Source organism: Vipera berus (genome assembly GCF_964194415.1).
Source record: "Vipera berus genome assembly, chromosome: 3".
Classification (NCBI taxonomy): domain Eukaryota; kingdom Metazoa; phylum Chordata; class Lepidosauria; order Squamata; family Viperidae; genus Vipera; species Vipera berus.
In genome coordinates, this window is record NC_138204.1 from 176,514,850 (window position 1) to 176,575,797 (window position 60,948).

Here is a 60,948-nt window from a genome sequence, read left to right on the forward strand (position 1 = left end):
CTTAAAGAGATGGGCATACCAGACCATCTTATTTGTCTCTTGAGAAACCTATATGCGGGCCAAGAAGCAACAGTGAGAACTGGACACGGAACCACTGATTGTTTCAAAATTGGGAAAGGAGTCCGGCAAGGCTGTATACTGTCGCCTTGCCTATTTAACTTATATGCAGAGCACATCATGAGAAAGGCAGGGCTAGATGAATCAAAAGTTGGAATTAAGATTGCCGGAAGAAACATCAACAACCTAAGATACGCAGGTGATACCACTCTAATGGCAGAAAGTGAAGAGGAACTTTAGAGCCTCTTGTTGTGAGTGAAGAAGGAGAGTGCAAAACTTGGGTTAAAACTAAACATTAAGAAAACCAAGATCATGGCATCTGGCCCTCTCAATTCCTGGCAAATAGATGGGGAGGAAATGGAGGTAGTGACAGATTTTATTTTCCTGGGCTCCAAGATCACTGCAGATGGGGACTGTAGCCAAGAAATTAAAAGACGCTTGCTCCTGGGGAGGAAAGCCATGGCAAATCTAGACAGCACACTAAAAAGCAGAGACATCACCCTGTCAACAAAAGTGCGTATAGTCAAGGCTATGGTCTTCCCAGTTGCAATGTATGGCAGTGAAAGCTGGACCATAAGAAAGGCTGAGCGCCAAAGAATTGAAGCCTTTGAACTATGGTGCTGGAGAAGACTCCTGCGAGTCCCTTGGACTGCAAGGCGATCAAACCGGTCGGTCCTAGAGGAGATCAACCCTGACTGTTCTTTAGAAGGCCAGATCCTGAAGCTAAAACTCAAATACTTTGGCCACCTAATGAGAAGGAAGGACTCACTGGAGAAGAGCCTCATGCTGGGAAAGATTGAGGGCAATAGAAGAAGGGGACGACAGAGAATGAGGTGGCTGGATGGAGTCACTGAAGCAGTAGGCGTGAGCTTAAATGGACTCCAGAAGATGGTAGAGGACAGGAAGGCCTGGAGGAACATTGTCCATAGGGTCGCGATGGGTCGGACACGACTTCGCAACTAACAACAACAACATGAAGTTGTAGACAATTCCATGCTAGGATATAGTAGGGGATAATTTCAAGTCCTCACATTAAAAAGAATCTACACAGAAAATAAAACAGCAAGAAGGCTATTTTGTGGATCTGATGAAAGACTTTAAATTCAGTCTTTATAACACAGAATTAACATAAAAATATAAATAAACCAGGGAACCAATTACTCCACAGTGGCCCCAGAGCATAATCATTAAGAGTGAAGAAAATGGTTCAAAATGTAGGTGTAAATATATCCAATACATTCATCAATCATATAGAAAAATAACTTGATTAAATCCCTTAGTTAAGATTGAAACTAGTAAATACTGAATAGTATCCGCTGATAAGTAACCTGAATAGATAACTATTCACCTCTCCTTAAAGATTATAATATACTATAGTATACTATTTTATAAAGTATTTATTTAAAAAAGTATTTCTAATCTGAAACACATTTTCCCTTTATACCAAACTCATAGCAAATTTTTAAGTCATCTTAATACATGAGACAGAAAAGAGTCAGCCCCTCCATCTCTCTCATACCTGAAAATTTAAAGTATTCGTAGTGGTATGAAAATTCTGCCCATTCCTGACGTCATTTGTTGTGTAAAGTACAATTTTTACAATTCTACTGCTCTAATTTTTACACCCATCTGTAGCTTATAACATCTGTTAAGTAATTGTCCACCCTAATGTAAACAATTGGGCAGGAACAGGAATGAATACGTATACTTAGCTATTGTTATTCATACTTTGATCATTAACCAAGTCCTATTTCAGAAAATGTCTAATGAATTTTAATAAAATCTTAGTTATGCAATGCAACGTAAAACTCCACATGCACAAACAATAGCCTAAGGATGTTAATATCCTAGGAACACAATAAAATGATAACAAAAGGACTACATTCTTAGTTCTACATTTCCAACTTTATCTTGATACATTTTTCTAACTTTTTCTGTCAGTGATTTATAAATGCTGGGAAACCAGCTTATTCCAGACAGTATGAGATTCTGAAACCAGTTGGTTGATTAGTGCAACTGCTTATGAAGCAATTAATTAATATTACATTTATAACATTCATCATTTAAAGATTACAGAGTCTAAGTATCTTTCTCATAGTTTAGATTCAGAATGAAGACCGTTATGTGTCTTGTAATCCATGGCATGCATCTCAGACCTATTTGGCATGAAAGCACTATATGATTCCTGTGAAATGTGTTGGAAATATATTTGAATAGGAGACAGGGACCCACAAAGGAGATAATCTGTGGTTGAGCTTGCCTTTATGGTTCAGGGATCAGTAATCAGAAACTTTAGCAAATGTTGGATGCCATCAGAAGTGAGAAAAACTGGAAGCAAAGGATCCTAAAGAGGAGAGGCTGAAGCTTGCACTCGGGGCAGGGGGGCTGGACAATTGTTTTGGTGTTTTGCTTTTCTCCCCTCTTGACTTCTGAATGCATAGAAGAAAAAGGATAGGAGAAATAGAAAACGTCAGCCAGCAATAGAAACATAACATGTTGGAGACTCATCTATGCTATATAGATAGAACTTGAAGAGCTTCTTACATATTTTTTACTTGTTATATATCAGCTCTAAAGATATTGATATATCAGAATCTTATGATACAAGCAATCCTAATATTAATTAGGATTCAGTGGTCTAATAACAGTAATTCAAAGTCTTATGCATAATTAGATGATTAATGGGAGTTATAAATATCCATTTTGAAATGGTCACCCTTGGAGATATAGCTTGAAGTCCAAATCAGTCATCTGGACTGAAGGATATAATTAGAAGGCCTGAAAATCAGACACAGAAAGACTTGTAAATGGAAAAACAATCAGAACTGAAAGGATACAATCTTCTTCCATACATTCTGTATATTCAAACTGCTTCTGTTCCTAACCTTTACAACATGACTTATCACACACACACACACACACACATATATATATATATATGTATATATGTATGTATGTATGTATGTATGTATGGCTTTCAAACGTATTTTCATGAATCTGCGTGTCAACACTTAATTTAGAATTTGCAGAACAGACACTAAAGGGAGACACCTGGCTGTTAATAAATATTGGAAAAGATTTATTAAGAAATTACTCCTGAATACTTAAGTGTCAAATGGATATGACCCCAAACAGCCAGGTGAGCACAAATGGCAGGGAAAGTTATGTTCCTGAGATCAATTCACAAGGAAACTACCTTTGGAATAAGGAAATTAATATTTGGATTTACATTAATTGAAGAAGAGATTACAAGTGACTCAACAGGCACACACTGGAAAATGCACATTGAAAGGAATACCATAGTGCTGGCTGTTTGCTTACTGTGTTCCCAGCTGCTTAGGAAGCAAAAGATAGCTTTTAGGGTGTTTAGGGTCTTGCCAATTAGCACAGGTAGACAGAGGGTGCTAAGTAACTAATTAACATCACAGAGCTAAACTTGTTAACCTGCCATTAGCACCTTTTAGGGGAGTGTTGCAGTGCCAAAAAAAACAGTTTCAGAAGAGACTGTTTTAACAATCTGCAAAGGGGGAAAAGGGGGTGGGGGAAATATGGATCAGGCAGTCGGGCACAGGACAAAACGAGACAGGAGAAAAAATACATGTTCAAAGACAGAACGAATTCCTAACTTAATTTAGTAAAGAACACCTGACACGCACACACACACACACACACCCAGACAACAAGTAAGGTTCACCCTCTTGAATTTTTATTCCTGACTCAATAATAGTATAGGAAAGGTCACGTTACTTTCTGAGATCCTGATTAAATTATAGCAGAAACATTGTAATGAGAGCTGGACTATTAGGTTTTTGGATAGTAAGTCACCAACAATTCTGCTGAAGAAACTCAAGAACAGGAAAAATGGAAAGTTGATCTTATTTACTAGTTTATAGCATATTCTTTAATTTTATTTTATTTTTACAACCCAAGGCTGCATGCACTCTCCAAAATGGATTGGGCAGACAAAAAACAAGGCAGTTTCCATGTCTAAGAAAGAACTTGAATTCAAAATCACTCTTTTTTTCAGTCAAATATCTTGACCATCACACTAAACTGGCTCTATGTACAGAGGGAACATCTATAATAACCATTTGTCATTGTTTCTTTATTTCTCTGTTATTTCACTGTGGACTTTGAAGTATCTTAAAGCAATTTCCATGCTAAACAGATATGGTTTCTATAAAGAGTCTTTAATCTTTTTCTGCCCTGACTCAAATAAACTGCCACAATGTTTTTTATATAATGTCTATCTTCTACCTTTGATATTTATTATTTATTAAAAAAACTTGTATGCCAGCCTAGTCACATGACTTTGGGCCATGTACAAAAGTATAGGCCTATATAGCTTACCTCCAACATCTCCCAACAAGAAACAAATACCAATGTAATATCCACTATATCAGTTACTAATCAATATCCAGTGCTTGAAGCCTTTTATTAAACCAGATTGTGCAGGATAAATGATTGAAGGCAGTATATTCTGGAGTTCACATGCAAAGTCACATTCAAAATTTTATCCTCTACATTTAATAGTGAAATTGACAATAGCTTGCACAGTCTACTCTACAGTATCTTTACCAATCTTCAAAATCACAATTATAAAAGCATTAATAAACAAAGAAGTAAAATGTTATTTAAAAAGGCATCACTATGAATATCCAATAGCAGGAACAGAATAGAGGCTATCAATAAATATCTTACAACAATTGGTTGGAAAGCCATCTGAAAAAGAAGTTTTTTCATTGATTTAATTCTTGAAAAATTATGCAGCAGTTCAATCATTAAGCAATTATCCAGATCATTTACCACATTTATTTTATCCAAAACATATTTATGATCATGTAAAAAACATGAATCTAATTTTTTCTAGTCATGTATAAAAATAGAAAAAAATGATGATTTATCATATATATATTCCTCAGAGTCCTTTATTGTAGGAATAATATTATGTTATTGACATAGTTTCAGACTGGAATCTCATAATTCAGAAGTTTTTCTTCTCACTCTAAATAAGCTTTCTTAATTTATTTAAATAATGATTCTGTGACACAAGTTGATTTCCATGCAACTTAAGATATGTCACATAATCCATCAAAAGTTCCTTATGCTGATTTTCAGACTTATCATGTCTTACTGCCTTTTTTCTTTGAAGCATAAATAGTTATTCAGTGTGGAAAATATGCCTTAAAAGCATCTAATTAAATTTCTAAATTTCAGTGGATATTTAATTACATTTGTTCAATAGGCACCCATCTCAATCCAACTGATTCCAGGTAGCAAACAATATCACAATAACTAAAACACAAAGGCAGTTATAAATCACACATATAAGTAGCCAAAAATGATCATAATTACATAAAAATTAACAGTTTGGAATTTGAGTCATGGCAACCAGACTTATTTTCTGTTGGTTTGAGAAGTTTCTCTGCCCATCCAAACAACTTTTTCACTCTTAACAAGTTGCTTACAGGAGTCTGAGAAGGCAGAGAATCATTGGAACGTGCCAACTCCTAAAATTCTTAGGAGTCACATCAATCTCAGGGTTTCTTCTCCAAAGTCTCAAACCAACAAGAAAATAAGTCCAGTTGCCATGACTCAACTTCCAGACAATTCTACTTGGATGACTGAGAACTTCATCAACATATTGCCATGCACTTTGGGGTCTGATAAGAAGGGAATATTTATAGCTCAAGGTTGAACTGGGGGGGGGGTTCTTGGTGCTCTCTGAGTTTGCTTGCTTTCTTGCAGACATTTCATTATCAAACTAAGTAACATCATCAGTGCCAGTGGTGATAGTCTAGCACTGATGTCTAGCACTGATGATGTTTCTTAGTTTGGTAATAAAACATCTGCAAGAAAGCAACCAAGCTCAGAGAGTACCAAGGACCCCATATACTGAATCTGGAAAGCTTTTGCTATTACTGAATATGAAAGAATCCATATCCGTTGCAATGCATGGTGAAGTCTCAGACCAGCTGATTTAAGTCACAGTCTGTTCAACCATGTTCAATAACAAGTTCACGTAAAGTGATTCATCACTATTTACAAATTGTGGTGGTCATTCATGGAATGCACTAGATCATAATGTGGTTCATTGAGCTTTGGGTTTGCGTGTTATCCTAATCTATAAAACATGTAAATGCAGTCTATGTAATTCATCACTGCAGATGACCCCAAGATGCTTAAGCTGCTTTTTTAAATTATTTTAACCTAAATGCATTAAGAAAATTATCCTGCATAGTACCAAGAGGAAACTAACTCTCTTACACATACTCAGGTTGTTTGGAAAAGGAGATGAATCTTCTGTGAAGTTAGAACTAATGGAAGCTTACCTTTTCAGATGTATAGCACCAATGGGGCAGGTTTCCATAGGAACTGCAGCAAGGAAAGAAATGTTAATGGATATCCATATGCCACTCTGCACTTAATAAAACATTTAAAAAAACCTTGGTAACCAGATACACAGTTCAGTCACTAGATTCAAGAGAGCAAATTCAGGCGAGTTTTCTATTCTTACAGTCAGTAGAACTCTTCTTGGAACAAACAACCTGTTCTTTGCTTGTCCACAGTCTTGTACTATATTTTACCAATTACAGTACATTTTACTTAATTTATGAATACAAGAAGTTTCTAACCTGTTATGGAAACAATGGTATTTCTGTGGCCACACTGAACAATCCTGTAGAAACAAGTTGAAAAAAATCTCAAACACCTGTTTTTTAAAAAAGGAAAACAGAGTACAAAAACTATTCAGTAATTTGTAATTACATTTAAAATCAATTTTTTGTAAAATGAGAAAATGAGTTTATGAAAAAATATTTCATAAACTCGACTTGTTTTATTTCTTTTATTCTTTTATTGACAAGTGTTGCCATGAGCAACATAATGGTAAGGATGAAAGAGAACATCCTAATTAATAACATTATTAATTAATAATAATTACATCCTGCAACAATAACTGTAATACCACCAAATATCCACATCTGCCCATCCAGGGCCTTAGGAAATACTCAATAGGCTGACAAAAATGCCAAAGTTTGAACATCTGGCTCTCTGTGCAATGAACCAATATAATATATTAATATTGCATAATCAATCCATTGATCCTGCATTAATAATAGGCTTTTGAAATTAATGAAACAAATAAGCTAATCATAATTCTTAGAATTTTTTTTAAGTCTAGATGTATCAGTGAAATAAATGTTAAGGGAAACTGAACTCTTCTTTAATACATTATGATGGATTCCAGCTATATGTTCTCAAATAAACTTCCTTAGATCCCAGGATTAATATGAACCTTGGAGATTGCGGGTTTGTTCTAGATCACCACAAGAAAGCGACTAAAGCAAGTCACATGAATGTTTTTGTTTCCCAGTTCATATAAAAATTATATTTGTACTATATTGTATCTATTGAGTGTAAAATACCATTTGTCTTAATTAAAAATAATTTGTTGCTAAAAATGCTAGTCATTAATAATAATTAAGAATTAAGAAATTTGAAATATTGCAAGAATTACCAAATGGGACAAAGACACACAAAGTGAGCAAATATTTGAAAAATGGTGCTGGTAGACTTGCACAATGCAGGGTTGCCACAACTTTCCATTTGTAAAAAAAGAAAACACAATATCTGAGAAGCATAATAAAGTCAAAGGCAGTAAAATGAGATAGCATATGCCTTTACACACCTTTGCAGTGGCTTTAAAATCTGCCAATCTTCTTCTGATTTCTGCACTTTCTAGTGAAGTAACATACAGCATTTAGTCAGTACTGCTTAGGCTATGCAGAAATTAAATCCATGTGACATTTCCTTCTAAGATCTGATTTATACTTAATGTGAGGTAAGGATAAAATGCTTACTAATCTAAATATTTTAGACCATCATGTTTTAAAGCTGTTGTCATATCTACCAACATCTTTGGACACACAATCTAATAAGAAGGATTGCTAACAAACCTTGACAAAAGGTTTAAGTGTAAACTAATTAGATTTAAACATATCAGGATATATTTAAATATTTTCCATGTGATTACATAATGTATATAGTAGGGTGTGCAGTATTTTACTTTTCATACCAAATGGTATTACAGAGTGCATAACATTAGGAATACACAATCCCTTATCTGCTACTCAAGACCAGCAACTGATTATATAGAACACTTGAATGCATAGTTATGGACTGTTGGCCTAATTTCCAGCCTTAGATTACAATACTGTGGCATAAAGTGTCATTGAAACTTTACCCTGTTTTATTCCTGGGCTCTGACCTTTCAAAGGCTTTAGGCTGATTTCCTTTTAATAACACAGTTAACAGCAAATATATGTTCAATGCCCATAAGATTTCTCTCAAAGTTCATTCTACTGTGTGATTGTACTGGGAAAAGGGCAGAATAACATCACTTCCAATGTTTTCTTCATCCTTTCTTCATTTGCAGTGTCTTGTTGTTTCTGAGAATTTGCTTTGCCTCCCTTCTAACATCTAACATCTCCCTTCACTTAGCAACCCCCAGAATTCTACCTGAGAAAAGTCACTGAAAATCCAAGGCTGGGTTTCCCATGATCAATTGTGGAAGTGAAAACTGTGGGTTTTTATGTTTTGTTCTTTAACAATGAAGTTTTCCTCAACACCACCACCACTTTTACCCCAAATTATAGGAAGGAAGACAAGGCAAAGAAATTCATACTTATATTTCAGAATAAATTTCCAGATTATGAAGCAGTTAAGATTTGTTTTTAAATAAACTGGATATTTAAATATGAAATATATTAAGGCAATAACTGATAGCAAAGACTGACTTTTTTTTCAAAGAGAACTCTGAAGTTTACCTTGCAGTATTTTTGGATCTAGAAAACTATTGATGGATCTACTATTGAATGCATAAGTCGATAGCATCAGAAAGAACATGATGTCTATTTATATATGTTTTCAGCTATTCATTGTTTATTATGGTTTAGCTCTAATTCTAAGAAAGAATGATTAATCATTTTATATCTATTAAGAATCAGTTACTTTATCTTTTGAAATCCTTTTGTGGAAAAACAATATACTTCCCAGAAACTTCTCATTGTTTCCAATAGATAGCAGTAGCAATAGCATTTAGACTTATATACTGTCCCATAGTGCTTTACAGCACTCTCTGATGGTTTATAGAGTCAGTATATTGCCCCCAATAATCTAGGTCCTCATTTTACTGAGCTCAGAAGGGTGGAAAGCTGAGTCAACCTTTATCCCTATCAAGATTGAATTCCAGACTGTGGGCAGAATTTGCCTGCAATACTGCATTCTAACCACTGTACCACCATGGTGCCATCAGATCCTCCGTTTGCTCTTCTTGAACATTTTATTTGCAAAGAAGCACAACTGTTAGGTTAAAATAGATCAGGTAATTATTTGTCTTTCACAGGTCAACTGATACAGTAGAAGTTTTTTCTCTTTTTGCTTCCCAATCATCCTAAAACTTTTCTGTGTTCAGTGTAAGCTATTCCAGCATAGTTTCAATTGAAATTAATATTCTTTCCTCTATGACTAATGTGTAATATCACTTTTATGTTTGTTTTTACAAAATAAAACATCTTCTTAACCCTTATAGGGAGAGATAAACCATGTTTCCAAGATCCAATGCTTTTGTGTCTGTCCTGAGTTGAATCAATTCAACCAAGCGTGGTTTTAAAAAGACCCCATGACACCGGTCCAATACTATGGTCAGCTAAATGCTTGAACATTCTTCTTCCCACACTAGCAATAAGGAAGACTTTGGTTTATTGAGCCTTTCTTAGACCACAGTCTGTGCATATCTGATTATTGTAATTCAGACGAGTAATAAAACATTGAAATAAAATGTTGCATGCTTTCAGGGTCAGGCTGATAGGGTAGTTGGTGGATATCACCAAATGTCATGGTGAGACAGACACTCATTTCCCTTAGAAGTCTTTGATGAACAAAATGTCATCATCATAATTAAAAAGAATTCATAGTTGGTGCCAATATAGATTGCCAATGTAGGCATTTTCAGAGGCCCTTGCATTAAACTTTTCTCTACCTAGCACAACATTGTTTTGTTTTGTTTTAATCAACCACACAGCTGTGATTTTACCTCCAGGAGGCTGAAGTTGAATTAGGCTGCTTTGTATTTGAACATCATAGCTTTTGAAACTTCAGTGAACTTAATGTTAAGGAACAGAATAAGCTGTGAAAACTAGATCAATTGAAAATAACAGTAGATCTGCATTTTTACCTCACTATTTGCAATGGAATTAATAGTAGTAATCTTTGAATCAAATCTTCCATCCAGAAAATACACAAAACATATAGAACACAAATTGACCTGCAGACTACATATAATGATCAATAAGAATAATGCCACTGGCACAGCAGTAGCATCTGACAACATTTCTTTACAAAAATAGGGGAACAACCAGCAGTGTGTACAGATTTTTAAAAAGACTTTAGTACTGAAAACTGTCAAAGGAAAATGGTTTACAATAATAGACTCCCACCCAAAAGGAAGCAACTCAATGCTATACTTGTTTTTGCACCACTGTGCCATGCCGCAAAGAAACAATGTAGTAGACAAAGCTTTTCTACTCCTGAAAACAAAAACTGTATTTACGTGGAAGCAATAGAATTTTTTGAAAAAGAAGAAATAATGTGGAACTGTATATACCCACATTACTGCTGCTTTAACCAGATTTAATTGTTGACTTTAGTCATGTTTTAACAATGTGCATCTTGCATAGTAATGTGTAATTTAAGTGCAGCTTGTCCTGATGAAAAACATATTGATCAGTGTTTTAAACAACATATGCATATTTTTTGCACATCTGTCCCTATTTCATCATGCTTAAATAAATGCTAAAGACATTCCTGGCCTTCAAACTCAGCTTACTCTGCATAAAAACAAATGTGATTTAATACCCAACCCTATGTCCACATACTCAGGTTTCTATGTAATTTATATCCCCAAGTGTTAAATATTGTTTACTTGAAGATATGAAAACCATAAAATGTGATCCTACTCCTCTGTTTTAGGAAGCAAGTTGCACTAAAATTGGGAAAATTAATTTCAGCTAAGTGTTCCTTAAGAGACTCAGAGCCGACTTGGACCCTGTTTCAATAATGAGCATAGAGCTTAGTTTCAGAGATAAAACCTTTGAATGAAAAGTGTCATTTGCATGTAGGATACGTGCAAAAGAGAAAACCAACCCCTGCTTGTTGTAGTTGTATAGTACAGGTGTCAAACCCGCTGTGTCACATGACGTGTTGTGACATATTGTGACTTTTTTTGCATTGCCAGAGCTGGGTGGGCCCGGCCCCCGTATGATGCAACCGGCCCATGGGCCAGCAGTTTGACACCCCTGTTGTATAGAAAAGTCACAGCTTGCATTACTATAATAGTAATCTGCCACCTAGTGGCATAGAGTTCAAAGCACCAGAGTATATGGCCTCATGAAAACAATGAACCCTTTCTGAGGATCAGTGGCCAGCCCATAGTGACCAAGGCCTCAACCAAATCTCCCACCAGACCCCAAGCTCCCTCAGAAATCCCACAGAGTCCATCAGTTGACTGGGGTTTTGCTGCAGGTGAAAGTGGCACCAAAGGCTTTGGACTACATTGTTCCTATGTGGCCTATGTGCCAGTCCTGAGGAGCTTTGGGAAATTTAAGTGCCAAAAGAGATACCTGGAAGATTCACTTAATGATTCACTTAATAACTGTGGCAAGAAAGGTCATAAAATGGAGGAAAATTACTTAACAACTGTCTTACTTAGCACATACATTTTGGGCTCAATTGTGGTCATAAGTAAAGGATTACCTGTATAAGATTTTCAAATTCAAATAGTAACCTGAATATTCCCTATATGTTACTTATTTGAATATACTAAAACCAGTCAGGTGGACTGCATGATTGGAAATTAAGGCTCAGAATAATTCAACTTCATTCAATTATTAATTTTTTAAATCTAAATGAATTATTATTTCTGCAGTGAGCAAATTTTAGTGCTTTCTTCTTCATAAAATAAAATTCAATAGTGAAATGAGGGGGGATATGGGCTTATTATCTTGCTCACTTCAGTATGGTGTACAGGTACAGAGAAGAGCAACAAAGATGATTAGGGGGCTGGAGGCTAAAAAATATAGGGAACGGTTGCTGGAATTGGGTATGTGTAGTTAAATGAAGAGAAGGGTGAGGGGTGACATGATAGCAGTGTTCCAATATCTCAGGGGCCGCCACAAAGAAGAGGGAGTCAAGCTATTCTCCAAAGCACCTGAAAGCAGGACAAGAAGCAATGGATGGAAACTAGTCAAGGAGAGAAGCAACCTAGAACTAAGGAGAAACTTCCTGACAGTTAGAACAATTAACCAGTGGAACAACCTGCCTCCAGAGGTGGTGAATGCTCCAACACTGGAGGTTTTTAAGAAGAGACTGGACAGCCATTTGCCGGAAATGGTATAAGGTTTCCTGCCTGAGCAGGGGGTTGGACTAGATGACCTCCAAGGTCCCTTCCAACTATTATTATTATTATTATTATTATTATTATTATTATTATTATTATTATTATTATTATTATTATTATTATTATTATTATTATTATTATTATTATTATTATTATTATTAATTTCCTATTATCTTTGTTTTTTGTTCTTTATAAATAGTCTGTATTCATATGGAAAAAATAAGGCTACAATTCATGTTTTTCAGAGATGGTACATTCCAAAGCCATTCCAAGTTGTCAAAGGCTTTTTCTACATTTTATAGTTCCTGAATGATGTTGATTGCTCACTGAATTTGATTGGAACATTTCTCTTGCTCACTTAGTTAAATCAGTTACAGCTGATTTAAAGGAAACTGGTCATCCAGAACTGTATAAGCAAAACAAACAAAAAAGAGTAAAGAGGTGTTTCAGCAAGTATCAACCCTTCAGGGTAGACCAGATCATTGGAAGACAAGAACTATATTGATATAGACTGCAATAACAAAATCTTGCAAGTCTGACTGTGCTGTCTCTCTCATTCTTCTTATAACCTAGTGAATCAGGGAGGAATCTGCTTCCAAATAGCTACTTGTTTTCTAGAACTTATTTCCTAGAATTTATGAGCTGGGATGGCACAGTGGTTAGAATGCAGTATGGCAGGCCAATTCTTCTGACTGCCAGCAGTTCGATTTTCACCAGCTCAAAGTTGACTCAGCCTTTCATCCTTCCGAGGTTGCTAAAATGAGGACCCAGATTGTTGGGGGCAATATGCTGACTCTGTAAACTGCTTAGAGAGGGCTGTAAAGCACTGTGAAGTGGTATATAAGTCTAAGTGCTATTGCTAGAAGTTAAGGAATATCTCAGCTCACTTTGCTTATATAATGGTTCTTGCTTTTTTCCTTTCAAATCATTTCCCCAATTCTCTGCAGCAGAGGAGGACAATTGGGAAAACCTCTTCCTCTCATAGATGAAGTTCATGAAAATGGAGGGAGATGCTTTTGTCATCTGCATGAAGGGGTGTAATTGCAGTTTGTTTTCCTCCTTTAAATTAGCAAGAACACCAATACTGACAGTGCAGGATAACTGCCTTCCTGAAAGAAGAAACAAACATGCATGCCATTATAGTCCAAGACCAAATGGACATATACACAAGGACAATGACACTACAACAATCAAAGCTGAGGCTCCTCATGGGATGATAATTGAACTAAGGAAGGGCAGAGGTCAAATATGAATCGCACTGATGTTTATGATATGGCAGGACTAAAGTTGAAAACATGATCAATTAGATCAGTTGCTCAGAAGATCAAAGACAAAAGGGAAGCCCAGGCTACAGAGATATACCTGTATAAATCATTATTAAATGGAATGCCAGAATCATGAAACAAGGCAACTTCATTAGAATGATAATGTCAATATTAAAACTGAAGTTCTGGGAATCAGTGAACACAGAAATAATGTTTATTGGTTACTTTACAATGGAGAAGCATTTCATCTTTTATTTCCAATAACTTAGAATTAAGCAAATAAAATAGCTCAAAAGGCAAAAAGGAAGACTTCAAATATACATGGAAAAAATACACACACACATACACGCAAGCAGAAATACTGGACTTCACATGACTAACATTTGAGAAAAAAGGAGAAGTTCAAGTGTTTCTAAAAAGCCATATGTTTTTGCTTTTTTGAAAACGCAAAAGCTTTTCCAATATAGGCTACTACAAAATATGGGTATCTCTTAAAAATATCAGTGTTCCTGATAACTTTCTCAGCAATAGAGCCTTCTCCAGATAACTGGGTTCTTGCGTAATGTGTCCAAAGCAGGATAATTTAAGCCTGGTCATTTGTGCCTCAAGTGAGAACTGGGTTGATTTGTTTGATGATCCATTGACTATCTGCAGAATTCTCAAGAGTCTCTCCAACAACAAAATTCAAAAGCTTCAATACTCTTCCTAGCCTATTTTCTTCAAAGTCCAATTTTTGCTTCCAGTCACAGAGAATATCATGGCTTGCACAGTTCTGGTCTTTGTAGGTCTAAGCATGTTACAACATTTCAATATATTTTCCTTTATGAGTGCTCTTATAAAGTGCTAATCTGAGGGGTATTTCTTGACTGCTTGTTCCTTTACTGTTGGCTGATCCTAAAAGCCAGAAGCTATCTACCACTTTGATATCTTCATTGCCATGCCTAATTCTTATTGTTCTACATGTGGTTATTAGTCTTATTTAATTTTAGTGGTTTTTACTGTGCTCCTTGATTTTTATTACTAGAGGGTACAGAACATTTGCATTCTACCAGAATAGTATCCTCAGCATAGTGAACATTACTGATGTTTCTTCCTTCCATTTTAAAACCATGCCCATCAAATCCACATTCTTCAAAAAAGGGGAGACTATATATACTTTTGTTGCACTCCTTTGCCAACCTGGAGTCTCTTTCATCATGTTCTGTCCATACCGTGGTTTCCTGGCCTGTAGATATGTATTTCTCATGAGGATTCTGGGATTTCTATTTTTCTGAGCAATTTTCACAGCTTGACTTGATTGAAGCACTTTCTGAGCATTTTCCACAGTTTGTTATAATCAGTTAGAAACATTCTGATTTCTGTTTAGTATTCTTTAGTATTCTCAATTCAGCATTCATCAGCAATAAGTAGTTACTTGACAATCGGGTTAAATGATGCCCAATCAAGTGACAAAAAGTCAAAAGCAACTGGATGACTGAACAATAGCAACAGCATTAAGTGCCATCAAGTTTTAGGGACTACATAAATAGACCTGCCTATCTGTCCCCAATCTAGCCTTTCAGGTTTCCCCACAGGGTACCTTTTGCCACTATAATCAAGTCCATCTACTTTCTTGGTAGTCTTCAGATTACCTTGGAAAATGTCTATCCACACAGTAGATTATCCATACACTTTTGTTGAAATTCTTATTGTACAAACAAAAACCTAATAACTACCCCCAAATGAGGATATTTCTCTAATTTTCTGATACACTCCTAATGTTAACATTTTATCTTGTAATACTTTTATGTTCTACGCTTTAAACATTTCTACACTTTAAAATTCTTACTTCAACATCACTTTTTAAAATTCATTACAGCAAAAACTATAGCATCTAACATGTACACAGTGGCTGAGTAGCTATGTTCTACCTAATAAACATCGTCTGTTTCACATCCTAATACATCAATGTTTAATGTGTACTTTTAAAAGATGGATAGATACTATCCTAGTGTACCATTATATGTAAAGAAAAACTTTTAACCTAAGATTTGTCAATCACTGTTCTTTAAGCTGAAAATATTATGAGAATCACATGAATCACCGAGTCACCGAAAAAATGAGTAAGCTGAATAATTGCAGAAATTTAAACATTTTTATTTAGTACAACTTATTTTCTAATATACCACATGCCAGAGATGTTACCCTGATATATTTTTATCACCTACATACCCTCTTCTTTATATTTATCACCTACATACCCTCTTCTTTATATTCTCTCCAGTTCCCAAGTGTCAAAACTTTGGCTATCTATGCTGATTTTTCTGGCCTAATATGTTACTAAAAATAAATATTTAGATTAATTTAGTTTCTTCAATTGAAGTAAGTTGATAGTCCATATTCAGGAAACTATGAATCACAATATATAGCTAATATATATGAGAAACATTTTTATCTGGATTGATTATATATTTATAATTACATAACATCAGTAACAATATGATCAAAGCAGGTCACAAGTAGGTAATTCCCAAAATACTAATTACAACTGAAGCTGATTAGTACTTTGATGGAGGTATCCTCAGGAAATGCTAGACTAGACCGCAACTAGACTAGGAAATAAAAGAAGAATTGGGCAATAACAGTAAACTATATCTACTGCGGCCATGAAAACTACATGGGCCTATCCACTGAATCACAAGAAGTCTCTTCACATATATTTTTAAAAAGCAACCTGTCTAGACATTTATAGATATGTAACACCTATATAAAAATTATGAATATAAACATGCAAGTCTCATTAATGACTATTTTTGTTGAACATATTACACTTGTATCTATGATCATGACCTTTACTACTCAATAGTAAACACGGAGAGCTTTCCCTGTAAGCATGGAAGGATGTTGGCAGCAGGACCTTTGTCCTAATCAATCATCAACTTAATCATGAAAAGGAGCCAGGCAGAAAGGAAGTGGGAATGGCAAGCAGGACAATTCCATTCATTGTGCTGAACGACAACTCTGTCAGGTTTTTCATCTCCTCTCCCTAAAATTATATCTAAATCCATTATTTAAAAAATTGGTGCCAAAGATTTTTTTAAAATTCTTCTTTCCTCTGCCTATTTGTTTTCCCATATTTTAAATTATAAAATAAAAAGGAACGATTTTATTACAAATGGCCCAAAAAGAATGTGGTGTTAAATTTTGCCTGAAGAACCAGATAAAAATGCTTTCAATAAATAAAATAAGAAAAAAACCCAATCACTTTTCAAAGCAAACCTGATTTGCAGCCAATAAAGAACAATAAAAAGACAATTAAAAATATGGAATAATTATTCTTTATTTTTAAAGACAATAAATACATAAAATAAAGGCATTAGACATTAGCTATCTGGAATATTCTGTTGTATTCTTGCTAGCAAATGAAATGATTTACAAGACAAGGTCCTTCAGGCAACAAGATCGTAAGATTTATTGGCAGGAAAGCTCACAGCAGCAGACAGCTAAAGGGACTTCAACTATATTATTTTCTTTTTTTGTACTTCAAGCTACTTGTAGCAATTATGTTTATCTCATCAAAGAAAGTTGAGGCTCAGCTTCGTGCTGCAGCTGTTTGAGGCTGTTCTGACTGTAGCTGTTTTCCAAGATATTCCCTACAAAAAAGCAATAGGGAAAACGGAAGAGAGAAAAAATATGGATATTACTTAAATATAGAGTTAATGAAAAACAACTACGGAATTTACTGTTGGAAGGCCAGTCAATCCTTTGGCAGTTCAGAGATTCTACTTTTGAGAACTTATTCAAATCGGAATTTTAAATAATGAAGCCAAATATCAAACAGAATTCATGCTAGTTTATATTAAAAGAGCATGGACAGTATAATAGCTTTAAATGTTATTGCACATCATTACAATAGTTGTTGGAAAAGGTGGTGAAAAACAAGGCTATTGTTTAATTATACAAAACCTTAAAAAAAACCTCATGTGGCCTCATCACCTTTGCTAGGAAAACTGGCAATTTCTCTAGAAATACACACACACACACACACACACACACACACACACACACACACACACACACTTCATTCAGTCCCCACAAAATTATCAAAATTATCCAGTGAATTGCCATGCCTAAAGGTGGACTTCTGACTAAGTTTCAACAGTCCTACTTCAATATGTTAAATATTGCACCACATTGGTTGGTATTAATCTCTTCAAATCTAGTAATCCGTAAAAACTGTGCACTTAATATTTCAGATAAGAAAGAAGTAGAATAGAAGCAGAAACACAGCACTTCATTCTGAATTTAAAAGGGGGGTCTGGAACATGCCATCCATTTAAAGTGCTTGCTACAAGACAAGCAGGGGACCTAACATTTGTGTATTCAAAGGAACTGAATTTTTACTCAGAGCAATTTAATTGTGACTGAATTCTTATTTACTCTGCAAGAAAATATTTTTTTCATCCGCACACATATGCCGGCCCTATTATCTTGCATGATGCACAGAGAGGTTAAAGTAAAAATAACAAAGGCATTGAACATAATCTCTGTAGCAAACACCAGAAGAAGAAAACATTTATTACCGGGGACGGAAATAGCTAAACCGTGTTAAATTAACTTGGAGAATACTACAGAGAACATTTTAGGTTCTAGTATTTTATGAAGCTTCACATTATTATAAAGTTAATTTCAAACAACAAAACGAAAATTAGCTTTCTAGTTAACACAATGTAGAATTCATAAACACTATACATTTAATGGCATCAGAATTTTATTTTACTTTTAAATAAAGGAATTATACATATGTAATGCTGCCAGTTCTACTAAAGTAAGCCTCAGGAACCATGCACAGTAACTGGTTCTAAAAAGCACTTGTTTGCATTTTTTCAAGGCCAAAAGCCTTGTGCAGTGCACAATTACAAATAATTTGTTAGCCCAATATCTCTAATGCAGGAATTTAATCCAATAACTTTATATTGGAAGCATCTTGCAGATCTGAAAACTACTAAACTTTGTTAAAGTCTGCTAAATATATGGTATTTATATATGCTTTCCCCTCCCAATATTCATACTATCATTCAAAAAGAAAACCATACAAAGTTGACTATATACCGTAAGTGTCTCACAATGTATGGCTATGCTATTTATGCCAACATGAAACAAAAATTTAGTTACTGAATTAAAGATAATTTGATGCATTACCACAGAATAGATGCAAGGCATAGTGGCACAGTTATTGATCAGGTGCTTATCGCAATGGTCCTCTTTGTATGGAATAATGTAGCCATCAGTGAGAATCAGACTGATGCCAAAACAGTGAGAAAAATCATGTTTAAGAAGGCCTACTCAGTAATTGCAAAATTATGTTTTTGAATACCACTTTTAAAAAAAAAAATAAAGGAGTTGTGGTGAGCTGGACTGGGAGGCTTTGCTTATGGTCACTCATGCCATGGTCACCTTCCGTATGGATTACTGCAATGCGCTCTACATGAGGCTGCCCTTTAAGATCAGCCAAGAATGTCAACTAGTCCAGAATGCAACAGCACACACAGTAATGCAGACCCCTAGGCTTGCCCATGTAACATCTTTGCTGTGTGAGCCACACTGGCTTGCAGTTTCTTTCTTGGTGCATTCAACATGCTGGTCATCATCTTTAAAGCCTAGGAACAGGGCCAGGTTATCTGCAGGACCACCTTTTCTAAGAATATCTATCTGCCTACCAGGTCACATAGGGTGGGCACATATCTACTCCCTGCCCCTAAATATTGCAATCCAATGGGAGCTCGGAAGCATGCCTATTCCTTAACAGCCCCTGGGCGGTGGAACACTCTGCACCCTGAAATTTGGCCGCTGTCTACCCTCCTAGCCTTTTGTAAAGCTTTGAAAACCGGGCTTTTCTCCCAAGTGTTGGTATCAGATTGGATAACTGCACACTAAGAGTTTGATTTAACACCAGATTTGTTTTTAGTATTTTAATATGTGTAGTTGTATAGTTTTATTATGGCTTTAGGTGTTGTCTTAACTTTTGATTGATCTAAACAACCCACAGAGTTGGTTAGAAGATGGGTGGCTAGATAAATAGTTTAAATCAGACGTGTCAAACTTGTGACATCACGAGTTCGTGCTGTGTTTCTACTTCTTTCTTATCTGAAATATTAAGTACACAGTTTTTACGGATTACTACTGTAGATTTGAAGAGATTAATACCAACCAATGTGGTGCAATGGCACTATTTTGCCATTGCCGGCAATGGGGTAGGGGTGGCTTCCAGATGATGCATCCAGCCCATGGGCCAGCAGTTTGACATCCCTGGTTTAAATAAATAAATAACCAATGTATACAATGCTACAAGAACTATTATTTATTTATTTTATTTTATTTATTTGAGAAAAGTCTCATAGCCAAAGTTTCACAGAGGAAGAACTACTATTTGTAACAGTTAGAGATGGTAAAATTAATCTTATAAGATTACTTTTTTAACTTATAAAGAACCCTGCCCCAGTAATGAGATTCAGCTAATAATGCTACAATCTCAATTCCATTGTATTCCTGACTTTCTGGACTTTTAAATGAATACTTTAACTTTTTTTTCCTGACTTTGAGCTAAACATTCTATCACTGATAGTGCTGCATGCATTCTAAGTAGCCACTGAAAAATTGCAGGAAAAATAGAGCCCGAGTAAAGTAGTATTGATTATGTTACGTCTGTTGCATAAGCAATAATGCTATTAAGTTCTAGGATCTATCTGACAGGGTGTAGATTTCTTGTAACATAAATCCAAAAAACTCCAGTTAATATGAATAAAGTGTACATATAGATTTGTATGTAAAACAAGTAGACATGTTAGTTATTTGTAATTTCTGTAATTAATACATTTTACTATATGTATAGATGTATAAGGAGACGGTATATTAAATTCTATTTATATTTTATCAGTCACATGCAGATAGATTTCAGGGACAACATATTACGGAATAATAAAATTTCAATAAAATCTACAAAAAATAAGCAAAAAGCACAAACTGTTAATAACACATTCAGTTATATTTCTTCAAACATCCATTGACAACTCAACAAATACAAATAAGTGTACATCAAGTACTGAAATATCAATAATAGAAAAAATAATAAAAAATAATAATAAAAAGCTATACCAATCCATTTCAACTACATTACTTTCATTTATCAAAAACAATTAGAATATCATTATTAATCACCAATACCTCATAAATAAGATTTTTGTCAATACACAAATAACAATTAGCCATCACGTACCAATTATGAACCATCAACTTTTGCACAGCAAGTAAGGCATTGTAGCGAACCTGCTGGTCTTCATGATGCATATGATTCATCACAAGCTGTTTTCCACCAAGCTGTTCAATCACACTGAAAGAACGAAAGAAAGAACGAAAGAAAGAACAAAAGAACGAAAGAAAGGAAGGAAGGAAGGAAGGAAGGAAGGAAGGAAGGAAGGAAGGAAGGAAGGAAGGAAGGAAGGAAGGAAGGAAGGAAGGAAGGAAGGAGAGAGAAAGAGAAGAAAGAAAGAAAGAAAGAAAGAAAGAAAGAAAGAAAGAAAGAAAGAAAGAAAGAAAGAAAGAAAGAAAGAAAGAAAGAAAGAAAGGAAGGAAGGAAGGAAGGAAGGAAGGAAGGAAGGAAGGAGAGAGAGAAAGAAAGAAAGAAAGAAAGAAAGAAAGAAAGAAAGAAAGAAAGAAAGAAAGAAAGAAAGAAAGAAAGAAAGAAAGAAAGAAAGAAAGAAAGAAAGAAAGAAAGAAAGAAAGAAAGAAAGAAAGAAAGAAAGAAAGAAAGAAGGAAGGAAGGAAGGAAGGAGGGAGGGAGGGAGGGAGGGAGGGAGAGAGAGAGAGAGAGAGAGAGAGAGAGAGAGAGAGAGAGAGAGAGAGAGAGAGAGAGAGAGAAGAAAGAAAGAAAGAAAGAAAGAAAGAAAGAAAGAAAGAAAGAAAGAAAGAAAGAAAGAAAGAAAGAAAGAAAGAAAGAGTGTGGTTAGGTGTGTAAGATGACATGGCCAGGTGTATTTTTGACATTGCTTCTTCTTCTGATTTCTCACAATTAGAAATTTCAAATTATGAACTTGTATAGGAGTCACCTTGTTTCAGATTCTAAACAGAAGGTAGAACAGCTCAGCTCTAAATAATCAAAATACACATAACTTTAGCATAAAAAATATAATTAGTTTTCCTTATACAAAAATGTAAATGTAATAATAGACTAATGAAGTAGAAAATCATCCTACTTCAGAGTCCATAGAAATGTATGTTCTTCAGAAGGTTTACTGACAAAATGGCATTCTCACTCTTCACCTGTCTGGCATTTATTAAATGCAACAGAGAAGCCAGGCACCCATTTGCTCTTGGAATGGCTGCTTGAGAGAATGGAATGCCAGCTAAACTGCAACACTGCAGTCTGTTTTGAATTCACTGTCAATGATTCCAGTGGAAGCAATAGCCAAACAGGAAATATAAACAAAATAACAAGAATTTTTGAAGATAAAAAAAGAGATTAGATTCTTTTTAATTTTAATAGATTTTAATAGATTCTGATTTCCTATGATGTTTTAAAAACCAGTATTAACTTCATTTTCCATGGGGACATTTAGATTATTTTCTACATCTTCAAATAAGCCAAGTAAATACATCTATTTAAAAGCTTAACGCAATTAATAGGACAGTTGTTCCAGGCATTTTATAGTTGCATGCAATCATATAAAAACTTCCATTTAATATTGAAATAGCTATTATAAAAATTGGAAGAAAATGTAAACTTTGCCTACCGTTTTCCTCGAGGATAGTGTCGTACATATTCTCCCATATCATGAGCAGCTACAGCTAAAACCTGAGGATCGTCTGATACTTCCAAAAGTTTTGTCAAAATTCTACAATACAATTTTATGTATATAGTAAGATTAAATTTTTTACAAAATATTTATAAAAATATTTAAATGTTTAGAAATAAATATTTCTAAACATTCTAAATTTTTTACAAATATTTCAACTAAGTCCATATTAACTTATAACTCCACTAACCATATGAAAAGAATAAATTTGACTTCTGGTTCCACCTTGCAGCAACACAGCCAAGGGACTGCAGGGCTCCGCACCCCATGGTTGCTTTCGCCCTGCCAGGGGACCCTAAATAGGTCTGATGTCACCCCGGAGAGGCACAAAGAAAGAGGGGCACCCCAATGATAACAGAATGATGGCAGTCAATCCATTCGTTCTGGGGGAAGCCCTCTAACAGGAGAAAGCCTAGCTGCACACCAGCTTCTAGCCCAGGGGTAGGCAACCTCGGCTCTTTTATGACTCATGGACTTCAACTCCCAGAATTCCTGAGCGAGCCAAGCTGGCTCAGGAATTCTGGGAGTTGAAGTCCATGAGTCATAAAAGAGCCGAGGTTGCCTACCCCTGTTCTAGCCCAAGCTGCCAGGAGCCAAAGCCCAAGAGCACAAACCAGAACAACGGTGAAAGAGCACAAACCAGAACAACGGTGAACAGTGTGCTTGAAAACTGGGTGAGAGTATTAATCTTCTCTCTTCTATTTTGTAACTGATTCCTTGGAAAAGATGGCCAAAGCAAGAAATCCTCTGAAAGTGAAGGGAAGAGGATCACATCCCCACCCCTCCATAGACGGAAACGACAAATTAACTTCCAAGGGGGAAAGAAATATACTGAAATTAATATTACTATAGTCTGAATAAATCTGAAAATTAAGAAAACTGTTAAGATTTTATATCCTAAAGAGTCCTCATGAAATTTAAAAAAAAGAAAAAAAGAAAAAATCTTTGTTTGAAAAAGTTGGGAAATAAATAACTACTGACATCCAGTGGAGAACTAGAGCATAGAACAATAGTATAATACTGACTCAGAAAGTGGCAAGATGCCCAGAAATAAAGAATAATCTGTCCCCTTGAACTTTAATAACCCTCAGCTAAATAGAAAACTGCTGGGAACAAAGAAAGAAAATATATTAGGCCACCCATAAGCTTAAGAAGTGTCTGGGGGGAAAAAAACTTTAACTGTTGTGTAAGCTCAAGAATTGTTTGCAGAGAAAGAAAAACTTTTGACTCTTGGGTAATCTTCTGGGGGGGATTTACTGGAAGGCTTTAAGGTGGCGAAACATTTTGCTGCAATTCTGACTCGATAATTCAAAGACCCCTGAACAGAAGAATTGTTATAAAACACTGCTTTCACTGATGCCTTGATAATTGGAAGCCATATATAAAGATAAGAACTATATGAGATTTTGGCTGGTTTGAAAAGGCTAAACACAGAGACTATGGTAAAAGACTACCTGGAGGGAGGAGACAAAAATGGATATTGCATACCTATCTAAAAGTGACAGGAAACCACATCTAATATTCCCATCTGAAGGACCTAACCTGGAACATCGAAGATATCTGCAGGAGCAATACTCCAAGATGAGACAAATACTTTCCAAGAGGAAATGTATGCAGTGCTACAACATATTCAAATGACAATGGTTTCAAACCATGTTGAGATTAAAAACCACTTTGATGACATAAATGAGCACATCTTCAATTTAAAATCACAAATAAAAAACTAAAAAAATAAGAATTTGAAAACAGGATGCATAGTGATTTAATAAGATGACTTTTACAAATACAATTGAAATATAAGTCAATCAGATAAGATGTTATATATAGATGTCATTGTTACTTGTACAAATACAAAAAAAGTCTATATCCAACTTTGTATGCATTGAAAATATTAAGAATTATATCTGTCTAATACTGATAAAGGAGAATATTATTGGAAGTAGGGAAGATCAAGGAAACAAACTATTAATATATTGATTATGGAATTATAGAAATTATTGATTGCTTTTTAAATATATGAACCCAGACAAGATGCACTAAAGACTGCCATTGTAAAAAATCAGTATTATTTTTTTAAAAAAGAAAATAATAAATTCTCTTATTAAAATATACCATGAAAATATGTTTTATTTTATTCCTTTGTTTACAAATAATGAGGCATATTCTTCAGTGAATTTCTCAACAAAGACATATCGGTATTCTTGAAAGTTGCCAACTTGACTCATATATAACTAAACCTGTTGATTCAATATGCATCCAAATTAGGTTTCAAAGCCAGAAGTCCAAAATACAAATTAAAAAATCACTGACAGCTGTAGGAACATATCAGTTTGAATGGATAATACAAATATCTAAAATATTTCAGCTTCACTGAAGAAATGGAACCTACATATACTTGATGCTGATTTTTAATTTAATGTTATTTATTTTCATTTGCAGATTCCGTGAACCTTACAGTAGCTCATTCTAGAATCTTCAACAGTCTCCATACCTTTCTGGGAAATAAGAGTTGAATATGTTTATGTATTTGTCACCCTCAAATGCAAAGTTATATAAAAATAATTATGAAAAGTTATGGGGAAAAATTCAAAAAGAATTGGAGAGCTGGGAAAAATTGCAATTGTCTTTACTGGGAAGAATTGCAGCAGTGAAACTGAATGTCCTGCCTAAATTTTTATTTTTATTCCAAATGATACCGATTCTTAAAAAAGACTCTAATCTGGAAGAATGGCAACGGGGTATCAATAAATTTGTGTGGGCAGGGAAAAGGCCACGAGTTAAACTTAAGATTATGCAGGATACGCGTGAAAGAGGTGGTCTTAAAATGCCCAACCTTAAATTATATTATGAAGCTGCTGCGTTGTCAGGAATAAGTGATTGGATTAATTTGACACAAGGGAGATTATTAAATCTTGAGGGCCACGACTTGTTATTTGGCTGGCATGCATATTTGTTGTATGATAAGAAGGTAGATAATGTGTTTAAAGTGCATATTTTAAGACAGGCATTGTTGAGAGTTTGGAAGAAGTATAGACATAAGTTAGACTACAAGATGCCGTTGTGGGCAATCCCGAAACATGCAATAGAAAACATAAATGTTGGCTTCAAACATGATGTGACTACGTACAAGGAGATCTTAAGCTTGGAGAGGAACGTCTGGTGTTTGAAGCCGTACAATCTTTTGCGAGATGAGAAGATCATTCAAACTTGGTTTCAATATGGTCAATTACGTGCCAGGTGGAAAGAAGACCTGAAAATTGGTTTCTCAATGACTGATGAAAATTTGGTAAAGCAAATTAGAAACCAGGGTCCAGCACATATCAAACGGATTTATCTTGCATTGATAGATATTGATTCAGAAACAGAACTTGTTAAAGACTGTATGATAAAATGGGCTCAGAATATTCAAGAAGTTATTACAATGGACACATGGGAAAAGATCTGGGTGAGAAACGTAAAATTTACGCAAGCCGAAAACCTAAGAGAGAACTTTTATAAAATGTTTTATAGATGGCATTTAGATCCTAAAAAGCTTGCAAGTATGTATCCGAACTATCAACCTAAATGTTGGAGATGTGGTGGCGAAGATGCAACGTATTTTCATATATGGTGGACCTGCAAAAAGGTTAAGGCTTTTTGGATAAAAATTTGGTGGAATATGCAGAAGATCTTCAAGCAAAGGATAAAGTTTTGTCCGCAATTGTTTTTATTGGGCATAATTACAGATGCTACTGTTGTGGACATTAAGTTGATGTTGAATTTAATCACAGCAGCAAGACTCTTAATAGGTCAATATTGGAAGAAGGAGGAACTGCCGACTATAGAAGAATGGACTCTAAAAGTTTCTGACCTGGCGGAAATGGCAAAGATTTCGGCTTATTTGAAAGATCATTCGCAAGAACGTTATATTATGGAGTGGAAAAAGTGGATTGATTATATTCAGAACAAATATGGGACTAAAAAGTTTCACCTAGCATTTGAATAAGTTTTCTTTTCTTTTATTTTTTTCCTTTTTTATGTAATATTAGTATTGCTTGTAGTCATTTCATATGAGCTAGAGTGCGATAGACTTAATAGTTTATTGTTGTTAGCATATGGATGTTTATGATTGTTCTTTGTTTTTATACCTTGTACTTAGCTCTGGGACGTCGGGGGGGAGGGGGGAATGGGGGGGAGGGATAGGGAGGGTTAGGTAGGGGTGGGTGGAGGGAGGGGGGATTGTTAAAGATAAAATGTATTGTAAAACTTTTCAATAAAAAAAAAGAGTTGAATATGTTTACATCTATATATGTGTGCTTCTCTGGAGTTCATCCCTTCTACTTAGTAGAAATGAAGTACAAACATTTGTTCCATCTCATAACACAGAATTTGTAAGTTAATATCTTTGTTGTAGCATATACAACTGAAAGCAATAAAAATGTTATTTGCTTTTTCGCAATCACAAATACATGGTTTTAAAACTGAAGGCTTCCAATAGGAATGCCAAGACAATTCCCAAAACAATAGGGAGAAGGGCTGCAATCTAAAGAATCACCCTCTATATTTTGTTTAAAGAGGAAATGTTTCCCTGAAGTGAAATTTAAACTTAAATTTCATCTTGCCTAGAGGTTTTAAATGCAATTTTCATTCTTCTGAGCAATGTATGCATTTCAATTGTTAAATAAAAAATGAGGAAAAGGAGGAAATCTGGGAACGTACTTCAACAGTTCATAATTCTTTTCATTTAATCTTACAGCATTCTCCCTCCAGAATTTCTCAGATTTGTGAACAGGACTCCATTCCAGTCTTCCTGACTTAATCTCTGAACTATATTCATCAAAAGAACTGCAGAAAAATTGAAGATGAATTTAGGAACAAAAGATCTTTGAGAACAATACATGATATCCTATTGCTTTTTCCACCTGACCTGAACAGCTGCATATTCATAATCTTAACTACCAGACTCAATGAAACATTTTTTTCATGTTTACTGGGCAGTCTAGAAAATGTTTTAAAAGTATTGGCTGTGAACTCTGTTTATACTGAAAGTGTAAAATGGGTATGGGAATACTTAAATGATTTACTCGTCACTCACTATTGTTCTATTTTAGTTTCATATGATATAATAATACAAAGATGATTAAAATTTAAATAATATATATACTTTTAAATTATACAATATAAATACTGAACGTATTATATCAGAAATTATGGAAACACCAAGCATGGGGGCCAGCAAAAACAAATTACTCTTCAATATTGCAAAGTCAGCACAATCCCAGATTGACAATCTTGTATTCTCTTTCTATTTATGAACTCATTTGCAGACTGCCTATTATTCCATGTGATTAAAATTTAATTATGTATTCCAAAATAAGCTAAATGATTTCTTACATCTACCATCCTTTCCCTTTTATGCTTTTTCATGTTTTTGAGTTGACTTCATTTTTTTATTTTTTTAATCTCTATTTTAAACTGATGAAAAAATATATTCTTGCTGTTCCTAATACCAAAGAAAAAACTGCTGTCCTATTAAAGCTGTTTCTCCTACAGTTCCAGTGATTTTAGAATTTCATTTTTAAACTGGTGGTAATATTGCTGAGAAGACTCAAATTCTTTGTTCTAAGAGACAGTTGTCTCTTGGAATATTTTCCTTATCGTTCAAAATATGGATTTATAAGCTCCATGAAATTCACTCATTATCCAGATAGCTGAACCATAAAATCATCATTTAAATTTAAAAAGTTAACTATGTTAATAATATTGAATAGTCTTTATTAATTCTACATTGTTTGGCGTTCTTGTTATAACAAGGGATCTAATTGAAAGGCTACTTGTGGTAGCTGTGACAAATGGTAACCACCAGATACGTTTTTAGAACTTTTTGAATTTTAAGTACAAACCATCTAAGGCCACAATTTATTAGAAGAGGTTTTTCTAAGGGCTCTCAAAATGATTTCCTGCAAAGTTTTTAGGAACAGCATTTTTAGATTAACTGTTTACTTAATGTCTAAATTTATATCTGATCATGACTAATGATTTTGTGAGGAAAACAGTTTTAACTGAAATCTGACCAACACTTTTATTATGCCATTTTAAGATTCTAAATGCAAAATTTACCTGAGATCCTGGACACTCTCCCCAAGTTTATCCAAAAGAAATTTTATATCTTCACTTATATCTTCGTCATCATATTTCTGTTGCTCCAAATTTTCTAATTGCTTCAGTACTTTGCACTGGATCATGGCAAGAGCATATTCTTGACGGGTTTCTCTCTCAGTAGATTTTTCTAGAAAATTCTAGGGGAAAAAATATAAGGAATTTTTAAAATGTCATCTATCATAAATGAAAAATAGATTGTTTTGTGATTTGTGCCCATATATTTTAATATTTATTAACACCACTAAGCTGTTCCCTCCAGTAAGCTTACAAGGACAATTTTACAAGTTTTTTTTTACTTTAAATGATACCATTAACAACAGCCAAGGAAACAAATAAAAGGATCAACATACAAATCAACTCACTGCAAACACAAAGGACCAAGCTCAAATTATCCTACTTCTGATACATTATGTGAAGTATAATGTACACTCCTCTCTGAAAAAGACTCTAACGCTGGGAAAAATAAAATGAAAGAGAGGACAATGACCAGCAGCAAAGTAGATGGATGCCGTTACAATGGCAACGGATGAATCATTAGAAAATGGAAACAACCAAGTTAGGAACAGATCATCATGGAGAAAAATGTTTGTAAGGGGTTGCAAAGATTCACCACCAACTTGACAGCACATAATCAATCAATCAATCACCATTAACAACATTTGTTCAGACCTTCAGTTTCTCTAAAACAATTTAGAGAAAATGGTGTTCAATGGCTTTTTTCTATCAAAACTCTTATCAGCAGAATTGGAAAATGAAGATTCCTTTTCCTTCTACAGCTACTGAAACGCCCCCCAAATTCTACTCTGGAGTAATAAGCTTCCTTGCCTGTGAAAGCTGCATGAAGGGAAGGAGATTCTGAGTGTGCGAGTATAGTGGATTTGGCTTCACAAATTTAAAATCTGAAAATATTAAGAAAAAGCGGTTTGGCAGACACAAAATTTACCACGCAGTTTAATGCTGCATGTCTCTCTTTTTTTAATAGGCAATGTAAGTCTAATTCAAGGCTTTGGCACAGATAACCTCCACCCCAAATAGTCCCCCTAATCAAAATTGAGACACCTTGTCACCTACTAAGTATTGCCAACAAATGTTTCATCTAGTCAATGTGCTTCATCCACTCACCCGAAATGCTGCCAAAATGATCCTGGTTACTTTCTCTTTTACAGACTCTTGAAGGATGTCAGATAAAACAGGAACAATATTATAACGCCGCAAGTGTTCACACATTTGAGGACTGAAGGCCAAAAGCCAGACAGAGAAAATCATCTGATACTGAAGCTGGAAACCACACTTGTTATTCAATACTCCCATTATACTGGAGGAAGGGAAAAAAGACATATAGAAAATACAGTTTCTATCTGATCAGTCTCCATTTTACCTTTATTCCCAAGATCTTGAAAAGCTGGTCTCTCTTTTTTTTAATAAAGGTAAGGGGAAATCTTGTAGAGCCTTTTTTAGAATTCTTTTAAACAGCAATGGCCATGGGAGGCATCTGTATTTTTTCTGGGTAATGAAGTTACATGTTTTCCTGGCAGCCACAACTATTATTAATTTCACTGCTGAACTGCACTTATGGAGTGGCTTGATTGAACATTCAACCTGAGTATATTTTCCTCCCCCTTCATGGATTACTACCTTCTCGTGGCGAAGGGGCTTGTGTAATTCAATGAACCTATGAGCTATGCCGTGCAGGGCCACCCAAGACGGAAAGGTCATAGCAGAGAGTTCTGACAAAACATGATCCACTGGAGAAGGAAATGGCAACCCACTCCAGTATCTTTGCCATGAAAACCCCAATGGACAGTACCAAAAGGAAAAAAAGATATGATGCTGGAAGATGAGCCCCTCAGGTCGGAAGGCGTCCAATATGCTACTGGGGAAGAGCAGAGGGCTAGTACTAGTAGCGCCAGAAAGAATGAAGCGACTGGGCCAAAGCCGAAAGGACGCTCAGCTGTGGATGTATCTGTTGGTGAAAGGAAAGTCCAATGCTGTAAAGATTTTTTCTCCATAGGAACCTGGAATGTAAGATCCATGAATCAAGGAAAGCTGGACATGGTCAAACAAGAGTTGACAAGACTGAACATCAACATCTTAGGAATCAGCGAACTAAAATGGACATGAATGGGTGAATTTAATTCAGATGCGGCAAGAATCCCTCAGAAGAAATGGAGTAGCCTTCATAGTCAATAAAAGAGTAGGAAAAGCAATACTGGGATACAATCCCCAAAATGACAGAATGATCTCAGTTCGAATCCAAGGCAAACCATTCAATATCACAGTAATCCAAGTCTATGCCCCAACCACCGGTGCTGAAGAGGATGAAATTGACCGGTTCTATGAAGCCCTACAGCACCTTATAGAACTAACACCAAAAAATGATGTCCTTATTATCATGGGGGATTAGAATGCTAAAGTAGAAGGCCAAAGGATAACCGGAATAACAGGCAAGTTTGGCCTTGGAATACAAAATGAAGCAGGGCACAGGCTGATAGAATTTTGTCAAGAGAATACGATGGTCATAGTAAACACTCTTTTCCACAACCCAAGAGACGGCTCTACATATGGACATCACCAGACGGTCAACACAGAAATCAGATCGACTATGTGCTCTGCAGCCAAAGATGGAGAAGCTCTATACAGTCAGTAAAAACAAGACCAGGAGCTGACTGTGGCTCAGACCATGAGCTTCTCATTGCAAAATTTAGGCTTAAACTGAAGAAAGTAGGGAAAAGCACTAGGCCACTCAGGTATGAACTAAATCATATCCCTGACGAATATACAGTAGAGGTGACAAATAGATTTAAGGAATTAGATCTGATAGACAGAGTGCCTGAAGAACTATGGATGGAGGTTCGTAACATTGTACAAGAAGTAGCAACTAAAACCATCCCAAAGAAAAAGAAATGCAAGAAAGTAAAATGGCTGTCTGAGGAAGCTTTGCAAATAGCTGAGGAAAGGAGGGAAGCAAAAGGCAAGGGAGAAAAAGAAAGATACGCCCAATTGAATGCAGAATTCGAGAGAATAGCTAGAAGAGATAAGAATGCCTTCTTAAATGAACAGTGCAAAGAAATAGAAGAAAACAATAGAATAGGGAGGACCAGAGATCTCTTCAAGAAAATTGGAGAGATGAAGGGAACGTTTAATGCAAAAATGGGCATGATAAAGGACCAAAATGGCAGGGACCTAACAGAGGCAGAAGAGAATAAGAAGAGGTGGCAAAATTACACAGAAGAACTATACAAGAACGAGCTTAACATCCCTGATAATCACGATGAGGTGGTCACTGACCTCAAGCCAGACATCCTAGAATGTGAAGTGAAATAGGCCTTAGGAAAGCTGAGCAACAACAAAGCTAGTGGAGGTGACAGTATTCCAGCTGAGCTATTCAAAATCTTAAAAGACGATGCAGTAAAAGTGCTACACTCAATTTTCCAGCAAATTTGGAAAACTCAACAGCGGCCACAGGATTGGAAAAGATCAGTTTACATTCCAATTCCAAAGAAAGGCAATGCCAAAGAATGTTCAAACTATTGCGCCATTGCACTCATTTCACATGCTAGTAAAGTTATGCTTAAAATCCTACAAGCTAGACTCCAGCAGTATGTGGATTGAGAACTACCAGAAGTACAGGCAGGATTTCGAAGAGGCAGAGGAAAGCTAGGGAGTTCCAGAAAAACATCTACTTCTGCTTCATTGACTATGCTAAAGCATTTGATTGTGTGGATCACAACAAACTGTGGCAAGTTCTTAAAGAGATGGCAGTACCAGACCATCTTATTTGTATCTTGAGAAACCTATATGCGGGTCAAGAAGCAACAGTGAGAACTGGACACGGAACCACTGATTGGTTCAAAATTGGGAAAGGAGTCTGGCAATGCTGTATACTGTCACCCTGCCTATTTAACTTATATGCAGAGTACATCATGAGAAATGCAGGGCTAGATGAATCAAAAGTTGGAATTAAGATTGCCGGAAGAAATATCAACAACCTAAGATATGCAGATGATACCACTCTAATGACAGAAAGTGAAGAGGAACTAAAGAGCCTCTTGTTGCGGGTGAAGAAGGAGAGTGCAAAAGTTGGGTTGAAACTTAACATTAAGAAAACCAAGATCATGGCATCCGGCCCTCTCAATTCCTGGCAAATAGATGGGGAAGAAATGGAGGTAGTGACAGATTTTATTTTCCTGGGCTCCAAGATCACTGCAGATGGGGACTGTAGCCAAGACAGCACACTAAAAAGCAGAGACATCACCCTGCCAACCAAAGTGCATATAGTCAAGGCTATGGTCTTCCCAGTTGCAATGTATGGCTGTGAAAGTTGGACCATAAGAAAGGCTGAGCGCCAAAGAATTGAAGCCTTTGAACTATGGTGCTGGAGAAGACTTCTGTGAGTCCCTTGGACTGCAAGGCGATCAAACCGGTCAGTCCTAGAGGAGATCAACCCTGACTGCTCTTTAGAAAGCCAGATCCTAAAGTTGAAACTGAAATACTTTGGCCACCTAATGAGAAGGAAGGACTCACTGGAAAAGAGCCTAATGCTGGGAAAGGTTGAGGGCAAGAGAAGGGGACGACAGAGAATGAGGTGGCTGAATGGAGTCACTGAAGCAGTAGGTGTGAGCCTAAATGGACTCCAGAAGATGGTAGAGGATAGGAAGGCCTGGAGGAACGTTGTCCATGGGGTTGCGAGGGGTCGGATATGACTTCGCAACTAACAACAACAAATATTTTCCTCTAACTTAAATGTCCTGCAGCAACTCCTCTACATTCAATGCAATTTAATTCAAGTTTACTGTGAACAGAATAGCAATTTTAAATGAATTTAGATTTGTGTTTATCATCCATTATGCCAGTGTTCCTGCCCATAATATAATGCAGTCCCCATTATTCTTTTAAGTACAATCGTCTGCTTATCAACAGAGAATGTCTCTTTTAAAAGACATTACAATGATATTCCGTTAAATCAGATATCTAAATATGCCCCAAGAAGATAGTCCACTAAAACAGCAGACACTGATATTTGTCTTACAAATACTTACCAGTTTACTCCATCTGATTCTACCCATGCAAAACGGTATTCATTGACTCTGAGCATCAACTGCAAACACCCAGCAACACATTGGACATATTGTGAACTCTACATGAAAGAAGAATATACTTCCCTAAAGATATGTACATAATATGATTTAAGTAAGAATTTCTCAAATATTTATTGATCCTGAAAGCAGAATCTGGCCCAACACTAGAAATGCCTGTTACTACTTTCAAGTTGGAGGAAGCCCAATTTAAAAAACAAAACAAAATGTTCACTGCAATTCATCAAATATATCAGGCTGTTCATTGGTTTATTAAGACTTTGGGTTACATGCACAATAACTTTCTCAATACTAGATTCTTAGGTAAGTTGCAATATCCTTTTGAACTAAGACCTTCTACAGTACCTATAGACAATGCATGTTAACAACATTGTCTTGTTTTTCTATAGATTCCTACGATCTATACAAATATATTTATAAGATTTATTTTTTTAAAAAAACCCTATTTATCTAATATGGAGTGTAAGGCTGATTTTTTTCAAAACGATTAATAGAGTAACAACACTGAAAACACATTCTGTGCTGATTAAAATATTCATGTTTGAACTTAAAAAGCAAGAAGTACTCCAAGCCAGTAATGAATGTGGATTATTTCATTCTTTCATACCCTTATATAAAGAGAAAATAAACAAAAATCTGGTGCCACAAAGCACTTAAACCAAAATAGGTTATGATTTCAGAAGAAACTCATCAGAACTAAGTGCATTAGGTCCTTTCCAAGATTGAATTTAGTCAAATAAAAAAGGCCCAGATCTGTTCTGAAGTAGAACTTGCAAGTTCTTGCATGCCTACTCATAGCAGTGACTGATTTACAAAATGTTCAGCATGCAACCAAGCGATATTACTACACTGTTTCCAAAGAACATCTAATAAGTAGTCATGTAGTATGCTTCATATACACAGTAACTAACCCAGACAGTTGTGATGGATATATCTTATTTTGCAACAGGAAACTAAACAAAAGTATTTCAACCTTTATACACAAAGCAGAATTTTTCTTAATTATTATTAATTCTTTTCCTACAATTAAGATTCCAAAATAGAATCAACGTATATTTTTTTCTGAATGAACATTTAAAATGAAGCTATAGTATCTAAAAACAGTCAATGTGTCTTACAATATTACACAAGCAAGTACTGTATTAAAAAATCTAGTAAGCTGATAAGCTCTTGTGCTTCTTCATCTATGCACACGCAAAAACATAGCCAGCAAGTTGTTGAAGAATCCATCAAAATTCCAGCTTCTATTCCTTTTAACTAATCATATTTAGGGTCAAAAAGTCTCCACAAGGTAGCTAATTATGTCAATCCCTTTATGAGGACTAACTAAGAGAACATGTGTACCCAAACTGTTGAGTTTCCCCAAATTTATCAAATGTGACTTAAAGAAGGATAAGCTTGAAGTTCTTCGGGGAACAGCAGAGCCAATGAAGTTTCCCTATTAATCAGTTTTCCATTTGATTTCAAAATGTCCCAACTGCTGCCTCTCCAGAGATGCCATGTTCAAGGCTTGAAAGCTAAGCAGTGCTCTTTTGTTGGGTTGCTATGCTGACTATAGCTGGTTGTTCACTAAACGTTACTAATACTGTTACTGCATTCTCTTATGACTATCTACACACAAGCCGCTACCAAAGCAGCTTACCACAACCTGTCTTCTAGCTTGAGGATGCCAGCATTTCAACTGGGTCCCAGTTCTCATTACAACATACCATCCTTCAATCATCCACACATCCTCCTCTTCAACAAAACTGACTGAAGAGCTAGGAATATCCTAGACATGATTTCCTAAATACTTCAGTGCTGTATGCAGTGCTATTACATTGGATCCTTAGATTCTCTAAGCCAGGCATGTCAAACTGCCGGTCTGCAGGCTAGAGGCATCATACTAAAACCGCGCCCACTCCACTACCGGCAATGGGGAAAAAGTCACGACACGTCTTGCGATGTCACATGATGTTGCGAGATAGACCTGCCTGCTCTAAGCTAACAGCCTAGTTTTGCAAATTCTGGCTGATAGGTTTCCATCAGGCACATTTTAGTAGACACTTCACTGGGAAGCCTTAGACACTTGAATGAGTAAGATTTTAGAATAAAAAGAGAATTGAAAGAGAATTTAAATAAGTATTATTTCAAGAGCTTCCTACTAAAAAATAATTTAGTATATCCTGCTGAAACCAGGCTAGCTTCCTATTGCTACCAAAAAGAACTAACGTTAACCCAGATCCAGCCTATATTCTGGAAGAAATAGATACTTACATCAGTTCCAGGTTCATTAGCACTTCCAGTACCACGTAGTTTCTGGCATAAAACAAAAAAGATACCACTCAGAATTATTTTTATTTAAAGGAAATTTACACAGATTTTTAAAAAAACTACAGAAACATAAAAGAAAAAGTAGGAAAAAATAAAAAGGCAAAAGAAAAAAACAAAGTTAATAGAAAGTTTCTAAAGAAGCAATTCCAATGTTTGCATCAATTACAAACACAAGTTATGTTCTGAAGACTCATAAAGAATAATGGGTACAGTATGTTCTTTTTATTTCATTCTCATGTATGGGCTTTTTAACCTGAAAATATCCACAAAATTACCCAGAATTCAGTCAAGTTCATGTCATTTGGACTTCAGGAACATATTTAAATATTTCATACTGGAATCTTCTGCTTTGTTTAATAACAGTAACAGTAGTAGTAGTAGTAGTAGTAGTAGTAATAGTAGTAGTAAAGTTGGAAAGGACCTTTGAGGTCTTCTAGTCCAACCCCCTGCTCAGGTTGGAAACCCTATACAATTTCAGACAAATGGTTGTCCAGTCTCTTCTTAAAAACTTCCAGTGTTTCATTAATCAATAGAACAGAAGTCTACAGGTTTCTCTAGAGCTTACCGTCATAGTAAAATATAATCATGACTTCTGTGTTGTAATACACCAGTAATTTTTCTTAGCATAAAAGCTGGTAGGAAATTTTCTAGTTGTGTAATGCTACCTGGTGGTACTCAAATACACAGATTAGTTTCATGCATTTTTCAGGAGAAGGCCAGCAACAATGATATGTCCATACACCCCATATTGACCAACTTTATTGAAGCCCAGTGAATGTTTGTAGGCTCATCACTTTAAAAAGATGTCTCATTGAAAGTAACATAATTCCACCAATATAGATGCAGCACAGAATAGCAGAGTAATTTCTGTTTTAATTGAAGTAATTTAATTTACAGATATTTTAAGTATGACTACATATACCTGTGAACTAAGATGAGTTTTAATCCAATTGAAGTAATAATTTAAGTCACTGCCTTCCATCAGGTCCCGTCCCCAAGCTGCTAGTTTAGCAATAATTCTGGCAGCCTGAAAAACAGTAGAGAAAACAGCATTTCAGTTCTTTCTAGAAGAATATACTACTTGGCAAATTTGGGGTTTTTATTGATTGAAAGTTTACCATATGCACAGTGAAAAGATCCTGACGATTCAACATTGGCAGGAAATAAGACCATGCAGTGTTCTTGTCCCTCTTTGCGTAGTCAAAGAAAATAGTAACCCGCTGGTGATTCTCCTGTTGAAAGAAACAGATTAAATGAACTATACTGATACCAGCGTCGAAAGATCATGACTGATACTTATATAGGATTTAATTCAAAATGGTTCCAGCAAGATAGGCAATGCATATAACACATACAAAGAATTACATTTTGATGTTTATCCTGCATAAGTGCTATGATTAGGTGATAATAGTAAACTAGATCAAAACCGATGATAATGCACCATTATCGACACATCCTGCAGTCCATTTGCCATTTGATTCCCTTGCTGTTGCAATGTATCCATTATCATAGCACTTAAAAAGATCTTCAATGAGGCATATAAAAGTGCTAGATCGAAAAACAGCCCCTCCCTGCAATTTAATGTTTTGATAAAATTTCACACCATTAAAAATGCAAATAATTGTGATATTTAGCAAAGCCAAACTACAAAAAGTATTCTAAGTTAAATTGCAAGACACAAACTTCATTGGAATAATACCTAAGAATAAAAGGATCATTTATTAATTCAGATGCTATAAATACAGTAGTAAACATTATTTGTTTTATAGGATTCAAGCCAAGAGAAGGAATTGATAAAGCAAAACTAATTTAATATCTCTGGCCATGTGTATCAGAAATGAAGATGCTTATGAGAGTAAATAATATTTCCAGATTACCATGACTTTATATTATTCCTGAAAAGCAACAGGCAATCATTTCTTTTAATATAAGTATGGCATACCAATCTGCATTTTTCACCAATCCAGACCCAAATAATTCTGAACCAGCTCTCACAGATATTAGCCAAAACTATCAGCTGAATGAGATAGCAGGCCATAGTCCATAATATCTGGAGGATACTAGGTTGACTACTCTTTATTGTATAGCATGATGAAAGTCCTGCTTATTGAGAAGCAGCTTAACAATTAGATTAAACTTTCTTTGATACATTCTGCAAGTAGATCAACTGATGCATTATTTGTTTTCAGGATATAAATATAATCATGCCAAAATGTAAAGAATGGCTAAAGTATTTTCTAAAAGACTGTACTCACAGGAAGTGTTATCTGCCCAGCATTACTGGGAAAGTGGATATAAAGTAAAAAGCCAGCTATACTGAAGTAAGAAACCTGCATATCAATTAGTTAATCATGAAAATAGTTAATGAACGTACCTGTAGCATATCATCAACCATAGTTAAAATGTACTGAACTGTCTGTTCCTTGGAGATATGAGTCATCAGACTTATGAATGTTTTAGCACACTAGGAAAAAAATAATTTTTTAGATGTTGATTTGCTACAATGCTTTCATGAAGCACATTATTATTGAACAAACTCCATTCTTTCAGTTATCACTGAAACAACTGGACTTCATATGGAGGAGCAACAACAGCTTTATTCTTCTCTTCATTATATAAAAATAAACACTGCATATATTCTGTTACTTCTAATTCAGATTCATACAAATATTTGCTGCGATTTGTATGAGGAATAGTAAAGACTTGCCCCTAAAGTAAATTATATATGTTAAACCACATTAACCAAATGGAAATATGCTGAAATGCCAACTTGATTTTCAAAAGTAACTTGGGAAAAAATAAACAAAATCATTTGTAACCAAATGCTCTGGAAGCTTGCCTCTTTTTCCTTCACTCTTCCAAAAGATTAGAACTGTAACAGCTGAACATTAAGAGAAACAAGATTGCATTTACACACCATTATATTAAAATGGATATTTCTTCAAACAGTTTTTTTAATTTTATTTTAATCCCATTTATATCCCACCCTTCTCCGAAGACTCAGGGCGGCTTACAATTTAAGCACAAACCAATGTGCTTAGCAATAGCCTTCATTCTATTTCCTTAATGGATTTTACTGGCTGGTGGAGAATATAATAAAATAACTTAAATAAATAGAACTATGAATATATACCCATGCAAAGAAGTCTTCCTGACACCCTCTCACCTATGCTGCCCTCCACAAGCTTTCTTAGAATATTCATAAATATTTCACTAAAGTGGGGGAGAAGGGAAAAGAAAATATCCCTCTAGATTCCTTTGCAAGAAATAATTGTGTACATAAGGGTTGCACAAAATGTTACATTTCAGATTCTAAAAATTTATTCTGATTTTATATATATATATATAAAGTTTAGCTATAGTTGAGAAAAAGAAACAAGTACTCCAAAAAAACAGCTTTCATTAGTTTGCAGCCTGCCATCGCAGAAGCTGCAAAGGGTGAGACCCCCCCCGCCCGCTTGCCCGCACACACACACACACACACACACGGGTCTGGGATAGGTGAGATGAGAGCAACGCAAAGGCAACAACGGGGGAGGAGTCAAAATGTGAAGCCTCTACCCACTGCTGCCTGCCTGCTGCCACCTCTGCCCACAGCCTCTGGCAGCTTAAAAAAAAAGCAGGGCAAGGAGGGAGGGAGGGAGGGTGGGTTAAGGTTAGGAAAAAGGAGGGAGGGAAGGAGTAAGGAACGAAAAAGGGGAGGAAAGAAGGAAGGAAAGAGGGAAGGAAGGAAGGAAAAAGGAGGGAGGGAGGAAAGAAGAAAAAGGGGAAAGGGAAGGATGAGGGAGGGAGGGAGGGAGGGAGGGAAGGAAGGAAGGAAGGAAGGAAGGAAGGAAGGAAGGAAGGAAGGAAGGAAGGAAGGAAGGAAGGAAGGAAGGAAGGAAGGAAAGAAGGAAGGAAAGAAGGAAGGAAGGAAGGAAGGAAGGAAGGAAGGAAGGAAGGAAGGAAGGAAGGAAGGAAGGAAGGAAGGAAGGAAGGAAGGGGCAATTTGGTTGGAAATGCCTCAGTTCAAAGGAAAAAGCAATTTTGGGTCCCGTTTTGTCACAGACAGAACTTTGTTGGCAATCCAAGTTAACATTGGTATTCTTGAATTGTGAGCTCTTAGGAAAGTATCCCTTCCTTGTTTGTTGCTAACAGCCATTTCCAGTGGAGAAAACAGGAGAAAGCAGAGTGGGAAAAATATTTTCATTTGCTATATTTCCAGTCTAAATTAGACCAAGGCAGGGTCCCTACAAGAGAGCCCTTTTAAGGATTATGTATTAATAGAAAAGCAGCTAAGCTACCTCTGTTCCTAAATGCTAAAGCTGTTCCACATAAAAAAACGGAGGAGCTCTAATCAACTATCACAGCCACCATTTTGACAGTTTTGCTGTACTGTTGTCTGTGGACGCCCCCACTAAACGCAAGCACGGGATAAAGTGAGCCTGGTTTTTCTCAATCTTTTAAGTGGCCACAAACTACTAGCAAAAGTGGCATTTGATCACAAGGCAAGGAGGCATCGAGAAATGTTTCCCCTTTTGCATTTGAGCATCCAAGAAGGGACAGGAAAGGAGAAAGGGAAAGAGGAAAGATAAAGAAAAAGAAGGAAAGAGAGGAAGAGAGCAAGGAAGGAAAAAAGAAGGAAAGAGGGGAAAGAAGAAAAGAGAAAGGAGAATGAAGAGGGAAAGAAAAAAAGAAAAGGGAGGAAGGAAGGAAGGAAGGAAGGAAGGAAGGAAGGAAGGAAGGAAGGAAGGAAGGAAGGAAGGAAGGAAGGAAGGAAGGAAGGAAGGAAGGTTATAATGAGAGGAAGGGAGGCTCTGAGGGAAGTCCTGCCTTAGCACTTGGCCACCAGCAGCCCTGCTGCCCATTCGCCATCCCCTTGCCCCTTCCTCCTGGTCTAACCTGGTGGACTCCCATCCTATTGCGAAGGATGCTTTGTTTACAAGGCCAGGTCTCCTCGCATGGAGAGGGAGTGGGCCTCCCTCTGACCCACGCACTTTGCCCTTCTGCATCCACCATGAGCAACCTGGCCAAGGAGTGAGCACAGCAGCAGCAGCAGCGCCCCCTCAGGAAAGTGGGGCTGGACTGGGTTGAGCTGCAGGGTCCTGGTGCCCTGGGAGGGCCAGGTTGGGCGCTTGCCCTCCACTGCCCAGGGCTCTGAACAGCCCGTACCACCATCTGTGAGTCTTCCGTGCAGCCCAAGAGGGACGGTGAGACTCCTCTGATGGACTATGCCCTGGTGCCCACCCCAGTCCTACTCCCCTCCACTGGAGACCCCTGGATCCCCCCACAGCCCCCCACCCACCCACCCCCCACAAGCGCCCCACAGCCATTGATTTTGCTTGTCAAAAGGTTGCAAAAAGGGATCACATAACCCTGGGACACTGTGACCATCAGAAATATGAATCAGTTGCCAAGCATCCGAATGTAAATCATGTGACCCAGGGGAATGCTGCAATGGTCGTAAGTGTGAGAAATGGTCATAAGTCACTTTTTAGTGCTGTTGTAACTTTGAACAGTCACTAAGAGAACTGTTGTAAGTTGAGGACTGCTTGTACTTTATCACTTTGTTCCTTTTTTTGGTCATAAAGTTTTTGACACCTTGCTAGGCAACTGGTGGTACTCGAATATTGCCTTATCCTAAAAGGGGTGCAATCGGTGAAAAGGTTGAAAAGCCCTGTTCTAGAAAGCCATATCAAATAACAAAATGTGAATACTGTTTCAAGATTGATTGTTAATAATAGCAAATAATTTGTAAAAGAGTACTCAGATAAACATATTATACTGCTGAATAATTTTATTGTGGCAAAACCCCACAGAGGTCAATAGGATTTATTTCTAATTTGAGAAGTTTGTAAAATAATATACTGTAATATAATAGGGATTAACTGCTATTTCCTGGAGAATATTTGTTGGGGCACACACTATTTTTAAACTGTCAAAATAACTTAGGTATGTCACATTAATAATGTAAGTAGTTTGAAAAAACTGTGACTACTGCATACAAGAACAGATCTTTCCAAACCAAATAAATTACAATAACAAATAAAAAAATAAAACCAAAACAATTCAGAAGACTAATTATTTGCCCCACAGAAATGGTATTACTTGATTGCCTTCTGCTTGTATTAATTCTTGCTTTTCTTCTGGACTCCGTTTTTGTTCAAATCTTTGAATGAATTCACAGTCTTCTCCTGAAATCATTAGCCCTCTGTAAAAGAAAAAAAGAATCTTTCTTTAGCAATTCTGATTTGTAGCCTTCATTCTTTTGTGCCCCCAGAACTCCCACAATTGCTTCTAAAATCATTTATATGAAATGATGAACTGGGTGGGCTATCTTGGCGACAAAATGTTACCTCATAAACAAAAGCTTTATGTCTCACATTTAAAGTATTTACCACTCATCTTAGAGACTTAGTTTCAAGAATTGTTTAAAAGCTCCTTAGACAATGTGAGCATCTTTTTCTTTTGTTTAAAAATATACATGTGTCCTTTATGTAAGCCATGTCCTGGCTGTCTTCTGAAAATACATTATGCCCCTGCCTCCCCAAATTTGTTACAATATGTATGTTTTAAGTCAAAGTTAAGTTAATGTTTCAAGACAAATTGGCTCCTCTGTATTACTTGAAGGTTTAAATTTTATATTTTACATCTATTTTCCACAGCAGTTTATGCTGCTACCACAACAAACAATTCCAAGTACATTTCCATTATCTTTTTATAACATTTTTCTTATGACATTTTCCATCAACACACACATTGTTTAAAGAATAATAGATTTATTATTCCTAACACATTTGGCAAACCCAGTTTAAGAAGAGTAGAACTAATATTAATAAAGATCAAGCTCGGAACAGATTATCATGGAGAAAATCTATGTGATTGCTAAGTATCAACATCAACTTTGTGATACATGATCAATTAATAATGGCCAAATGTATTAAAAGACAAAATGAACTGAACTGACATTGACAACTAGGCAAAAGCAAATTGAAATGATTTGAATTGGACACTTTTATCATAAGATCATATAATTTCTTACTTAAGACACAAAAAAACAAGAAGGAATAACATTACTTTCATAGGCAGGAAGGATATCGCCAAGCCAATATTTTGGTACAAAGAAATAAACAGGTTCATACAATCAATGTCTTGGGCATGGGGGGAGGGGGCAGAATACAGAAGAGTATGAAAAACCTTGTCCATCTATTTATCCCAATAAGCTTTAATTTTCAAGTATCTTCAAGAAGAAAAATGAAGCCAACAATAGAAACTTGTTTTGCTACGAAGCAATAATTTATTAACATAAGTAGTGGGATGAGAAGATATGGAAAAGGATATAGTTAGCTCTCAAAAAATACTTATACCCAGACTATATATCTTTCTCAATATATAATTGATTAAAATAAAGTAGATGGACAAGTTGCTATTCTGAAAACCTGATTTTAGCTAACATTTAATATGTTACTAGAAGCATGGTTCACAATAATATATACTACTACACTGAAATATCTTATTACTAATAACTGACAAATCAGTTTCCCCAATTTCCACTGACTCAAGATTTTTCCATGTCTTAAACAGTGCTCTACTTTCCAATACAGCTACTCTAAAAAGTGGCCCCCAACCTTTTGGGCACCAGGGACCGATTCCATGGAGAGAGGTCTTTCCACAGAGCAGAGGGGGCGTGGTTTTGCATGCTGCCTGCTTCCCACAGATGGGGCTTCGCTTGTTTGCGTGACCCAGTTTCTGGCATGCCATGGCCCAGTGCCAGTCCACAGACCAGGGGTTGGAGACCCCTGCTCTAAAATACGCAACTATTTTAGAAAAATTATGCCATTTATAATCATTTGTACCCATTTCAAAACTTACTGTAGATACAATTGCCAATTTACTTTATTAGCCCGAACTTCAGCTGCTTTAGCAGCAATGATATTGGTTGGGACAGCAGCATCAACAGCACCCCGGATATCCATAATTACTGTAATTTAAATCCTATTAAGGAAAGAAAGATAAATATGAGTTTACAATAAACCTGAACAATGCTTCAGACAATACACGAACACTGAAATCAATTTACTTTCACTGATCTGAAAAGCTAAATTTCAATACCTTTGCAGAGCTTCCAGTTTAAATGTCATCTAAGTTTATTAACTTCAGATCAACAATCAACAATCAAGTAAACAATACTCCAATCAAGAAACTGCCAAAGAGCCAACAGTAAGCAGCCCAAGCAAACAATCTCTAACACCACACGTACACACACACACACACACACATATATATATAAATTTCATATATAAATTATGAAAATTAATCAAAACAATTCCTTGGCTGGGGTAAAACAAATCAAGAAATCTATTTAATTCAATTATTCAACTTTGAACTATTTTCAAAAGTTCTTATAAGCATAAAAATTTTACACACCTCACAAAATGAATCATCCTGTGTTTATGCTGTATTACTAACTCACAGACCTGGATTGACAAAACTCCATACTATGTGTGTTATAAAAATATTTTTGACCATACAAATGCTCATACCTCATTCAGTAAGAAGAGAACCAGACTTAATGTAATGGCACCAATTTTCTGGACATTTTAATAAAAAACATTTTTGTTTTCTTACAGAATCCCAGTTGGAGTTAAAGTATTAGTATAAAAATGCACTCCCTCTGAAATAATTGATACATAATTAGCATGGCTTGTTTAAACTAGGTTTTTAATAGCTGTAAATTGGGGGAGTATTGTTTTTATTATTTACAATGTATTATTTACAATGTGGTTACTTTTTCTTGGTTAGATCTCTGTAAATTGCAAGTAACAATTTACTTTGTGGAAACAAAATAATGTGCACCCCATTATTACAAATTATTACACATCAGTTACCAAAATAGAATTCCTGTTATTTATTAAACAGAGGTCCCTTATGAAAGAAAAAAATCTCAATTCAGTTTCCACATCCAATTCCATGTGGAAAGCAGCTATAGGCTTTGGTTCTTCCTATTGTTTCATAATTTAAAATTTGCATTTCAAACTAAAGTTCTACACATGCTTTTCCTACATTAAGTGCAACTGATCACAGAACACAGCTTATTTTTGAAAACACATGGACAAATTGTACTTAAGGTCCCAATGTAATATCAACTGTTTATGCTAACACAAAAAAGCAGAAGCACAGCTAAATATCCTCGCACCAATGACCTTCACCATTTAGTTTTCTCCTCAAATAGCTTCTGTCCTACTCTGAATTTCTGATGCCAAAACAACTATTTAGCTTTTATTGCATCAAGTCATGACTGGGGCAGGATGTTGATCAGTACTAGCCAACTCTATCTGACCAAACCAGCTGAAACTGTATTACAGTGATTTAACCATATGCAAAAAAACCAGATTAATCCTTCCTTCCCTTCCCCACATCTATTATTGGACGAAGCAGCTATTACTGCTTTTTTTGGTTAAAGCATGCTAACAAAAGCAAGGTTTAATTCAGAGAAAGGCATCTGCAAGAATGATCTAGCCTATGATTTGTTCAAAAAAAATCTAGCCAAGTTCAGCTATATCACCCTGCAAATAATCTGTCGCACTCTAAAGTAATGTGGTAAAAAAAATCATTCCTACTTTTAACAAAACGATGGAATGAGCGATAACAATTTAGCAAACGCAAGGACATAAAAGATTCAAAAAGCTAAAATATTTGGAACAAGCAGTTTCCTTCTCATAATCTGTATATGGAAGACTTATTACATCTACCCAGTTTATTTGCTTAAATCAGGGGTCTTCAAACTTGGCCCTTTTATGACTTGTGGACTTCAACTCCCAGAATTCCTCAGCCAGCAAAGCTGGCTGAGGAATTCTGGGAGTTGAAGTCCACAAGTCATAAAAGGGCCAAGTTTGAAGACCCCTGGCTTAAATCATCTGACCTATCTAACATATTTTTTTCTATAGACAGCCCGCTGTCTGAATATTATAGATCCAAGAAATTATGAAAATCATATTAATAACAGGTTTTCTTCCTAAAAATAGGGAAAGGAAAAAACATGTCTGACAGCAGCAGGGTAGCAAAGAACCACCGCCTTGTGTGACATTCCCTGTGAAGTCTAGAAAGGGTCGGCTCTTGGAAGCAAGACCATTGAATTGGGGCGTCTCCGCAGGGCCCTTCTTCCGACGGCTCCTTGGGAGCGAGGCCGTTCACCTCTCCTTCCTCTACCGAGTGTCCCGGCGACAGCAACGTCTATCCGAGCTCGACTGGGGAGAATGACAGCACAGGCGCCTTCTCGCTGCCCGCCAATTCCAAGCTTCCCTCTAGAGACGCCAGGAATGGCCCCGACCTGCTGGGTGGCCCTTGAGGAGAGAAAGAGCTATGAATCTCACCTCTCTTTGCAAGCCGGCAACGAAACCCCCCCGGACTCGGCAGACGCGACGACGACTGATTCGCAGTCAGCCACCGAGCGGAGAAAGGAGAACCGACACTCACGATCATATGACACAGTTCAGCTGACAGTCCCACTGAACGAGCTACGGATGCCGACAAGGTCTCCGAGGGCGGCCCAAGCTCCGCTAAAGCACTACGTTAGGTGCTAGGCCAGGGGTAGGCAACCTCGGCTCTTTTATGACTCGTGGACTTCAACTCCCAGAATTCCTGAGCCAGCATAGCTGGCTCAGGAATTCTGGGAGTTGAAGTCCACGAGTCATAAAAGAGCCGAGGTTGCCTACCCCTGTGCTAGGCAGAGAGCCGTAACCCTTTCCTGTCTGGGTGCTGTGAACGCAACTTCTAGCATCCATAAGAAATATAGTATTCTCTCTCTCTCTCTCTCTCTCTCTCTCTCTCTCTCTCTCTCTCTCTCTCTCATTTTTATTAAAGACTTTTTTAAAGAAGAAAAAGAAAGAAAGATACAAAGAAGTAGCTTCCGATCTTCTTTACACCAGTTATAAGTACAATCAGTGCTTTTTTTATAAAAGAAAAAGGTGCTGGAACTCACACATGTCATACAACCCGCCTTGCCTACCCTACAAGGTTCCATCCAAAAAAGGTGCCGGAACTCCGTTCTGAGCGTTCTATGAGAAAAAAAGCCCTGAGTACAATTATAAATTTACCTCTTCCCTTACTATATGCTTACAACATAACTCTCTTCTTTCTATAATCTATACTGTCTAATTATCAAAACATTTTTACTGTCTCAAACAACAAGTCTATAATGGGTTTCCAATCAGCAGTAAACATAGATATGGTCTTTTCTCTCGTCAGTGAAGTCAACTTAGCCTTCTCAGCAGGCTCTATCATCTTCACCAACCACTCCTCCGTTCTGGATAATGCTGAATCTTTCTAACTTTGTATATAAAATAATCTCGCTGAAGTTGTCATGTACTAAGTTCCATAACTTTTTTTCCAGCTGTTTGTCCATCTATTCCAAAGGAAAAACTGCTGTACTCAGTTGCAGATGAATCTTTAAAACCTTCTGAATCAGTGTATAGCATTTGAATTCAAAATTTTCTAGCTTCTTTGCACATCCATCAAATATTATATGTTTATTGGATGTGCAAACACATGATAAAATATGATAAAAATATGATGTTCACATTTCCAACATAAATAGGGAGCACCTTTAAACATTCTTAGACAATTTCTCTGAATGATATACTGTATACCAATGGTACATCAAGTAAGAATTTTCTTTAAGATTATAACATAAATTTCAGTCATTTTAGCCAGATATTTTCCCATTGTTCCATCTGTATATTGTAACCAAAAATTTAGCCCACTTTGTCATACATTCTTTCTCTTGTTCTTCTGTTTCAAACTTCAATAAAAGTTTATACATTTTAATAATTACATTCCAAAGGTGCTTTTCAAAAGGCGACTGGACTTTCTTTGTTTTTTCTTTGAAAACATTTTACTTCTCATCCAATAAGCTTCTTCACTTCTGAGAATTCTTGTATGAGAAGTGAAACATTATCAAGGAAAAAGCAAAGTCCAGTGGCCTTTTGAAAAGCACCTTTGCAACAACCATGACCTGGATGATTGAGAATCTCCATAGACATTAATAGCTATGTGTTCATTGTTTGTACACAATTTTATTTTAAACTCAGTGTTACAATGTTCAAAACCAAGAAATTCTTTTGTTTTCTATTTTAAATCTTTCTAAAAATTGTAAACAGGAGAAGCATTGACAACTATTTCCCTATGCCACCAGTTCATCCTTTAATTTTATTTTACATTTCCCTTGACAGAATTCTAGTATTTCAATTAAAATCATTTGTCCTTGCCTATCAAGATCTACAAAATGCTTCTTGTGCTGACATCCATGTAGGTGTTCAGGGGCAAAACCTGGATTTGTATCTATTCCATATTCTCACTATGGCATTTCTAACATAATTTTCAAAATGCACATTAATTGTTACTTTATTATAACACAAATATCCAAGCCATCCAAAACTTGGTTCATATTCTTCAATCTCCAAAGTTCTTCTGTTTTTCAGCAATACCCATTATTCCATCCAAACCAAACAACAAGCTGCAAATTAGAATTTCAAATCAGGTAAACCATCCTCCTCCTTTCCTTTCATTTTGAAAAAAATATTTGCTACCTCTGTAGGTTTGTTTTTTCAATATGGGGATTAACTAATCTAGCCAGTCAAAAATAGTTATCAGTGGTTCTCCTATTTGATCCCAATTGCAAGATTTTAGTTTAGGAAGCGAAAAGTATAAAGCGGCAATAAAGAAATGTGTATTCCAGTTGTCCTAGTTACCAGCCTCATTACTCTCTACCAACTAACATTCTGGATGGTATTCAGATATCATGAGCTTGCATATGGCTAACCTATGGATTACAAAATTCCAGATGACTGTTATATGGAAGCAAAACAATACAGAAAATTCTTTGATGCTATTTAGAGATCGTCCATATTTTGTCAGCCCCAGTCTGATACCCCTAGCTATGGACACAACTACTGCACAGATGAACTTTGTCAATTTATGTCAACTTACTATATACATTGATTCCTCTAGCAATATGGTTGGAGAATGATCTTCAGGGTTTTTCAGGCCACTGGAACAAACAGAGAGCAGCAGCTTTCCTTGGTGTGTAATTGTCAGAATCCATTTATATCCCATTCCTAAATCCCTATCTGTATACCCCTAAATCTCACCCCTCACTGGATTCTGCCATTCTCAAGGAGGAGAAGAGAAGATGTTAATTGGCCATCCCTATCTATCAAATGGAAGGTTGTTTATTCAGCCTGCCTGGAGGCTGTCATCAAAGACCAGGGAAAGAACCTTTGAACTGAGAAGAACAAAGAAAGGGGGAGGGGAGAGAGATTCTGGTTTGTATCTCTGATTGGAATCTGAAGGGGAGGAAGTAAATGTCGTAAAGGCATGGAAGATCCCTTTTCCCATGGAAGGTTTTGACACCTGAACCTTAATTGATCCGGGACTGACCAAATGGACTGAGTGGAGGTTTTTTTTACTCGGGGACACTTTAAAAATATCAATCTGCAACACAGTTTCCAGATCCTGTCTAGATTTTCCACTGACAATCATGTTTTAGTAAAAGTTCCTGCTTGGACAATCCTGTCTCCAAGAGTTCTTCTTTCCTAAGACGTGGATTGGGGTGGGTTCTGACAGTAATATAGGATCATGGTTGGAAAAACCCAGCTTTAGACTAGGAACTAACTAAGAATTCTGAGAATTCAGGGAGAATTCTGTTTCCAAAAGACACACACATTTCAATATCTGAAATGAATACTTCTATCTGCTTAAAAGAGACTTTGTACTTTCAGTACAAACAGCAGGTGCCAGGGCAGCAGTAGAGATGAGCTTCGTTTATTTTATTTGTTTATTGAATTTCTATGCCACCCATCTTAGCTAAGTGATTATGGATGGTTATAGCCAGGGCTTTTTTTGTCATAGAATGCTCAGAACGGAGTTCCGGCACCTTTTTTGGGTGGAACCTTGTAGGGTAGGCAAGGCGGGTTGTATGACATGTGTGAATTCTGGCACCTTTTTCTTTTACAAAAAAAGCACTGGTTAAAGCCACATTTAAGAAACCATAAAAATGCATAGCTTTAAAAACAGAAGTAAATACAGGTTAAAACTTACAAGTAAAAAAAATCAGATTAAAATTCAAAGGCTGCGAAGTTAAAAAAAAAAAAGCAGCAGGAGTGTCCTCAAGCCACTGGCCATTCCCAGGGCTGCATTATACTTTTAGACCCCCATGCTAATTGGCAAAGCCAGCTCTTAATGCTTTTCTGGAAACCAGAAGAGCAGAGAGTCACCTCACCTCTGCAAGTAAATGTACCGTAAGGCAAGAGCGGTGACGCTGTAGCTCAGTGGGTTAGGATACTGAGCTTGTTGATCAGAAGGTCAGCAGTTTGATGGGTCGAATCCCAAGTGCCGCGTAACAGAGTGAGCGCCTGTTACTTGTCCCAGCTTCTGCCAACCAAGTAGTTCGAAAGCAAGTAAAAATGCAAGTAGAAAAATAGGGACCACTACGGTGGGAAGGTAACAGCGTTCCGTGGACCGTGCGCCTTTGGCATCTAGTCATGCCAGCCACATGACCACGGAGACGTCCTCGGACAAGCGCTGGCTCTTGGGCTTTGAAACGGAGATGAGCACCAGCCCCTAGAGTTGGAAATTACTAGCACGGACGTGCGGGGGAACCTTTATGAAGTGGCTCACAGACCACTCGGAGACAGCTGGCTTGGTCTAACAGGTTTATTGAGGTACCGGACAAGTAGGTGCTCAGCTTCAGCTCTTTTATAGCCGGCAGCCGGTCGGCTGCGCCAATCCGCTGTTTGTACTTCTCCCGCCGGGATGGCTGAGCCAATCAGCTGCGGTGTGTATTTGACAGCTCCGCGTCCTCGTGGCGGTGGCGCATGCGTGGTGGGGAACTTGTTTGACAGCGGAGAGCTGTCAGCCGGCTGCGCATGCGCTTTGCTGGCGGCAGCTTTTGACAGCTGTCAAAAGCTCCCGCGTGTATTCCTGTCACCGTGTTTACCTCATACAACGTTAACATTCTTTTAACTCTTAACATTAGTTTAACATATAACACACCCCTTACCCTTCCCCTGGATCAGTTCCTTCCCCCCGCTGTTGCAGATTGCTCCCTGCCCAATCACAGTCTTGCAGGTAGGCTGGGTCTTTCCTAGTTTGGCTGGAGCGGCGTAGGGGTGTTTCGCCGCCCAGCTCCCTTTCCCCATGTTCTGGTTGTTGCAAGTCGACGGTGTTGGGTAGTGTTGGGTTGGGTAGCTCCTGGTCGTCTTCTTGCGGGGTTTCAAGTTCCCCTATGTTAGGGGTTGCTTGTCGAGGTACATTTTGGGCGCTCCGTTCCCTTAATTGGTCTATGTGCCGTCGGAGGTGCCCGTTAGGGCCAGCGTCTATTAGATATGACAAGGGGCCGGTTTGGTGTATCACAACCCCTTGCACCCACTTTTGCCCCCCTGCGTAGTTCCTCGCCCAGATGGATTGTCCGTTCCTTAAGGACCGTGGCCGGAGAGGCTGCTCTGCGTCGATGTTCGTTCTGTCTGGGTGCATTCTGTCTAGTCTGGTTATTAGTTGCCTTCCCCACCTTAGTTCCACCAGTGATTTGCCCGTGGTTGTGCAGGGGGTGGTGTGTTGGGCTAAAAGGAACTGGCTTAGTCGCCGGTGCCAGTTCCCTTTGATGAATTTCTTTAAAGCTTCCTTTGTGGACCTCACCATAATTTCTGCCATGCCATTAGACGAGGGATGGAACGGAGCCGACGTGACATGTCTAATAGAGTTCTCCATGGTGAATATCTGAAATTCATGAGAGGTGAATTTATTTATTTTATTTATTTATTTTATTTTAATTCCATTTATATCCTGCCCTTCTCCGAAGACTCAGGGCGGCTTACAAGCTTAGCAGTAGCCTTCATTCTATGTATATGCCTGCTTATTAGGGCTTTCACACACACCCCAAGCGGCATGGTCAGCTTAATTGCCCCCAACAATCTGGGTCCTCATTTTACCTACCTCGGAAGGATGGAAGGCTGAGTCAACCTTGAGCCTGGTGGGATGCGAACCTGCACTAATTGCAGGCAGCTAGTGTTACTTAAGGAGGCATTAGCCCACTGCTCCACCAAGGCTCTTATGTATTGGGGTCCATTATCAGAGACAAGGACATCGGGGAGGCCGTGAGTGGCGAAAAGCCCTCTGAGAACCTGAATAGTGGCGGTTGTGGTGGTGCTATTGACCGGAACAACCTCGAGCCATTTGGAGAAACTATCTACAGCTATTAGAAAATTTTGTCCCTGAAGGGGCCCAGCAAAGTCTAGGTGTACCCGTGACCATGGGTTTTTTGGAGTTTCCCATCTGTGGACAGGGGCTTGGGGTGGGTCCGGTCTAGCTAATTGGCATGGGTAGCACCCTGCCACATGGTTTTCGATGTTGTTATCGATTCCTGGCCACCACATAGCTTCTAGCTAGGGACTTCATCTTCACAACTCCCAGGTGTCCCTCGTGCAGTGTGCGTAATGTCTGGGGTCTATGTTTCTCTGGAATCACCACTCTGTTTCCCCATAGAAGGCACCCCAAATGGGAAGTTAGTTCCTGCTGTTTAGTGAAGAATGGGCGGAATTCCGGGTCTGGGCACTTTGCAGGCCACCCAGCAGTGACCCACCGCAGTACCCTGCTAAGATATTTGTCCCTGGCTGTGTTGGAGGCTATGTCTTTGGCTGACAATGGGCACTCTGGCAGTTCTGAAATTGCTAAAATGTGCCCGGCTGGGGCCGGGTCGGGGTCTACTGCCTGCAAGGGAAGTCTGCTGAGTCCATCAGCGTGGCCCAATTCTCTCCCCGGTTTGTGTAGCAGTTTGTATAACACACTTTACCTTTAAGGTAAGAGCAGGAGCTGAGAAAACCCTCCTCCTAGATCCTGACAGTTGAAACTCCCTGGGGGGCATGCAGCATGCCTCTCCTACTTGATCAGGTGGGATGGATTGATATAATTGGGATAAGATGTGTTGTGTAGTGAGTTTGTTGTACAGGAATGAAAACGAGGTGAGTTCAGCAATGGTCATGTTTATTTGCTTGCAGGATCTGAACTGAGGAACTGAGCTGCAGCCTGCAGCAATTTATAGCCTGGCCCCTAGGCGGCAGCCAATAGGTTTAAAGCAACCCATTGCCGCCTAGGGGCAGCCAATAGCAGCACTGGAGATGGGGTGTCTGAGTTGCTGGGAGCCGTTAGCTAGCTCCAGCTTACCACGTGGTGTTACAATTAAGCCCAATACATAACAAGATGGTTCCTCAGGTATCCTGTTCCTATGCCATGAGGAGCATAAAAGTGATAACCAAAACCCTGAATTGGACCTGAAAGCAAACTGCACCCAGTACAACTCAGGAAGCTGCATTCTAAGGGAGTAAAGGATTCACACACGATTCACACACACACGCACACACACACACGCACGCGCGCACACACACACACACACTATTTGGCTATAATCTGTCAATTAAATTTGGGAACAGTGTTATTGTTAATTCAGATCTATGAAGAGGTTCAGTTTTCTCATTCAAATGTATCCAGCTTGGTCTTTTCCAGAAGTGCTGGGACAACAAGTTCCAACATGGTTGACTGGCATCACTGGCAATTCTAGGAATTAAAGTTCCAACCCATCTGGAAAAGGAAGGTTGGGGGAAACTACCCAAACAAGCTCTCTTATAATAAGTGTGCTTATTATAATGCATTCATTCAGTTTCAAAAGCCTAGCTAACAAGGATTATACATGTGCAACATCAAATCTGAAAGTCTCCCAGCAATAATTGGATTATATAGCTGAATGAAACTAACGATCATTACTTTGTCGTAAATACAATCATGAAAAAATTGCCAACAGACTGAAGTGGCCATATCATAAGCAGAATGTAATTAGCTACTATTTAAACTCATATTTACCCCATTTTTGTTCTCAACTTTATGCTGAAAAATTTATGTATCTCTATAGTCTAAATAGAGTGATTGTGTGAAGCCAATTAATCTACTCTTGTTAAAAGGAAAACCTCACAGGGAACAGTATGCTTTCCTGCTATTAATTTAATTATAGCAAGCTACATTTGAATGCCTATAGCTCACAATATGTAAGATAGAAGTGTAACAAATAAAGAACTATTCAAGGCAAGCTTAGCAACCTACTAGATCTACCTGTTACGTGTAAATCAGGAGGGGTCCTAGGGCCACATACAAGCCCAGGTTTCCATTCTTCAATTCTTGACCTTCCCTCTGTCCAAGATTGCTGAAAACCTGTAATTTCCCTACGTTGTGAAATGGAAAACAGATGACAGTAAACCCTTAAAAAGGCATATTTCTATTAAAAAAAAACAAAAAAGAATATACTCAGCCATTGAAAAGACTACCCTTTCTCACATACATGATGTGAGTCCATTCAAATAGATTTCTCATATGGGATCACTTCTGCCATTAGCATAATTTTAATTTTGATTAGCTAAAGGCTATCTGCTTAACTGATAAGCTATGTATAATTAATAAATATTATTGATCTTAGCCGGACTGTGGGCTTTTCTGCCTGCAGCCTTAAAGTGTTTGAATGCTATGCATAAATTGGGTGGAAATGAACTTGGTGTTAAAAAAAATCACCTTCATAATTTCAATTCCTTCCACCACTTTGGTAGCAGTGATAAAGAATGATGTTTTATACAAACCATACTCACCACAGCTCCTGATTTATACATTTTCCTGCTTCCCTATTCCTCCCATCTGTGTTGGGAAAGTTTTCCTTTCTATGGCCAAGTTTTTGAGAACAAAGTGATAAAACTTTTGCAGGAGTTAGCTATTAATTTCTCCTTACATTTGACACAGTTTGGTATATCCCTGTGAAAAGGAAGGAAGGAAGGAAGGAAGGAAGGAAGGAAGGAAGGAAGGAAGGAAGGAAGGAAGGAAGGAAGGAAGGAAGGAAGGACTGTAAATAAGGTGAGTGTTGCCTTCTTATTGGGCCGGAGAGCAGATAGAAAGCAATGTTGTATATTCCTGTCCTCAGAAAACAGTAGCTCGCACTGAGGTCTGCTACAACTTGATCATGCAGATCAGTGCTGTATTATCCTATATTTAATTCTCTTGAATGAACAACAACATTTAAAATACAGTACAGGTAGTCCTTCACTTGCAACCACAACTGGGACAGAAGTTCCATTGATAAGCAAGGCAGTTAGTAAGTGAATCATGCCTGATTTACAACCTTTTTGCCATAGTTGTTAAATGAATCATGCAGCCATTAAGTGAATCTGGCTTCCCCCATTGGCTTTGCTTGTCAGAAGCCAGCTGAGATGGTCACACATGGCAAATTCAGAGATACAATTGCATTCGGAAAATATTCAGACCCACTTCATTTTGTCAATTTTGTTATGCTACAGCCTGCTTCTACAGTTGTTGAAATTCATTTTTTTTCTCATTAATCTAAACTCAGTACCCCATAATGACAAAGTGGAAACAGAATTTTAGAAATATCTAAATTTATTAAAAAGAAAAAAACCAGAAATATCACATTGGCACAAGTATTCAGACCCTTCACTCAGTACTTCGTTGGAGCACCTTTGGCAGCAATTACAGCCTTAAGTCTTTTGGGGTATGACACGACAAGCTTTGCACAGCTGGATTGGGGAATTTTCTGCCATTCTTCTTTGTAAATCCTCTCAAGCTCAGTTCAACATGCAGGAACACTCATTAAACCATCCTCGAGCAGTAGCTGCCTAGCATCTTCTTAAAAATCCATAGAGATGGCTTGTTCCAGTATTGTACATATTTTAATGTTAGAAAGTAACCAACAGCTACTTTCCAATTTGTTCATATTTTAACTCAACTTATATTCATTAATTTTAGGCCATTCTGTGGCTAAGAAAAATAGTTTATGGCCATTTCCCCTAAGACAGCCAAGACTAACCCATTGAGGTCTTCTGAAACCATCAAACTAATAGGGATTTTAACACAATCATGATATTCCAAACAGAGTTGCACATCACAACTCCCTAGCAGCTAATAAAGAGAGAAAGGCAATTCCATACTTTCTGACAAAGCAGGACCGAACACATCAACCTCCCATAATTTCCTTGCAATTCAGTATTGTTTTCAAAATATATGTTTGCATGTTTTTTTTAAAAAAAATACCGTGCAACCATTCAACACAAAATCATACTGGATAAACATAATCATATTGCAGAAAATATTTAAGATACAAATACTACTGAAAACTGAAGCTTTTCTTTTAGGTATTATGGACAAACTAGTAGAAAAACAGTTTGGGATACTATTTCTTCACACAGTGACTGCTGTGAGGATTCTGCTTGCTAAGCATTGGAAAGGAAAAGAGATGAATTGAGTTGAAGAGTGGATTTTAAAATGGACTGAATTAGGAGGGATGACAAAATTAACTGCCTTGATTAAAAACAATGGACTAGACCATTTTATAAGGGACTGGAAACCGTTTGTGGACTTTCTACATGTTAAATACAATAACAGATAGTTAACAGAAGGATCTGAAGATTAATATGTTTGGGCTAACCTGTTTATTTTTTTTTATTTTTTTTTACATATATATTATGAATAGATGTTGGGTCGATTTGATTATTAGACATCCTCATTTGGAATATTACTTTATTTAATATAGTATTATTGTTAAATAAGGATGGAAAAGTTTATAACTATTTGTACACCTGTTATGTCCCCTTCATGGATTGCTGCCTTGTCATGGCGAAGGGGCTTGTGTAATTCAATGAAGCTATGAGCTATGCCGTGCAGGGCCACCCAAGACGGACAGGTCATAGCAGAGAGTTCTGACAAAACGTGATCCACTGGAGAAGGAAATGGCAACCCACTCCAGTATCTTTGCCATGAAAACCCTATGTTATGTTATGTTATGTTATGTTATGTTATGTTATGTTATGTTATGTTATGTTATGTTATGTTATGTTATGTTATGTTATGTTATGTTATGTTATGTTGAAGAGGTTTTTTTGTTTACTTTTCAGCATCGAACCGGGATGGATTTTTTATGTTCATTGTTAGATCTATTTGACATTTAGTTTCCCCCCCCCGCGCTTTTTTTGTACACAAGATTTTTTTTTCCTCATTGTTAGTGTTGGATGTTCATTTTTCTGTTTTATATTTTATTCTTATTGACAAAAGAAATAAATTAATTTTTAAAAAACCCAGGATTTCAAATATTATATATTTTGTGATATATTTTTTCTTTTTTAGTTTTTTCTACTTGCATACTAAAGAAGAGTTGTTAAAATATATTCTAGAGGAAAATGAGAATATTCTCACACTTTTTTTTCAATAAGTTGGGAGTATAAGGCCTGTTTGTTAGCTCAGATGCTAATTTGCATTGCATATCAATTCTTCTCTGTTGTCCCATTCTAGGTTATTATTTGATGATAATAATATATAAATGTTAAGAAAGTTAAAGAATCTTATGCAAAAAACAGTTGGACAATACCTCATTTTAAAACAAATATAGCTTTCAGCAAAAATCTTTTTTCACATTGAGCCTATAGTGACACCTGCTGGACGATTTTAATTTAATAATAAAATGACAAAATTACATCATGAATCCTTGCATTTGGTTAACCAATATTTACTAATATAGCTATATTTTATATCACAATAATCTGAATTCACATACCATACTAAAGCAAAAGAAGACAATCCAGATTATAGCTCAATATAATGTGTGTGAAGCCTTTATTGTGTGAGCTCAGACTGTCTGCTAGTTTCTTGTTCAGGTTTTATACAAGCCCAGAAAATTGATTGAATAAGGGAAAACTGTGGGTAAATATGTCTGGAAAACGTGAACTATACTTTTAGGATGTTAAAGTATGAGTGGCAAACTTTAACTGCTTTCCAAGACTTACTGTTGATGTTCTATGGCAACATTTTCCCCAGTTTCACCCTATGATTTGACTCTACATGTAAGGCAGTGGACAACTTTGAAAAAGTTCTGATTAAACTGTTTAAATCAATATGGAATTTCTCTTCTAACATTAATCTTTTCCAAATTAGTCTTTCCAAATTATAATAAATTATGTTTACTAGCTCTCCAGCCTTTAGCATATCAGTTGGTGGTTGATCTAGGTTTGTAGCCTGGAAGCCAAAGAACAGTAGAAGAGAAAGTTCAAAGCTCTCAACATTTGCTGCCCATTGAGCAAATATATTTTTCAGTTTCAAGATACTGGCAGTGATGGTCTAATTCAGGTTGTCCTTGACTTACAACAGTTTGCTTAATGAGAAAAAAATATTTTTAACAAAGAACTGTCCAACACTGTTTAGCTAGCCCTTAACTGATAAAATGGATTGGTCAATTTACTCTGTTGTATCTGCCCCAAATTCAAGTGGGCTATAAAAATAGAATATGAAATAAATAAACATAGGTATAACAAAAACAGGAAGATATGTATGTTTTCTTTCAGGTTTTTTTTCACCTCACTTCTTACTTCAAAATTTACTCTTCCTGAATTTGTGATTAAGTATTAAAGCAACTTTCCCATCCTTCAGCCAAGCATTAGACAATGACTCCCAGAATTCTCAGGCAATATTTGATTAATATCTAAAGATTTTATGAATTATAGCCCAGTGAATCTAGAGCAGGGGTCGGCAACCTCGGCTCTTTTATGACTCGTGGACTTCAACTCCCAGAATTCCTGAGCCAGCATAGCTGGCTCAGGAATTCTGGGAGTTGAAGTCCACGAGTCATAAAAGAGCCGAGGTTGCCGACCCCTGATCTAGAGTATAACTAGTCAGGAAAGGGTAGCCAGAAACAGCAAAAATGACATCTCCATCTAGTTCCTGCTCCATCAAAAATAATTTGCTGCATAATCCAGCTACCTTCTTCTAAGTAAAAGAGGATTCTCAAAGAGAAAAAAGACATACAGTGTCTTCTATGTTAATCCAGCACTTAGATCAAATGCTTCTGATTTGAATCCTGGATGCTTAGAGCAAACTTGCAAAGTATTATGTATTTTGTTTCTCTCTCTTTCTTTTCCTGCATCCCTCCTTTTATGTTGTCATCCAAATCTCTAAATTCTCCCATCCCTAACATTTCTTTTTCCCAAGGTCCCTCTTTTCTTTTTCTTATCAGCTATTCCTTCCAGCTGTGCCTGCTGCCTTTTCTTGGAGTAATTCAGGCTTTCAAACAAGTGTTCAGCTTAGGGTAGAAGTGTGGTCTCTGGCTCGTCTTGATAGCATACGAGCAGATCTCTTAGAAGAGTTGGCATGACATAATCACATCTCCCGGGAGCTCCTGAGATGCTCTAAATGTAAAGCAGCGGTACTAGGCTAAACAAGGCTTTCTGCAAACAACCCAATCAACTGAGTACTAATTCTGCAAAGAAATTTCCCTAGAAGAAGTAGAGGCACCACTGTCCCATTTTGTTTTCTTTTTGACAGAAATGGATATGGTGGCAGACAACCACATTAATTATCATCACCAACTTATTTTTTTAAAAAAAAATAGTTCATAAAATATGTGTTATTTTATTTCCTAATATGAGAAAAATCCTTCTGCAGCATAAGGCTGCAGTAATGGACACATGACGACTGTCTTGAGGTTGTGACATGTAGAAGAAATCTTAGGCTTAGGTATCTCTACTTACAGAACCTTGAATGTGAGCCAGCTTTAGGCAAGGATATCAGCAGATCCTTGTAATGCAATTCATTCACTGACACAATTATAGTAAACTGGTTGAATCACTGCATGTGAGGGACACTGGTGGTCATGTATTTTCATTTGATTCCATCCTTATTTATCTATAGACTGTGTGTCTAATTTTCTAATGCAGGCATATCATTCAGAGCAGCTAAGAATTAAAACAAATTTTAAAAATAAAATTGTTGAAAACAGAAATAAAATTGAAAAATACTCCAGTAAAAGTGTGTGTGTGTGTATATAGGAGGGTTGTGCTGATCTCTGAAATGTGGACTTGCTAAAAGGAACCAATGAGCTACCAAGTGAGATGAAATGCTGACTGGCTGGCCTGATCCTGATCCAACAGGGCTTTACTCATTTGAGTTTTAGGAGGGGCATTCTTCACATGCTTAGAGTTTCTATCATTCCTTTTGATGTCAAGCTATTATTATAAGAGAACAGCATTTAAAAATTAGTCCTGTTTCAACTAGAAATAGAATTTTCTAAAACTCTATTTCTGCTCTTAGGAAACTCTCATTCCAGCAACTTAGCAGGATTTGTGGTAGGGGAGAGAACTGGGAATGGTTGGGAGCTTCCTTCGAATTCTGCAGTAAAATCAGCAGCCTGTCTAACATCTACTAAATGTGAAGGCTCTCTGTTTTCCCAGTAATCAGGGGATCCTGAATCCAGCTCCTGAGAAGCAGAAGGAAGTGAGGCCAAGGTTATTTCTGTAACTGATCACTTTCAGTGTCTGGGAGAGGAAGCTGCTCCATTGCCTTCTCCAGAAAGGGCAAGGGGTGGCTGTGTGAAACAGAACTTCGAAACGGAGGAGGCAGAAATCATCAAGAAGCTCTACAGCCCAGCAAAATGCTTTTCCACATTTCCCTGCTAGGAAATCTAAAGAAAGAATTTCCTTTAGACACTTCTCCCCTCTATCGATCCGTCTTGACTGATCCGGTGGAAAAGCCAGTTTTCTCTTTCCCACAAACCCTTTAAAATCTGAGGCGGTGCCATCCTTCCTTTCAGCGCTGAGGTTCAGAGAGGAAAGACATCCTCGGAACGACACAAATCGCTTCTTTAACCAGCTTCCCCGTTAGTTGCTAGAGGACGGCTGACCTCTATCAGACCTATCCAGCGCCGCCCGAATGTTTTGGACTACCAG

At 36.9% G+C, this 60,948-nt stretch overlaps 1 protein-coding gene across 2 annotated transcripts; it reads right to left on the bottom strand.

The window, feature by feature from the left end:
• Positions 1 to 17,206: 17,206 nt before the first annotated feature.
• ATP6V1H (ATPase H+ transporting V1 subunit H) lies at positions 17,207 to 46,616 on the bottom strand. Of its 2 annotated transcripts, XM_081326176.1 has the most exons (14): positions 46,513 to 46,616; positions 44,012 to 44,134; positions 42,248 to 42,350; positions 38,535 to 38,624; positions 37,279 to 37,392; positions 37,083 to 37,187; positions 36,104 to 36,145; positions 33,791 to 33,888; positions 29,874 to 30,066; positions 28,710 to 28,888; positions 27,309 to 27,434; positions 22,548 to 22,649; positions 21,035 to 21,148; positions 17,207 to 17,411 (listed from the first exon to the last, which is right to left on the bottom strand). In XM_081326176.1, the coding sequence occupies exons 2-14, from the start codon at positions 44,113 to 44,115 to the stop codon at positions 17,351 to 17,353; spliced, it is 1,431 nt and encodes a 476-aa protein (XP_081182302.1). In that variant the 5' UTR covers positions 44,116 to 44,134; positions 46,513 to 46,616; the 3' UTR covers positions 17,207 to 17,350. The 2 variants fall into 2 exon arrangements, with proteins under 2 accessions (XP_081182302.1, XP_081182303.1); XM_081326177.1 differs by lacking the exon at positions 22,548 to 22,649.
• Between the last annotated feature and the right edge of the window lie 14,332 nt (positions 46,617 to 60,948).

Coding starts and splice junctions, on each gene's coding strand:
- ATP6V1H (XM_081326176.1), bottom strand. CDS start 44,115: ATGGATATCCGGGGTGCTGTTGATGCTGCTGTCCCAACCAATATCATT. Junction 36,146..37,082: donor AAACTCATCTTAGTTCACAG/GTATATGTAGTC, acceptor GTTTTATGCCAG/AAACTACGTGGTACTGGAAG. Junction 21,149..22,547: donor CACTATCCTCGAGGAAAACG/GTAGGCAAAGTT, acceptor TCGTTCTTTCAG/TGTGATTGAACAGCTTGGTG.